The sequence below is a fragment of the Motacilla alba genome, chromosome 3, assembly GCF_015832195.1.
Source record: "Motacilla alba alba isolate MOTALB_02 chromosome 3, Motacilla_alba_V1.0_pri, whole genome shotgun sequence".
Classification (NCBI taxonomy): Eukaryota; Metazoa; Chordata; class Aves; order Passeriformes; family Motacillidae; genus Motacilla; species Motacilla alba.
In genome coordinates this window covers 104,250,932-104,322,584 of record NC_052018.1, presented here as the reverse complement: position 1 = coordinate 104,322,584, position 71,653 = coordinate 104,250,932, and the positions used below count along the sequence as shown (strand labels likewise).

At 44.5% G+C, this 71,653-nt stretch overlaps 1 protein-coding gene across 2 annotated transcripts; it reads right to left on the bottom strand.

The window, feature by feature from the left end:
- Positions 1–11,354: 11,354 nt before the first annotated feature.
- On the bottom strand, positions 11,355–61,288 carry SYNDIG1 (synapse differentiation inducing 1). Of its 2 annotated transcripts, none has more exons than XM_038133593.1 (4): positions 61,012–61,288; positions 50,306–50,871; positions 42,468–42,605; positions 11,355–13,138 (listed from the first exon to the last, which is right to left on the bottom strand). In XM_038133593.1, the coding sequence occupies exons 2-4, from the start codon at positions 50,783–50,785 to the stop codon at positions 12,980–12,982; spliced, it is 777 nt and encodes a 258-aa protein (XP_037989521.1). In that variant the 5' UTR covers positions 50,786–50,871; positions 61,012–61,288; the 3' UTR covers positions 11,355–12,979. The 2 variants fall into 2 exon arrangements, with proteins under 2 accessions (XP_037989521.1, XP_037989520.1); XM_038133592.1 differs by lacking the exon at positions 61,012–61,288 and adding an exon at positions 60,480–60,674.
- Between the last annotated feature and the right edge of the window lie 10,365 nt (positions 61,289–71,653).

Below are 71,653 nucleotides of genomic sequence, written 5' to 3'. Positions count from 1 at the left end.
ATGATCTAAGCCTATTACATCTGGACAGTTCCCTTTATCAACAAAATTTGTAATCTCATCACAGAGTGAAATCAGGTTTGCTTGACAAGGCCTATTTTCCATGAAAACCAATTGATTTGCCTTGTATTCCCTTTAATTCCTCAGAGAATAGATCCTGTAGGGAGATTTCTACAGCGTTGTCCTGGATTGACGTTATTTATCCCTTTCACTCTGCTTGTGGCTTTACAGTTTTGTCAAATTGTTGCTAGCTTGCACTGTACTGTGCTGGGCTGGGCTCTACTGCTCTGGGAAGACAGAAGCAGGAATTTCTTGGAAACCAGAGTCCCAGCTGTGCCTCAGAGCAGGGGATCCCATGGGAAGCAGTTTGAAGGGCAAAGTGGCTTAGGTAAAGCTGATGGGTCTTCAAGGACAGTGTCCTCCAGGTGCAAGACTGAGCCACCCTGATGCTGATGACCCACAAGTCACCTCCAACCAAGACACTAGGAATCAGGAAATAGACCAGGGAATGCTCCTTCTCTTCATCACTTAATGAGGGAGAGTTTATAGCTGTCCTCAGTCTCCTGGACTGGGCAAAGCAGAAAAACCCAGATGAGGGTGCTCACTTTGATGGGAACCAAGGCTTCAAATACAACTTCATACTCCGTGTCACTTCAGTTTGCTTTTTTTTTCTGAAAAGAAGTCAGTTTTTACCCAACTTTATTAGCAGAATAGTCTTGTGTGTTATAACCCTTTCTCTTTGCTGGTGGATTTCCCCTTTCTCTTTGAACTAAAAATACTCTTTTTGACACGGTGCACCAGTTATCCATTTCTTGATTTCTGGGCCTCAATCTGGGCCCCTCCCTGGGGGTTCCCCTGTCGGGGGAAACCCTCTTAAATTGGTTCTGTGTCAGGAAAATGAGACACACAGGACTTTCTCAGTCTTCAGCTTCTTGTTTATTATTATCTTATCGAAAGTTTTGCACGCCGTCCACACCAGCCTCAGCATGCTGGAAGAGCACCCCAAAAAAGGGTAAGTGTCTCTTGTTACAAGGTCTTTTAAGACTAAACTATCCAATTATGAAATGACACTTAGATTATTTTCCCTTTTAACCCAATAACTGATCCCTCGAAGCCTGTAATGCAGACTTTTCTGTCCAATTACAGAACATCACCCAAACCCATGAAGAAGAAAGAAGAAGAAGCAAGAAGAGCTTGAGACACCACCCTACGCCCTCCATTTTGTTCTCACCTACAACATACTAAAAACCCAAAAAAATTTCTCACCCAAGTGACATACTACACTACTCTTTATAATCCATTTCACACTTTTGTGGATTCTAGTCTATCTTGAAGTCTTAGAAGCTTTCTCTATGAGTGAGGGTCAAAGTCAGTGTTCCTCTGGGGGTCAGGGCACGCCAGAGTAAACAGAGAAATATTCCCTGTGCCCTGAGTTCCCACAGGTGGGCTACCAGAATTTCCACAGCCTAGGGAAAAGGCTCAGAGTAGAAGGGACAATAAAGGGCAATGTCTTGCAGCAGTGCTGTGCTGGAGGCTGGGATTGCTGTTCATGTAGGCTGAAATGCTTTTGCTGTTCAAGTTCATGTGTGGCTTGATTGGGTGGGCTGGGTCAGACCTGGGTGCTGAGATCCAGCCAAGCTACAGAGGTGGGAACGTGGTAGATGGAGAGGCTCTGCTGCTAAATATATTTTATTGTGGGTTTTTGTTACAGTGGAATGTGTTTGACTGGAAATGTTCACGGCATGTTTGCTTACGTGTTGCATAGGAGTAGTAAAGCAGAGGAGGAAAATGATGAAAGGTTTCATAGCACAGTCTGAGTGGCTCTGGACTCTGCATTTTCCAGGTTTCTCAGACTGAAGAGTGCAACCTCAGCATGTCTAAATGTCAGAGGGGGTCATTACAAACTTCTGGAAGTGCCTGCATGAAGTTTTGCAGCCCAACTAAGCACCTCATCCAAGTAGGCTCTTGAAAGTCTTCTTATGACACTCACTGCTAAAAAAAACCTGCTGGGAAGGGAACTGCAACAGTAAATCCTCAGAGCAATCAGAGCTGGTTGTTCTTCATCACAGGAATTGTGACAGAGGTGTAATTGTGTGTGATGTGAGAAGAAATAGATAAGAATGGAAAACTTCCCTTTTTTTTAATTTAAATGGTCTGTAGAAGGTAAATTTGTCATTCTCTACTTATTTTATTTGGCATCTGCTAACCATCCATCTTCACTTCAAGCTTTATCCTCAAAAACTTCATTTCCCTGTGTCTTTTTTTTTTTTTTTTTACCTTTGAGAAGCAAAATATGACAGAGTCAAGATGCAACCAAACCTCCTTGTCTCAGTAACTTTTGCAGCCACAAATTTTGGAAATCATGAGTCCTTAATATTCCGTTAGCATTTAAACCTAAAATTAAAAACTAACCAAGGGACTCCAATTTGTAAATCAATTTGAAATCAAGTTAGAAAATTAAATACAACTTTTTTGGTCTAGCTTTTCAGCTGCTCCATCATGTACTAATTAGCAGGAGCTGTAAAACTCTGATTCTCTATAAAACCATATAATTCTGTTAGCTGAAATTTTAAATTATACTTGTTGCCTCATTTGCTAAAAATACATACATATATATGTACACAGATACATAGAAAGTGTGACTACTTGAAGAAGATAAGTTAATTTCTCTGTAGCCTTATATTCCAATACAACTTATGTGTCTTAGGAGATAAAAAGATTGACTCCTGTGAATGGATTTTTACAAAATAATGTTGGAATAACTAGCCACTGTCTTAAAGAGTAAGAACAGTTAGCACAAGTGAATGGAAATAAATATTTCAAAGTTGTCTGCAAGTATGAAACATTTAAATTTTGGAATTCACAGCATAAAAGGGTGCTCAGAAACTCCCTGCAGTTTTCCATACAGAACTGATGGCTAAAGAGATCCAAGCTCACAGACCAATTGTTTCTCTCAGATTGGTGCGTGTTGCTGACACAAATCAGTTCTCCCCACGTCCTTGTCACAGGAGGGAAGGCTCAGCAAACAGAGCCTGCTTGTCCTCTGCCCAAAGGTCAACGAGCCAGTGGCAGTGGATCCTTTTCTGTTCTGCTGTGGTTGAATGGCTCATGGAACTCAAGGACAGCAGGAAAAACCTATAACCTGCTCTCTGGATGAGCAGGACAGACACTGCTCAGTGTCTAGGTGGGAATTGCTCATGGAATATCCTGTTTTCATAGCAGAGGGACCAATTTTTATTTTTTTTTAAAGGACTAAAACCTTATTAGAAAAAAACAACCCAAAACCCAAACAAACACAAAAAGTGAAAACCAAAGGACAAAAGGTATCATGGTTCAAACTTTTTCTCACCAGGCACTTGTATCCTGGTTTCGTGGTTTGAGTGTTTGGCTATCCAAGCTCCACACTGGTGTATTCAAAGCTTTCTTCTGCTGGTGGCATCCAAGGCTTTTTTGTTGATGCAAGCCACATCAGCAACAGTGGAGAAAATCAAAGAAACAAAGAAAGAAAAAAATGAATTCTGAAGAAAGAAGTGTAGAAAGGAGCAGGAGATGCTGGTATTTCAGTTTCTGCCTGTAGCTGAGCATTTGAAATTCATAAGCACTCAGCTGACATTCCACAAACAGAAGTACAATTCCTTTCACTCAATTTTTGCATTCTCCAGAGGCAACAAGTGTTGCAAACAGCTCCTGGATTTAGTTCCATTGTGTGTGGTGAATGCATACAGCACACCCACGATTAAGCAGAGAAATTGAAGTCAAAGCAGGATCTAGTTACACATTCAAGATGTGTCTTCTGCTCCCTCCAATATATTCATTACCAGGTATTGTTCCACAGCTGCTTTCATCAATGGACATTGTACAATAACAGTAAATTGGCATCCATAGGGTTATGCAGAGTTGATAAGTCCCTCATTATTTGCCGGAGGTCCTTTGGAAAGGATGAGTTTCACCATTTCTCAGCAGACTGGGTGCAGATGGGGCCAGGGTGTCGCAAAGGCTCTTCCACTCCCAGGAGAAGCTGGAAATATGCTGTAGCTGTTGCTTTGTCCAAAAACCTGTGGCTAGAAGGGAGGCACTGAACTCTCCCATCCACCTGTGGGTGATGGCTGCCAGGCCTCACACCTGGGTTACCATGGGAAGGGACCCCTAAACCTTGGGAGAACTCAGGTCTGGGACCTCAAAGAAAAACAATTGCCAGGGAAGATATAGAGCTTATAAAGAGCAGTGCCTGCCTGGAGTTTGATAATAAAAAACTTTTGCAAAAAGATGTCTTCTGTGTGAGCACCAAAACAGTGAGCTCCTGAGTCACAGGGGAGGAACTCTGGGAGAAGACTTCTGGCCCTGGCTGGTTTTGGTTGGAAGGTGTGTGCATGATTTGTAGGGTGGCTGGTTTTAGGTGTTTTAAGGGTGCTGTGTGGCCACAGCTGCACTTGGACTGCATGGCAGAAGATCACATAACCCCTGGTGGGCTGGTGACAGAGGTGAGGCAGACAAACTGTTGGAGGCACATTTGGCTTTTCCCAAGTCAAGAGCAACACGATTAACCAGGCCAGGAGAGCCTGGGAGCACCTGCTCTGAGTTTCTGCAGGGTGCTTTTCCAGGAGAAACATCTCCTTACAATAGTCTCACCCCTGACCCAGTGCCCAGGCCCACGTCTGCCCCAAATATCACTGGGGGGACAGGCAGCTTTGTGCCAGCTATCTGTGCAAGGCTGGGAAGGAAGTGGGAGTAAATCCTGCACCTAATCCTGCCCAGAATTTTCCTCATGGAGAGAGCTGTACGGCTTAAAATGTTGTTCAGTCACAGCTTTTTTTTTTGTTAAAAATCTTTCCAGAAAGAATTCTTCTTACACACCTGAGAACTGTCCCATTCATTCAACTGTGTGCCCCTCTCCCTGATTTTGGAGAATTCCCCATTTTCCAAAAGCTGGAGAAAGAGCTTTTTTTCTCCTCCAAGACTGGCAGATCATACAGCTGAAAGTAGAAGATTGGTTCATATTAATATGTGAACATTTTAATTTATGCATCTGATTGATATTATTCCGTAATTAAATTATATTCCCATGGTGCGTATAACATCAGGGTTGTAGTAATACAAATAATTAGTAATTATCTCTAATCAGATCAGTTAGCAAATGCCAGATTCCAGATGAATAAGCTGACCAACAGTGTCTGTGGTGAGGAAAGCCAAGAAAGAAGGAAGAAAAGATAATTTGTGTTGATGCATAAGGGAGGAAGTGAAAACAACAGGAAATCCATTTTCAAGAGAACTCCCCTGCCAAACAAAACAAGAATGCAGCCTTTAAAGATGCTCTGGGCCAAGGCCATGAGCCTGCAGCTCAGCTGCTAGAAGACATTCCACTCTGTCCTCTCACACCCTGCCCTGAGTCCCTCCCAAATGCCTCTTATGATGTTTTGGTGGCTGGACTGAAAGGAGAGCCAGTCCAGAAGCAGGCACAGGCACCTTCAGCCAACAGAACATTCCTCAGCTGCCCCCATCTGACAGCTCCTTGGAGATGACAAGTGATGATGGCACATCAGTGTCTTCCTCAAAATGCCTGTGGCACCTTGACCTGGGAATTTAGGAATGGGTTCCTACTGAGTTGCTCCCAACTGTCTCCAGGCAACTGCAAGGGGGCTTAGGACAACTAACACAGGGCCATGGAGAATTTCTCTACAGAAAAATGAAATATGAAGATCTGTGAATGGGACTTCCTAGCTGAGAGGTTAATACTGCAATCTGAGCAGTTTTTCTTGGCTCAAACCAGAAAAATATTGTGCTTTCCCTGTTCTCTCAAAAAAAAAAAACAAAAAACAAAGTGTTTTAAACAATTTCAGTCTGGATCTGTCAAACAAAGTCAGTTAGAAAATTCAAGATGTGCTCTTGCCAGCCAAACTGCACTTGGACCAGTACCAAATATTTCAGACAAATAATTTCTAAAGAAAGTACCTGGCATTGCATCTCCAAAACATCAGTGTGAAATATTCTGTGATTGTGAAAGGGTTTTGCTTTTTATTTTCTCAATTGTAAAATGTCCTTGAAACGAACACTTTCCTGCAGCCACACTTTCTCTGTGTTTAAATGTTATTTTGTGATGAAAAATGTTCTTAGCAAACACAAAACAATTGCTGCTGTGTGCCAAGTGAATGCCAACAGGTTCCTCTCTCTGAGGGCAGCAGGAAAATGGAGGTGTGGTAAATTGTCACACTTGCCACAGAGTTGGTTGAAGTCAGTGACGAATTAATGATCAAGAAAAGCCTGAATAGGGCTTCCTGCTGATCCTGCACCTGTCTTGACCAAGGGTTAACAACAAAATGATGTCTGGGGTGAACCAAAGTGATTGTTTAACCTTTTGTATCAACCATAAATGCTGACCAGAAGTAACCAAGACTCTCATTAAGTGTTATTTGCATATTAACTCTCACACCCCTTAGAATACACATGAAGAGAAAAGATGATATGCCTTGCATGTATGACCTCTGTCACCAACACCCAACCCGTGACATACAGTTGTCATTCTCTTTGGAAAGGACTAAAAAATTTTGTATAAAAAAGAAGGAGTTTCACAGCAAAGAGAAAGAGAAAAAAAGGAAGAATAAAACAGGAGAAAACCATCTCTGCTTGCTCAGGATCCATTGATGGACTTTTTCTCTCTTCCTGTCACAAAGGGATACTTTCAGGTGAGACTTTTGCCTCCAACTGCATTGGAACAGACCCAGACATATTTTAATGTATATATCTAATAAATCTCTGTTACTACACTTTCTGTCCAGACACATTCTGTAGTTTGTGTATTTATCACCAGCAACCTCAGACTGCTTTCCCTTTGCTTCAATAAACCACACTTTTTGTGAATCTGGGTTCTGGATGTTCTTACTGAATTCAGCCAGGCCTATGGTACCAGTAAATCACACTATTCATGAACCTGTCATCATGAAAGTTCCTGTTGAACAGGACCAAACTCATAGCGATGAATTGGTAATAAATGGAAATAAGGTCCATCTGCACCTCAGAGCCCCTCAGAGCTCTGAGTGCCACCAAGAAGGTTCATTTTATCCCAAGTTTCTGTGTGCTTGACTCAACAGGCTGTTGGTGGAATTTTTTTTTTCAATTTGATGCTTCAACAAGCCACTGGCTGCTTGAAAGTTACTGGTGGGAGTTCACATTTCACACTGTTTTCAGAAGTGCCACTGTCGGGTGTTATCTTAAAAGTCTTCCTCTTACACGTTCAGCCTTCAATGAGATGTTTTGGGTTACTTACTCATGATCCAGTTTTGTGGGTTGCCACTGGTTACCAACAATTTAGTAATAATTCAAGCAGTTGGTTCATTAAACTGTTTTTGAAAGAAAATCTATACTAGCTAGCCTATATTGGCTCCTTTGAGCATTTATTTATTTGTTGTGATCACTCTTGCTTCTTGAGCATGTCTCAAATGAGTAGAAAATAATGAATACACCAAGACTATGACAGGTCTTCTAAAAACATGATGGATAAACCAGTTCTTGGATGGAACAAAGAAATGTAGCCCCAGGTACCCTGAGGTCCTATACACAGAACACCATCTCTAATCCTGGAGATTCTAGATGGCAGGATGACTCCAGAGAGGTGGTAGATAACTTAGATGAGCTCTGAAGGCTTAGCAAAAGACAGAGATTAAATCCATGGCCAAGCTGGATCAAGGCCTGCTTCCCTAGGGCTGTGTCCTTTCCATTGCAAAACAATGAGGCGATGCTGCCAAGGATGTGCTACTACCATTCCCATGCACAGCCACAAGTTTGACCCCACTAAGTGGCAGCAAAAGATGCACTGGGCAAAGGTAGAAGGGAGAAAAGAAGCAGAAAACAGCTGACTCAAAAATATAGCAGGGAAAGTCCAGCTCTTACAGCCTGCTGTCCCCTCTGCAGGTGATTATTGAACAGCATTGCTGTTATTTTATTGCTGAAGTTGCAGCCTGCTCCTTGATTGAAAACAAAATTGATTTCCCTTTCTCTTTCAGCATTTCACATATGCCTGTATGTGAGTATGGATAGGTATGTGTAGAGGTACCTGTACATCTATAAATGTGTGGACGTGTATCTGCACCTGTAGAGCACTAAGAAAGCAGGAGGCTGAAAGAGGAGCCTGAAACACCACTGAGTGTTCTGGAAGGACAAATTGAATGTGTATACAAACACCTGACCTTGTTTTGGAGAGGCAGGGCTGCTCTAATCCATCTGGTGCATCACTTCAGATGCTTTTGCTCTGCTCAAGCTCAGTCTGTTGCTTGCAAGGAAATTCTTCAGAGGGAGGGTTTTTGACCAAAGCAACACTGAGTTATCAGCCAAGAGAAGGTGGCTTTTTTCCCAGCCACATGGCACTCTGGCTGTGTGCATTCATAAATTGGATGTAGCAAATTACAGATTCTCTCCTACCTCCCACCTCACAACATCTCACTCACAGAGCTTTTTCCTCCCTTTGCTTCCTCCTGCAGATCCTGAAGTGTAGATCACCTGGTTAAACGTGTGTTTGGACATCAAGGAGGGAAAGGTGGTGGCACGAAGGAGCACCACCCACCTTCTGACAGTTGCTTGGAGCAGGTTGCCCAGAGCTGCCTCATGATTAGTAAACAGCAGACATATGTTGTGCTCACCACACAACCTTAAGCTTGTAACAGTGCTGGCAGCTCCTGCTCTCCTTCTTTTGGCACCGCTGCGATCCTGATGTCTGCAGCACTGAGTCATGCCACCATGTCTGGAGCAAAGCCCAATGTCCTTTTGTGCACAAGGGGAGCAGGACCATGTGCTCTGGTGACCTGACTGCCTGACCATGCTTTGTTGAGTGTGTCACTTCAGCAGCATCTGTGAGCAAAGGCATGAAGCCAGCAGAGAACATCCTTTGTGCTGGCTGATACTGAGAGATGCTGGTGCAGGGTGCTGAAATGGGCTGGGTTGGTTTAATTGAGAAAACTGACACTGTTCTCGTCACCCATCTCCACCTCTGCCTCCTGTCTTGGATTTGAAGCTCTCTAAGCCAAGGATAGATATTTAGATTGCATCTTGCCCTGAAGAAATCTTTCAGGTGCAGCCCTTCTGCAGATTCTCATCCTGTAGTCTTGCCTTACTCAGACAAGTGTAATGATCTCTGAGATTGGAGGCACTTCCTCCGCAGACGTGGCTTATTGTGCCCTCTGACTGAGGTTCCAGCACTGGCTGGGGTTTTCAGCAGTGTTCTCTGATATCTAAAACACAGGGCACTCTCTCTTTATGCCCTTTCTCATATCCTCCTTACAGTAAAGTTCATCGGTGCTTAATTGCATTACCTTTTTGGCTGCCTTTGAATTTCCTCTGCAAGTCAGCAGGTGGCATTTCCCAATTTGTGAGAGATGCATGGCAGCCAGCCCAGAGAAGGTGGCTGTCACTTCCTCTGCTGTTCTACCCTTGGTGTACAGTGATGTTTCCAAGCTATGCCCTCTTGTTTCCTCAGCAGGGAGCTCTTGCAAGCTGGCTCTGTGGTGGGAATTGCCTGGATGATGGGAGAAATTAATTTCAGACCGAGCTACAAAAATGCTCAAGGCTAGGAGATTCCCAAACGAAGGCAAAAATAAATTGATGGAAGGTACCAGGGAATTATGAAATCCTGTCAGATGACAGATGCAATATTAGTCTCTGACCCAGCAAATTATTTGCTGAGTGTCTCTGTTCCCTTGAACTGTGAGACTTTCAGAAAGAAGGATTTTTTTTCTTTCCTCTCAGTGAATCTCCAGCACTCTTCATGTATCTTTTGAGGTTAATCCACAATGACATCCTACATTATACAATTAAGTTGGAGCTTTCTGACCCTGGACTTAACAGTTTGGGATTTTTCCTTGCAGCTGATCTTAGGCTTCACAACAGCTTGTAATCTGGTTGAAGACACCAGTGCCATTTTTTTAACACCTCCTCATTGAGCCAATATGGCAAAAAGGTCTCGCTTCAGAAAGGCTTCTCTCCTCTCTCTCTGGGATGAAAAGATCTATTGTAAACTCATGAAGATGTCCCTGTATCCAAACACAGGAGCTCCCTGCATATGGACCATTCCTGCTGTTCCAAAAGGATGAGGGGAGAATGACCATGTGGGGTAAACTGGTGCTGTCTCAGACAGAGCAGCTGTTGGTGGCAGTTTCTAGTCTTCATGCCATACACTTAGAGGATTTTAGATGTTTAGATGATTGTATCTGCTCTGCCAGCCAGAGATGTTGCAGTAGGCGAGGACAATCACTTTTCTTAGGAGCACAGAGGTGCCTGTTCAGCTCCTCAGTGACCCACAGCTCAATCATCAGCAAACTGGACCCCTACTAAGGCACAAAAGCAATAACTGGGAGCTTTATCCCCACTCCCATCTGCAGTGAGGCCCAGGTCCACTTCCCCAGCATGCAAACCCCCTTTAGCTTCCTTGCTCATCACCCTGGACTGCCATTCCAAGTGCCAGCTCCATGTCACACCGTGGGTTGCTTCAGGATGTGAAGTACAAGAACATCAACTTTCAGCCAGGTGACGTTTCCAGGAGTGCTCCTGCTATGCAGCTCTTTCACATAGTGCTGCTGTTCCTGTTTGCTATTCACTGGGGGGTCCTGGGGACATGGAAAACTGAACTCCCTGTGCTTGGAATGCTATTTTTGAAGCTGGGTGCAAGGGCCTCTATGGTATTTTTAAGGCTGCCCTTGTGGGAGAGTTTTTCCTAGCTCTGGAGCTGGCTTTTGCCTCTCAAGTTAATATTCAGCCAGCACAATCACCAAAGATCATCAGGCAGAGTCTTCAGCAATAAGATTGGTTTTAAAATTACATTACTATTATTGTTGTTAGGCTTGCTTAATGACCTTACACTACCTGTATTTGCTTTCTAATTTTTTTTTTGAACTCCAGACATACTTCAAATCAAGGCTAGGAAATAATAGCTCCTTTCCCTTTAAGGGAATAATCAGTGGGTTTTTATTCAATACCATGTACTCCACAGCTCAGGCTTTATGAGAAAAACTGACTGATTTCCCACAAATCATGCATAATACATACGCAGAAGAGACTGGGAGTACATTTCCAGTCTCCAGGCTTAGCTTGTAGCCCAACATTTGACATCTAATGTGAGTGGAATCCCTATCTGAGGCAGGGGGGTTAGATCTAAATGATTTTTAAGCTCCCATCCCACTGAAATCATTCTATGGTTCTGTGAATCCAATGCCAAAAAACCTGTCAGTGACTACAACAGGCTTTTGGGTCCAGGGACAGCACGAGATGCTGCATACAAGCACCTCTCGAGGGAGCTGGACTGGGTGTCCTGGGCCAAGTTTCACTCAGTCTAAACCTTCACATCCACCCCAAAAAAAGTGTCACACAAAGCACCAGTAGCTGTATACCATGTGTTTTAATAAACCGTATAGCTACCAGAAAAATAGGATTGCATGTGTTTGTTCTTCCCCCCACAAAACAAAAGAAGTCAAATTCAAACCAAAATAATGAAACCTAAAACAAGAGAAAAAAACTGTCCCAGAGCAAAGATGACACGCAATACAGAGTTGGAGGAAAACATCTTTGATGACATCCTTGTTTAAAGAAATCATGTTTGGAAAACACGAGGCAGTTGAATAATAAAATGGTCATTGATTTGATTGGTTTTCCCCTCTCTGTGTATATATATATATATATATATATATGTAGCTACATATATATGTCTATGCTGTTATACCCTGGGATGGGACGAAGTGGTTAGACAAAAAAATAGTTGAGTGCAGGGAAATCTGTAAGACAAAAAAACAATTGAGTGTGGGGAGCAAGTAAAGAAGAAAATAAATGTATCATTTCAGTCAGTGAAGGAAAGACAAGGTTCAATTCCCCTACAATTTACCACTGCTCTGCTTATTGGGGAAATGGCTTGTCTCTCCATGGCTATGCCATGTCCCTGATGCACAGCTGAGCTGTGAGCTTCTGATCTGAGTGGTATTCACTGGTCTGTGTATGAGCAGGACCCCAGAAATGTATGAAGCATTCCTTTCTCTGGTTAATTCCCATGCTTTACCGTGATTTTTTTTTTTTTTTAATTAAAAACTTATTAGTGTTTCAGTTTGCGTTTTTCCCCAGGTTTCTCGCACTGACTGCTGTGCAGGTCTCCACGGCAAGGTGGAGCAGCCCAGATGAGCAATAATGCCACAGTAAAGTGCTGTTATCACAATGTGACTGGATGGAGGAATTAATTTTACAACGGGTCTCACATTACTTCAGAATTGTACTCTGTCTGCAGAGCCGAGTCATGCAGTTGTAACCTCAGCTGTTCTTCGCTGAGTGGGCCTGTGGGGCACACCTTAATCCAAAATCAAGGAAAGGAAGTAAAAATGTTTTTAATTTCCTTTTCTCCTTCCATGGAAACCTACCCCCAACAAGAAGAGTAGGCAATACCACTCTACACTGAGGTGTCTGATTCACTCAGGCAAATGAGTCCTGCATTCAAAAGACAAAACAAGCCATGTTCTTCCCCTTGTTTTTATATTGCTCTTTCAGCTGTCCGTGCTTTCCCAGATCTCAGTGCCGTGCTTAACAAGCAAATTAAGCACAAGCTCATGCTGGCTGCAAAGTTCAGGTGACCAAGAAGGTAATAAGAGAACAGCTCAGTTTGCCAGATGCTTGTAAACACCATATTGAAAAGAAGGCAAAGGCAAAACACCCTTCTCCACACTTTCCCCGTCTTCCTTCCTTTCATTTTTTCTTCTTTTCATTCTTTGTCTCTCTTTTGCTCTTTCTTTCCCTTTTTTGTACAGGGGTTGATGAAGATAAGCAAGACTTGTGCATCACAAATGGCAGAACTTCCCCCAGCCCCTCCAGCTTCCCACCCTACAACAATGCACAAGCCCATCTCATCTCGTACCTGCCCCCTCAAAAGTGTTAGTCTGTTTTTGGAAAACCACGCAGTGTGATGTGCTGGGGACTCCTGCAGTGCAGGAGCCGGGTTGGCTGGTTCTTCCCCCTTTCCTGAGGCTCATAGATGGTTGTTTTTTGACAGGTAGGCAATAAGAGCCACAGCTACCCCGACGTAGATGCCAGTTCCGATTGTGATGGACAGGACAGCCAGGAAGAGAGCTCGCCGGGAGCTGGAGCTTGCGTGGTGGAAATCCCCCTTGGCTACTGCTTTGTTTGTCTGCAAGAGATACAAAAACAATAACGCCATAGAGTTATTTGTTTTACCTGGTGAAATAAAGGTGTGACTCTAATTTCTTGGCTGAAACAGGATCCTGGGATGTGACAGGTTAACCTGGTGGGCAATAAGACATTTTTTAGTCAAATGAGGTCATTTGCACAATTGAGACGGTGATAGAACCAGCAGTGTCTCAAAGGAGGGTGTCATTTTTATAGACCTTGGTGTGGTATCAAGCAGGGACACCTGGCAGGCAGTAAGAGATCTGTCAGCTACAAGACAGGCCATGTATAAGCAAATGAGCTCCTTAAGTTCCTAGACATTCTTTGTTCCCTCATTACAACGAGTGAGGAATCCTCAACGTTTTAATTGTATGTGTCCACAAATGATCGATGAGCTGGGACACTTTCTTCTTCAGAGCCATCTATTACTCTATTTTTGTCTTTGTTTTTTTGTTTGGTTGGTTGGTTTTTTGGTTGGTTTTTTGTTTGTTTGTTTGTGGTTTTTATTTTATGTTTTTGCTACTCAGACTGATCTGCAGCAGCCAAATGACAAGCTTCCACACATTTAAAAAAACCCAAAAACTCTTTGGCCCTTCTGTCAATGACTTTATTAGGAGAACTGTCTCTTCTCATTCATCAGCCTAATTTTTTAAGCATAATGCTTTATGAATATTTCAGGCAGAAACAATATCAAACAATACAGGCAAGGCAGCAGGCTGGAGCAAGCTGTTTCAAAGCAGCAAGATAGAAATAACGCAGGTTTACACACCTGCTGTCATGTGCTTTGGTTTAGCTGGGGAAAGCATCCTACTCACTCTGCAAAGCCTCTCTGCAGGGTAACCAAAGATTTCATGATCTTCTTGTCTGGAACCAGCATAGACTCAAAAGATTCCTTCTTAAAAAAATGACAGAGCCTTTTGGGGTCATGTTCGGGCCTCTTAAAAGTGTTGGCAAGGAAAGCAGAAAAAGCTTTTGAAAGAGCTGGTTCTTCAGCTCCCCTCAGAGACTTTCCTCATGCACCTGCTGCCCATCACAGAACCAGTCTGGATCTGGAAGGTTGCTGTTTACTGAAGCTGGACTGAGGTAAATGCCCAGCAATGAATGTAACAGAACTTTTGCGTAAAGCAAGGCTCGACCCCCCCAAAATAAAGGGAAAGTTTAAAAATTATAGAACATTTTCAAATTGGCATTTCTGAAATGTCACTTTATGTAACGGAAAAATCTGCAACATTTGGGTTGACCTCTTTTAAATGAAACTTTGCAAAGCTTGAAACCAGCATTTCTTCGCCTAAAAATAGATGGGAAGTCAAAGGGAAAAGAAACCATTAGTCAAAATGTCAAATAATCTGAAAACTTGACAGTATATCTTGATTGCTTCAATAGAATAGGTTGGATTTACCAAAAATAATGAGTTGGAAGACCCAAAAGGATTCAGAAGGCTGATTTTTCAAATACTAGTAGCCTTTTTCCTGATAGGATCTTCAGCATAGCAACAACCCTGCTCAAAAAGAACAGGGTTTTTTTCCTTGATGAACCCTTTGAGGACAGCCCTGACCTTTGTGAAAGGATTGGATCTACGGTGAAAACCCAGTTTCTTGCTAAAATGTTCACCCAGCCAAAACCTGATATCTTGTATTAGTCATGTGCTGCCATGAAGTTTTTGAATTATGCAGCTCCAGACATTATGATAAAAAGTGATTTTGCTTGGGGAACACACCCGCGCCTTCACAGAAATTCTAGTTTCCAACAAATTACCTAACCTGAGCACATTTTTTCCTCATAACTGAATGCATATTTTGTAATTTATGAGAATTAAATCCCTCCTATATGGAATGTAGACTGCATTGGTAAGGGCATATAGGAAGGACAATCTTATAGTTCTCCTTTATTCCGGTAAAAAAGATTTACATTGAGATGGAGAAACCAACCACACAGAAACCAGCTTTAGTCCGTGAAAGAGTAATCTGAAGTAATTTGCTTAGTAATAAGAAAATTCTTTGATACTATTGCCTAATTAGCAAAACCTTCACATTACTACTCAATGTCATTATATGAAAATGACAGCATTTCTGCAGGTTTAAGTTAAAAGGATCTGAAAATACTTACCAAACAAAGTGCAACTAAGGCCAAAAGTAATAGTTTAGTGTTTAGTAAACAATTAACAGATTTTCTTGATTTTCCTTTTTTTTTTTTTTTTTTTTTTTTTAACAGGGATCAGCTCTTTGGTGGTTTTGGTCACTTTGAGAAAGTCCCAAAGTCACTTGGCTTTGGGGTGAATCTAACCAATCTCTTTTCATACCTGACAAAAAGAAATTACATCCTGCTGAGTTTTCCATGAGAGATGTCTGTGCTTTGGCAAAATCCATGAGGTCGAGAAATGTCTTGTGTAGATCAGACAGCCAAATCACACCCAGCTTTCCCACAACTTTTTCATCAACATGTGTTTCAGAGAACAGTGTAGCCGAGACTGGTGCAAGAATGAAGAGCCAAATGCTCTATCAACAAGAGTTAAATTCACTACAGACTCATCAAGCTACACCAGGTATCTCAACCTTTTGTAATGCATTTGAAAGTTGCTGCAAAATTTATTGTTCTTCCTGAAAAAAATTGTGTTATCTGTGGAGTTTTATAGTACTTCTGTCCACTCACTTCTTCTCTCCCCTGGCAAGGCTGTGGCTGGCACCCAGATGATGGATACAACAACTTAAAGCAGCTCTTGGATAGGAGCAGGGGGCACAGGCTGTGATGAAGGTTGGGTGCTACAAGGCTGAAAACAGGGATTTTTGCAAATGCCAGCCACCAATCAATCTTCTCTTTAGAGGCTTTGAAAGTAAGCCAGAAAAGTGAGGAAGGGCGGGGGAAGAAGGGGTAAGGAGGTCTGGAAGTATTATCTTCTTTTTTTTAACTAAAATGATGAATGTCTTTTTAAGAAACACTTTCAAGGAACTTCCCTGGAGGTTCAAGTTGAGCTTCTGCAGACCAGATTCAGGGTGTCTCTGGGCTGCAGGTTTTACAGGCCGAGAGAAGATGAATAATGTACCTCCAAGCTGCAAGGCTAAAACATTCTGCTGCATCCCACAGTGACTCATATATCATACTCGCAAAATACCTTCTGGTACGCAGTATCTGCAAACAAGAAACACACTGATCACAGTCATTAATCCTGCCTCATCTCCCCGAGGCTGGAGAGCAGGATTGGCTCCATGCAGGAAGAGAAGAGATTATCCCGACCCCTTTGGTCAGATGGTGAAAGGATTTCTTTTCACTTCATGGGAACAAAGAGCCAGAAAGGCCAGGGATGCACAGGCTCCATGCAGCCACTAGCCAGATTCTGAGTTTTACTTCTTCAAGTGACATGCAAAAAAAAAAATGGCACAGAATGAGAAGCAGCTCATACAGATGACGCTTTTGCTCCTGTATCTTCTATCTTTCTTCTAGTCAAACACTCTGCCTCCTCTTTTTAACTTGCCTAAACTTGTACTTCTGCTGATCTCCAGTTTTGGGGCAGTAATCCCACCTTCAGGCTTACATCACTTATTTCCACTGATGGTGAGAAAAAGACTCCAGTGTCTTTGCTAAAGACACGGATGGGTAAAGGGTGAAGTCAGGATCTGGCTCTGGACCTTGACAATGCCAGCAGGGAGGTGCCAGTCAGCTGGGGAAAGCATGGGGCTGTCAGACACTCAGCACAGGGACTGGGACATGGCAGGATGGTTTTCAGTCCTGTGGAGAGCATCAAAGGGTCTATGCAGTCCAACCAAACAGCTCCACAGGCAGAAATTATGAACTAAATGAAGGACAAATTGTTCTTTGCTCTTCCAGGTATTTGGAAATTCCATTATGCCTATGGTATAATGGAAAGTTCAGCCTGTGGTGGGGAAGACCTCTTCCAGAATTTTCTGTAATTTCAGCTGGAAGGAAGGCCCAGGGAATGGACATGAGTCTCAAACAGACCTTCTCCATCTGGAACTTACTGAGGAAACAATGGGGAGCAGGTGTCACCTGAAATGCAGGTACTTCCAAACAGATCCAAACAATTTAAGTCCCTCTGTAGTTTAATCTGACCTTTCTTCATCCAACCTTTCAAGTGGCATTTCCTGCATTGTGAGCACCTCCTTCTTTCCCCTGCAATACCATGTTAACCTCCAGCCTTTACAATTTCCTGCCAAGCTCCTGAACAGTGTTGTGGCAGGTGAAAAGCAGGGGCCTGAGAAATGGAACTTCTACTGCCACCAAATTAAATGATGCTGAGTTGGTAGAAGGAGATACACTGGGAAGAATATTTATCTCTGGAAAACCCATGAAAGGTTCAAGAGAATAGAGTGTGAATGAGGGGATGAGGGTGTAAATGAAGACCAGCATAAGTCTGTCTCTTTTTCATGTTCAACTTCCATAAAATCTGTGTTTCAGCCAGTGGACCATTTTGGTGTCAAAGAATTTTGCTGGAAATTGAAAATATGGCATAGGCAAAGGCATGGTTCAGCCCCTGGCTGGTGTTGCCTGTGGCATTTGATTGTCTCTGAGTAGAGATAAAACTACAAACGTTGGGAACAGCAGGCATAAAAGACCTGAATGAGCAGAATGCAGAGAGATGGTTTTAGACAAGCTCCACAGCAACAGCTGTTCATTTGATTGCACTGGAGAGAATGAGACCTCAGCCTGAGATACAAAGGCAGTTCTCTTTTCCTGGCATATACAGGAATTTAGATGTTTATGGTAAAGAAGATGATTTTGCCCTTCCAGTTTGCTTCTAGCCATCAAGCAGATGTTTTTTGATGAAAGAGAAGAAAATTTGCAAAAGATGACAGGTGGGAAGCCCAGTTTACACATAAAAATTCAGAGACTTACAAGTCCTTGCTGTTGTACAAAGTTTTGCAAGGTGTTATTCACAAACTGCTTACAAACAAATATGCCTGCAAAAAGTCTCCTCTCCATTTCACAAGGAAAGGCAGGGCTTTTAGAACCCTGTGATGACTTTGTTAGGGGCCCTGCTGAAGGCCCTGCTAGAGGGAGGTTCTGGGAAAAGCTGCATTCATCTTTGTACCTCCAACTTGTTATCTAAGGTTGGTGCAGGGAGCAGATTCTCTTCGTCCTGATCCAAACCTACTGCTCCTCCCTGCAGTATGTCCCCAGTACCAAATGAGAGGGAACCTGCCTGATGCCTTGTGGGAGGGGTTTTTGGTTTGGATTTTTGGTTTGGTTTTGGGGTTTTTTTTTGTTTGCTTGGTTGGTTGGTTTGTTATGTTTTTTGGTTTTGTTTTTTTGGGTGGGTTTTTTTTTGTTGTGTTGTTGTTGTTGTTGTCGGTTTTGTTGCTGTTTGTTTTTGTTGTTGTCGGGGGTCTTTTGGGTTTTTTCTTTTTCCTGTGGTTGCTTTTATCTGTCTCTGGTCCTCTTCTTCATTTGTGATGTCAGCGTGTGCTTTACATTCATAACAATGTCTCTTCCCTCCAGCATGAGTCACACAGCACGGGAAAGGGTGGAGGATGCTGCTCACTGCTGCCAGAGAAGATCTCAGTCCTCGATCCTCACCTCCCACCCTGGGAAGAGGCAAGAATGATGGGAGTTTCTGCCTTGGGCACCCTGAGCCACATTTTGGCAAAGAACAAGGGAAAGACAACAGGCACAGTTTTAAAACTGCCTCTGGGGTGGTTTCTCCTCCTGACAGGAAGAGATTTGATCAGAGAATTAGTTCATCAATTTCCTCACTCACAGGTGTCCCTTCAGAGCTAAAACTAAATCTCTGGGAATTCTAAAGCCCCTTAGTAATGATAGTAATTACTAATGCATAGTAATGATTTTTGAGATAAGACTAAGAACTCTGGAGGTAAGATTCACTCATTTGTTGATCACAGTAGCTTTCCCAGCTACTTTTTTTGGTATTACAACAACCCATGATTTCCCTGTGTGTATTCTGTGTCACGCTTTATCTACTCCCAATTTCATGTGTTGAGGGCTTTCAGAACAGCACTTTCTGAACCGCTATTGGCAGAAACTGGTTTCCTTAGGAGAGTTTGTTTTTTGCCAGCACAAGTGGTGAGTACCACACCAGTTGTATGGAATTGTCCCTGGAGAGGTGTTCCTGGGAGTTCCTGCCAGACCAGCCTGCAAAGTCTGCAGCTCCTGTGATCCTCACTGATGTGGTTTCATTTTTCTAGGAAGGAGATCCATCCCGAGCTATTTCCTGAGAGGCATTTTGTAATTCAATATGTTAACTAAAAGTGTAAGAAGTTATCAGGCACTGTGGGCTCTGCAGCACCTGACAGTGAATGTGAGGTAACTTATTCATCTTCCCTTCTGTTTACCTTGTGTGAACTCAGCTTTTCAAAAGAGTCACCAAAGATTGAAAGATGAAGATTATCTCTTTCATAGGAAAGCTTTTTTCCCCTTTCCATTCCTCTACTTACTCAAACTCCACAAAAAACCAACAATGGGGAAAAAAAACCCAATTTTTTTTTTCTTACATTTTTGTTTACTTTATAACATAATCCTCTTTTCTCCCTCTCTCCTGGAGACGCAGCACAAGTGATGCAACTGGCTTTAGCAGGCAGGCACAAAGAGCTTCATGACCAGAGGGGTGATTAACAGGGAACAATAACCATACTCCATGGATTGTGTTGAGTGGGATACGAGAAAAAATGCCTGACAAAAAAGTATTGAGAAAAAATCGTTCTTGGGTTCCCAGCACTTTTAATCCACCAGAAAAAAAAAAAAAATAATTCTAAGGGCAAGGTGAGCCACAGGCTGTGAGTGATTTAACCATCTCTGCACTAGGCCAGAATATTTAGTCAATTTGCTTTATAACTGGAGAGAGCACCAGCTAATTAAGAGCCTGATGATCCTGCAGCACTCTTGCCAGGCAAGCAACTTCAGCAGGGATACATCCCACTTAGAGTCCTGTCTGAATTAACATTAGCAGGCTGCCTTCAATTGCCCTGTGGCCAGGTGTAAGGACATGACACAGTTCCATGTCTCCCAGCACTGCCAAGGCCACAGAAGGAACTTGCCATGAGATAAGTCACCATGGTGGCAACTTGAAATAAGCACAGGTGGCAGAAATTTGTCACACGCCTGAGGGTGTGTTTGATTAGGACAAAATTTCCCCTTGTGGCATGATGTCAGCAAGGAAGCAACTGCTGGTGCACACATCACCTTAAAGGATGGGAATGGCATCTGTACTCTTTGGATACAAAGAACTTGGACTGCACAAAGGTGGAATCCCAAGAAAAACAACTCTCTGGGGCCTTCCCCCCCCCACCAAGAAGGGTGAAGAAGGACCAACAGGATGCTTCTGGATCCACAGGTGGTGATTACCTTTTGCTTGATCTCTCTCACCCCCTCATCTTTTTTATTTCTTTCTATCTCTCTTCCTCACATTTACTTTTAATGAAAATCTGTATTACTGTATTATTGACTTTGGCATGTGGTAGTAACTGCACATTAACTCAACCAGGGGCATCTCTCACCCACTGGATCACAACACTTGGAAAAGCTGGAAACTTTATCCAAAGGTCTGAGACCAAATTCTCCTTTGGATACAATGGAAGAATTAATGGGTTTTTTTTGAAGTGGCTACAAAATGGGGCTCAATATCACATTGTTTCTGAGCTTGCAAGATACTCTAGAGATAGATCTTTGTCTTTCACACACTTCTCGCTGGAAAAATCCTGCAAGGAAAGGTGGAGGCCTCAGCAAACTCAGGCTTCTAAAACGTATGTGGATTCCACTAAACTTCTATTTTAACATCAATTAGAGAGAAATCTAACTAAATCACAGGATCACTAGGATACAGAAAGTGTCTACACAGAATATTTGCTGGTTTAATTGTATTGCTTTAAGATGCAAATCAGCTTGAACTGAGCTTTTTGTATCAGCCAGCTCTGCCATACATCACTTTGCAGGGTATGAACAAGGCTCTTTTTCCTTGCAGAGAAAGACTTTGGTTTTGAAAAGATGCAAGGAGCTTTACTAATGTGTGTCAAGAAGAAAGTGACTCAGTTAATCTAGATCTGGTGTTAGAAGGCTGCATTTGACATAGCAGAAAACACTGAAGATAGGTGATGATAGGAGACAGATAAATAGCAGGAAGCCCTAAATTCAACTTCAGAAAACTCCTGGTGGTCTGAAGTTCCCCAGGGCAAGTAGGAAGTGCCAAGCTTGGCACCACAAAGCCCAGTCCACAAAAAAAAAAGTAGGATCCCAGGAGCTTCAGTTCCTTCTGTTCATATCCACAGCCATTCCCTAACAGGGGCAGCACCTGCCTGCTCTCAGTCAGCATTTTCCTGCCTCCTGACTTTGGCTGCCAGCCAGACAACAGCAGCAAACACAGCTGAGTGTCTGGAAATCCGTGTTTCAGGTGTCTCAAAGCTCTGGGATTCCTCCCGAGCAGCAACAGAAAACAACCCTGGACAAAACTGTCTCTTTCTTGCAGACACTTAGGTGGTTGGGTTTTTTTATTTCAAATATTTAATGTGTTATCTTTCTCTTCTGATTAAAATGATTAACGTTTCCTTCCCACATAAAACAAAATGTCTGGATTTTGTCAATTAATTTAATTGCATTAAAAATACAACTGTGACATTCCAGAAGACAAAAACACAGAAGGAAGGTTTTAAAAGTTCTAGAGGAGAAGAAAAGAAGAAGAGGGAGATCTTTTAATAATTTTAAGTCTAACTATATTGAAGATTAATCAGAGATAAAGGCAAGGAGCCGAGATGAAAACTTTAATTTCTTTCTGACCAAGAGCAGAAGACACGGTAAAAAAATATGTTGAACACAAATGTATACCATCAGAATTCCTTTTTAATTATGGAAATTATTTTAGGAGTTTCTATACATAATTTTGAACTATTTCTTGCTGCTACTGAGCTTTTCTGTGTGTTTATATATATATATATATATATATATATATACATTAACTAAACCTTGCATATGAAAAGTTTCTTTCCAATTGAAAAAAAGCATTCCTCTGTTCTGCTTGAAAATGTATTGATAGGGTATGATAAAATATTTCCAAAATATTTCAGGACACCTTCTGATACAATAAATTTCTCAAAGAAACTCTTTTCTGAAATGCTGTATATATATTTATGCACACAAAGTCTTAACAAATCAACAAGAATTTGGTGCATAAATTCCTATTTGGGTGTTTAAGCATTCCATTTTTAATTGCTTTTTAGTAGTCAACACATTTTTCTTCTGCATAATTGTGACCCTACTGAGGAATCAACTCCTCTTGTTGAGGCTGGGAGGTTTAAGTGATTAAACTCCAGGGAAGAGATGTTCTGGACCTAGGGGATATTTTGTCTCTGCTGCTGACTGCAGACTTGAGGATGTACTTTGGAAAACACAGAGCTGAGAAGGGAGACACTAAGGAAATTATTCCTGTCCAGGATGCTCATTCTGTGGGGGAGACCTGGTAATCGCATTACTTAGTGTGGTCACTGCAGTACAAAGAAAATATCTGGCATCCTTCCTGCCTAGTCTCCAAAACCATCCTTGGATGAGGAAAGAAAGAATTAGGAGAAAAAAATGTTCCGTAAGACAGGCACCATTCCCAGACACCCATCAGCACCTCCCAGTGCCAGCAGCACTGGCTGCAGAAACTGGAGCACGTGTTCTGGAATCTCTGGGTTCAGCTCTGTACTCAGCACAGGAAGACTCAACAAGATCCCATTTCTCACAATGGGAAAATTTCACCAGCTGACCTGGAGCAATTCATTGCCATGCGTCACCACCGCCGTTGGCATGGAAGTGGAAGGTCTAACCTTGTGTTAAGCTGTCAGCACCCTGAAATTACTGCTCTGCCTTTTCTATGACTCAGCAACTGCAAGACAAGAACTCCATGTTCTCCAGCAGAAACACATCCCAGAGCTGTCATGCCAGCAGATACCAGCCCCTAATCTCTTGTAAACAAAAGCCCTCCCTCCTACTACTGCAGCACTCAGAGGCGGGCACTGCTGGGTCTCAATGGGCAGGGTTTGCACGAGTGTGGGTGTCATTCAAGGAGATTTATCTCTTCCCCCACAGAAGAGCTGAGTTGTAGGTGTGCAGAAGACAGTCGGGTGTGCAGCTGCAAGGAGTCCAATAGCACCAAGAGCCAGCCAGGAGGGCTTTGCTCATCCTTGCACTGCACAGCGAGCAGGGCAGAAAGATGGTGATAAATCAGGGCAGTTCTCCAGAAATGAGGCTGTTGAAGAGTGAGTCACCTGCCCGAGTTCAAAGAACAGCTTCTCCCAACAGTTTGTCTGCCTGCATCACAGGGAGAGCAGAGAGACCCCCCCCTCAACTGCAGGGCAAACAGAAAAAGAGTAAATGAGGGAACCCTGCAGGTCTTGTAGCACAGAGGAGGTTTAAGTTCCATGATTTCATTAATATCTTTCTAATGTGCCTCCATCGTGCCTGAGACAGCTTCTATTCTTGACCTCAGGAGGAAAGCAAACTGCCTTGAGGCATGGATCTCCAAGGATTCTCTAACTCTGGTGCTCCTGTTGTCCAGCATCTCAGCAATGCCTGCTGTAACCACCTCATGATATTGTTTTCTCCATGCAGCCTTGCTCCCTGAATCTCCTGTTGCTGTGCTTAGAGAAAGGAGTAGAATGAAGTAGTGCTGCAGCTCTTCCTACATTGGCACTCTGGGACCAGTTCATTTTTGTTTTCCAGGGTCCCAAGTCAGAATATTTGCTGCTTTGATCATTGCTGGTGGAAGAAAGAGGCCATCCCGGGGGTCTCTTCTCCCTTTAACAAACTGCTCCACAGGAGCAGAGTTTTTCCTCAGTGGAAACCCATTAGCACACAAACATAAGTCCTCATTGCCCAACAGGGAGGGCAGAGATTGCTAACAAGGATCTTTCTTTGTGCATCTCAGTAGTCATCAACAACCTGTTCAAGTTTTTTTTTATATAAAATTATTCCAGTGTATACAAACAAAACCATGAAGTCCGCTTATTTTCTCTTTCCCTCTTATTCTTTTGCATACATATAGGAAGTGTCTCCTCATCTGTGATTTAATTGGCCTGACTGTTTCTGCCAAAAGAAATGAATAACAGGAATCAAGAGCTCTGCTCTCCAGCCTGTCTGCTTGTCTAGCAGCAGGTGGGTCAAGCCTGAGCAGCAGCTGCTGCAGCTCCCTGTGTGCAGGGCTGTTTGTCTGTGTCCCTGCCTGCACATCCTGCATGGAGGGGATGGCTAGGGAGAGGCAGGAATGCACAAACACATTCCCTGCAGGAGCAGCCCGTCCATATGGTGCGCTGTGTGAAGAGGGATAAAAGCCTCGGCAGGACACCCTGGCTGAGCAGAGGATTCATCCTGGCAAATGCAAAGCTCAGGAATCAGTGCAGGCCCTGTCCTGATGGTGAAAGGATTTTGCTTCTTGTTATCCCATCCCTTTCTTTTAAGGGATGGGGAGCAGGGTGTACTTCCCTGGGCATCTGGCAGGATGACAGCATCTGGGAAGGAAATACTCTTCCACATGGAAGTCCCTTTATTAGGGCTGTCCCATGTCCAAGATCACTCCATCACATACAGGCAGGAGGAGGAGTGCTTCAAGTTTGCTTTTCCTGCAAAACCCAGCTGAAGACTCTCCTTCTTTGTTTAATACTGGATGGCACTTTTCCTGGCAGTGATCACATGCCACACTGCCACAGCAAAAATGTCCATCCATCAGCTGAGACACTGAAAGTGCACGAGTCATGGGCTTCACCTCAGCCTGGGGAAGGCTAGGAACCACTGTGCCTTAGGATACGACAGCTCACTGGATACATATCTTGGATTTGCTTGTGCCAGGGTTTTCCCAAGACCTCAGCCAGCTGGGAACAGATGGAAGGGGCAGTTGGTGCCAAGCTGCTTTTAAAATCCGCCTCCTGTGTGGGTTTCTAAGTAAGAGCACAGTACTGAAGGAAGATCTGCTCTGCCTCGGTGACAGAAGTGGTTCAGAGTAATTCTTACCTCTTGTGGAGCTAAACAGACCTGTCTGATTCACTCAGCTGCAGTTTTACACAAAAGGCTATGGAATATGGTGGGCCCCATCCACAGGTGCAGCAAGTCGAGCAGGGCGAGTCTGGATGCAAATATATCAACAGTGTGGATGCTTCACCTTCCACAGTGCAGATGTGGAGCTACTGAAGGAGAGTTACTCAGTGAGGCCCAAAACCTCTCCTGGTCTGATGTAACTCTTTCATTCATCCATCAGAAGATTTTAGCAGGAAGTCATACAAGTGGAAAAGGATTTGATGATTAATTATTTCAGAGTTTGCTTGTTTGCTTTTCCTTCCCCTTCCCTCTGTCTTTCCCTGTCATGTCTCCACCTCCCTGGGCTAATACATGTTTCATGACTGAAATACATCCTCTCCAAAAATTTTCCACTGAAATATTCATGAACAACAGTTTTAATTATTTGCTCAGTGCTTAATGACTTCATGGCAGCTACTCTGCCAGAGGCCTAAAACAACTGTCTGCCTCAATGACCAGCACTTTCTCATTGTTGTCCTCTTCTCCTTCTCTGTGTCTCACTTTTTTAAACTGTAAGTCCTCAGGGATGGGCTGAAGCATTTTTCTTAATATTTCCCAGGTCTTTGATTTGTAGAACTCCTAGGAAAATAGGGACCCTTTTCCTGGACAAGTGCTGGTGGCAGTAAAAAGACACAGATGTAATCAAGAGCATCTTAGTGACATGAAGACAACTGTCCACACTGCTCTCCTCCACTGGAAAATAGCCGAAGGCCCCAACACTTCTTGGAATAGGATACAAATGTTTTTACAGTGTGGCCCTTTGGGGACCTCTGCTGCCCTTCAGTTCAGAGAGGAGGTTCTCACAGTGGCAAGGATGCCAACCCCAAAAACACTCACAGGTAAAAATATATTGCACTTGTAATTACATTTTTATCTCCCTCTACAGAAAAGCTGTCTGCTGCTGGAGGAGACATTTCCTTGTTACAAAAGTAGTTATTCCTGCTCATTTGGAATGATTTCTTGGCTTATTGTGCCGAGCAGCAGCATCATAAGTACAACGTGCAGAGACAGGAAATCACTGTCCCAGGGCACAGCTCTGACGCTCCTGATGGCAGCAGTACTGCAGGACTCTGCCCCTGACCCCCTCAGCAAATGTCTCAGTGACATTTCCAACCTGCTGCTGAGACAGATTTAAGATGTGTTCTGCGGTGTCTGAGTGCTGGGGGCTGAAGAAAAGTATCCACTTGATGATACCCTTTCAGGAAATGTCAGCAAATATGTCCCACAGGCGAGCAGCAGCCAGAAAGAGGGCCTTCAAATGTCCAGAGACATCTGGGGTGATGGGGAAGGAGGGGAGTTCCAGGGAAGTGGAAGTTTTGAAGCCAGAAGGCCTCCTGACATCCCTGGGCGGTGGTGTGGAACAGCCACAACTGCTGGTGATTGTGGCAGCCCTGGGCAGCAGGGCAGATTGGCAGTGGTGTGCACTGAAGTTCTGTGTGGGACTCCAGAGTGGGCTGGATGTGGTGCTTCATCTCTTCTCTGTGCCATCTCCCCTCTTGGGCAGGACTGCAGATTGAAACTTCCTTCTCCAGCTCAGTGTTAGGCAGCATGCCAAAGAGCACTGGGAAGGGGAAAGGGGATGATAAGGAGAAAGGTAAGAGACCCTGGTGCAATGAAGAGTCAAGAATAAATAGCTGCAGAACTCAAGCAGCAATCTTTTGTGGCCTTTAACTCCTGTGGAATTTGAAATTTATTGTCATTTGTATGTTTTATTCAAAAATCTCCTCTTGGCAAATTCAACAGAACGTGAAGGTCTTCACAACACAGAGTGGGCTGGCAAGGGTGCTTTGATTCAGAAAAACATTGAAAACTTGGTCAGATCAGACTTGTACGCTGTTTTACAGCAACCTTCCCAATCCCATGAGAATGCCAGCACTGAGCCTTTATCTACAGCAACAGGGGCCAGTGTGCTGTCCTGCCCTTGCCTTGACACTGATTAATTGACCTATGTTTTGAACCAAATAATTTGTGTGAAGAACTGAAAAAATTGCAAGAGCAGTAGAAGAAGTGGCAGTGCTCCTGCCGGTGTCAGCTGATCCCCGTGCGGTGCGGAGGTGGCATTCGTGTTTTGCAAATGGGCCTGAGCTGCAGCTCTTCTCACAGCTAAGCTTCTTTTGAAACTTTCTGCAACAGCTTTTTTACACCCACCCACACAGAGAATGACACGCTCCCAGGGCTGCACGGGGAACTTAGCAACATTTTCCTGCTAGAAAGACACACAGGTAGCAACAGCAGCCAGATCTGAGGCTCCTCTCAGTGCCTGCACTGCCTTTTCTCCCCACCTTCCCCTCCACAACTGCAAGAACACTTTCATGCCTTGTTAGGGGTTTTGCTTCCAAGAACACGATCTGCCCTTTGCATCCATCATCTCATGCAAAGGCTCAGGGGCAAAGCAAGATCTCAGGTCACACAGCAGGGCCAAGGACAGCTTTGGGTCCCCCCATCCCCAGACTCGAGCCTGGGTGACCTGCTCTTCCTGTGGTTGGTATTCCACCATAAATGGGTGGAAATGAAGCTCTTGAGAGCAAGGACACTTGGTGATGAGGCACAACTGTAGCTGAGAGAGGATACAGATGTGGTAAAGCACCAGCCTGACCTGCGCTGGGGTTTGTCCATGTCCTTAGTGTGCAGTGGCATGGAGAGTTTCTCAAGTTCCTCCCATGAACACAGAGGTGAGGACATCCTCCCACAGCAGACAAAGGGAGAGACAGGACCAGCGTGCACCAACCCCTTTAAGAGGTCTGGATAATTGTGGCTCAAAAACCCCATAGCATTCCCCATTGCAGACCCTTCTGAGAGACAGCAGAAGTGAGATATCCTTGTGGGATAACCAAAAAAATAGCAAGAAGTTTGAGGAAGAGGATGGGAAGGCAGACTTTGAATTGGTAGCAGATGCTACGGAGCTCAGTGGGACAGACCTGAGGTGGTCCAAGGACAGAACACCTCCAGACAGGTTTGCTTCTGTGGTTCCATTTTATGAAACAAAATCCAGCGCTCACTCAACTTTGTTGGCACTGAAGTAAGGATTGACTACAGCAGTCTCATGACAGATGTCTTGCTATGAATCCTCAGATTTCTCATCTCTAATGCTGCCAGGCTTGGAGGAGAGACCACTCTTTGGGATCCAAAAAGGCTGAAGATCGCTTCTTGCTCCATTAGCAGTACTGCTGGTCCTCAGCAAGTCTGAGGCTGGACAAGTGAACTTGCATAACATCAAAGGATGGACACTTGAGGGGACAAGTTTTCATCAGTGGGAAACATACCCTGGGAAGTGTAAAAAGGCTGGGAAAGCGCATTAAGCCATTTCCCCTAAACAGCCTTCTAGTCTTCAAGGAAGGTTGCCATGGAAAAAAGAACAATTTCGAGATCTCAGATCCCTTTTGTTTGTTTTGTTACTTTGTTCATTCCTTTGTGCAGTGAAGATCCCAGCAGAACCATCAGGCTGGCTGACACAGTCAGTGACAGATCTTAAATATTAATAAACAGATCTGCCTTCTGCAGCTTGGAGCAACCTTCCAGAGAGGGGTGCTCTGAAAGCAGCTGTTTGCTTGCATGATCTGCTTGAAGAGGATGTCAAAACGATGTGCAGGATCCAGAATTGGCAAAAGAGGGTGACTAAAATAGCTGTGACTGCTGGCAGAGCACGGACTGAAAGTGCTCCTGTTCTAAGTGGATAAGTTTCAATGGAGGAAATAGCTGTCAGCTGATATAGACATTGAGCCCCAGCATCCCAGGAATACTGAACCCAGGGGGAATTTTTCACAGCCCTTTCTTCATCAGTAAACCTGCAAGGCAGAACCTGAGGTTTAAGAAACAACCAGCAGGGACTGGCTGGGAATGCTTCTCCATGTGTTTTATGTTTGTTTGCCTGTATTATGACATTTGACAGAATGGGACAGCTCCCTGTGAAAATTTTCTTGGGGAAATGTAAAACTGTTCTGAGAAAAGGGAAATATTTTGGTTCCAATTTTCTGCTGCGGCTCAAAGGCAGCTCCAACAGATGCTCCATGCCCAGGAAGCTCCAGGATGTTCCTGCAGGGACTCCTACCACCACTAAGGAACACAAATAAAAACCAGGGTAGCAATTCTGTTTGTTGGGTTTAAGTTCTTTTTTTCTGCAGGGAGGGGAAATAAAAGGAAACATTCTGCTTTTTGGACCAGCTGTCAACCCCTTTTTGATGGCCAGAAATGTATCAACACAGCCTCTTAGGCTGAATTTGTAACTATTCTTAGATAAATGTAGCTATAAAAAAAAAGTGACTATTCTTAGATTCTCATTTTAGGTTTTCTGAGCGTTAAGAAACCCCTGGAAGTCTCCCTGCTGGAGGAGACTACTGACTATTTTCAGAGTGTAGGGGAGTTAACAAAATAAAGCAGAAAATAACTAAATTTTAGTCTAAAAATATGCAGACTTGATCTCTGCAATCCTAAAAAGCAGTAGGGTCACCATCTAGGAAACTCACCAAAATATTACAAACATGACATCAGACCAAGTGAACACAAACACAAGACAAATTGTTGTGACAGAGATCTCATGTGACTTCACCAGCTGAAGGACACAAAAGTTGTGTGAAGAAGGGAGAAATCATACAAAATGGACATTTACCTGAAAGCAAAGGAAGCATACAATGCTTCATGGATATCAAGGATAATTCAGAAGGAACCAGCCTGGAGTCCTGATCTGTCCCATTACTCAGAAACAAAGTATAGACCTTAAGTAGAAAATTAAATCCTAGAGCCTTAAATGCACCCATTTATGGGAAATGGAGACCTCTTATCTCATAATGCAGGTTTTCCAGAGCTTCAAAGTGATTTCTAATCATCAGTCCCACCTCCCTCCCATTTCTTCATAAAAAAAGCACAGAAATGTCAGAACTGGAATTTGATCCTAAGGAAGATTTTTCAAGTCTGGAAAGACCTCTTAGGTTGAAAAATTAGTTGGGTTTTTTGGTTGTTCCCCCCCCCCGGGTATTGAAGGAGAAATGAATGGTGGGAGAAAAGAGGCTCCAGGTATTTGCTGCCAACACTTTTCTGCTCTTTGAAGAAATGAACTACCTTTCAAGGCAGCTCAAAGTCAGGCCTACTCACCTGCCTCTATGCCTTGAAAGAATTTTCCTTTTCTAATGAAGTTGGCCAGCAGACACAGACAAGACACTATTCACCAACCCCAAGGCCTGTAAATAAGATCACTGAGAAAAGACTGCAAATGCACCAGATATCAAAGTAGCCAGTAAACTAATTTAAGAAGGAGATTGATTGCTGCTCTGTGAAATTAAAAATTACTATGCTTTTTTTTTCCCACTGAAATTAGTCACAGAGGAGAGGCATGTTAATAAATCAGTTCTGGTGCGTAGCAAACAGGCATAAGGAAAAGTAATTAAAAGCTTGTAGAGATCTTCATCTGTGTCTATAAAAGCTGCAAAGCCATTCCTGGCTGCTCATCTAAACCTTTTGCCCATCTCTGCCCAGGTGAAATGATACTGCATTTCACCCTCTTTACCTCTAGAAAGCTTTTTCTGAAATCAAACCCATCTCACTGGACTGAGAGTGCTTCAGTCATCCTGAAGAGCGTGTGGAGAAGAATATAAATACTTCCTGCCTTTCCCATGCTTGGAGAGCATTCCTGATTTTCTCCCCGTTCAGCTCTTCTCCAGCCTTTTCCCCTGCTCTGCTCTGCAGCGTCGAGGAGCCTTAGCTGCCCTTCAGACATTGAATGTAATGATCCTGGTAGCTGTGCCACACAATGGAAGTGCAGGCAAAAGAAAGAAGGAAGAGTTGGCACAGGCAGAGATGCATTGTGCTGAATTTTACATCAAGACCAGAAGGGTTTTTATTATATGATTTTCTTCTTTACAGCTCCCAGCAGAGCAGCGAGTGCACGGCCAGGCTGTAAACCCATACAGTGCAGTCTGTATAAATCACAAACATAAAGCCATGTAATATTCCCTCATGGGGATCCAGCACCCTCAGCCCTGTCAAAGCCAGGAGGGGCCATTATTGCTTTTGGTGGCATGTGTCTGTTTGCAGAGATAAGAGAAGAATGAAGAGGGGGCACAGCTAGTGGAAGGGACCAAGGGTACTGGGGATTCCCTATGCAAGACCAATATATCCCAAATATAAGGAGACTTACTCAAGAAATTTTATGAGGCCATGACAAAATGGATTTAAGACCTCAAACCTTTATTCCTAGATGGGATTTTGCCCCAGATATGAGATCCCTGCTCCTAACTGTACAAAAATGCCCCTTCCACATACATCCTGACACTCAAGGAAGCAGATGCAATGGCTGTGAAAGATGCTGTTTCACTAGGGGAAAAAAAAAAAAAAAAAAAAAAAAAAAAAAAAAAAAAAAAAAACCACCAATGTTTTTGTGAACTAATGAGCAGCCCTGGCAGCTGAAATGATCAGTGGCACATAATTTCATGCCAAGAGACATTTGCCTCCTGACAGCCATATTAATGGAGTCCAACTGGGTGTTGAAATGGTTATCCTTTGCTGGTAGGTATAGAGATATTTTCCACAGACAGACAGGCTGCAGGCTAATGATCCTTCCTTGCTGGGGCTCAGAGGCAGCCAGCTCTCCCAGAGATCCCTGTCACAGACAGCTAATCAGGGAATTCAGGGGATTCATGTGGAGGAGGAGCAGCTCTCCCAGTCCCTTCTGCTCCAGAGGGAAGGATTAGCCCGTGCCCACAAGCTGCTGAGGCCACAGTGAAAGCATTCCTGGGAGCTGAGCAGGCTGATGTCATGGGAGATGGATTGGGTTTTCACATGCTGCCCTGAGGAGAATGATTTCCTGTGGGTTCTCACCATGTTAGAGAACACAGGTGCCATAAAACAAGTTGAAAAAGTAGTTGTCCAGCAGCGTAGGTGATGGTGTTTGCTCATGCAAAGCTACACTGCCAGCTCTGACAAAACACACAGGGTTTCCAGTCAGCAGCCACAGCAGAGAAATCACAACAGCAGAAATGAATGTGCAAGGGAGGCAGAGGGGTAGGCTGGCTTGTGTGTGACTGCAGCTCCTGAGAAGTCACTGGTGTGTGTCCCTCAGGCTTTTCCTAGTGGTTTCAGGATCAGAGGATGCCAGGTTCTGTAACAGCATGTGATACCAGACCCTTTCTCTTCCACCAGCTTTTGTTCTAAGGCCTGTCTTTCATGCTCTGAATTTCCAGCAGATCACCTCTATTTCCAGCAGCTGTATTTTCTACCCTCCAACCTGATGTCCCCAGTCACAGATGTCACCCATCAGGGATGCTTTAGGGCTTTATTGTTCACAGTGACTCATGAAAACCATTAGCTCTGAAAAGTAGCCCACTAAATGTAAAAGGAAATCAGCAAAACAACACATGACAAAGCAGTTGTGAGAAGCGAGGTAAGCCTTGGTGCTATGTGGCATTGAATTAATTCACATGGACTTCATGGGCTCTGCTTTTACACCCAGGTGATGTATGAAAATGAGTACAGAATGTTTTAGTATTCCCACTCTTTAAGAGGACACTGTGTCTGTCTCTAACATAGTTCCCTGTTTACCATTCTGAATGGTGACAGATAGATGGACAAGATGAACTTAAAAGTCCTTGCCATGTGCAGTGTCTATGATTTCATGAGTCATTTCAGTCAGAAAAAAAGAGGTAATGAAACATTTGAATGGAGCTAAAAAGACATGACATCATGGTTCTCTTTGGAATTAGTAGTAAATTAAATTAACCTCAGCCATTTATCATTAACAAAAAACCCCTTTAATTTGCTTTCCAATAAATACATGTCCCCTCTCCCTTAAATCAATTCACCAGAAAAAAGTGAGAGGCTTCCTCCTGCACATGCAAAGAAGAACAATGTGGTCCTTGAACCACTTAAAGAACTTCCATCGTCAAAACCAAATCACCAATAGCTCCACCACAGCTACATCCAAACACCAACTAAAACACTTAACTGCAGCCTTTAGCAGCAGTTCTTGTTCTGGCTGCTTAACTGAGCATCCTTTCCATCTGGGTTGGCTGGAATGCCCTGGTGAGATTCCCTGGGCACAGCTGTTTATGCCTTTCAGGGCTCTGTTGTCTCTGGCTTGTTTTAAAGTCAGGATTTTCCTTGAGACATCGTAGCTCACAGTGACACAGTTTCACAGGATTCACCAAAGGGGCCTTGAGCTGATTAAAGGACTCCCTGTGATTTGGGAGGGTTACATGGTCAAGGTTCAAGCCCCCTCCCTGCAGGTCTCTCCTTTTTCCACTTTTGATTTTTCTCCTCTCTTTTCTCCTAAAACAGACTCCATGATTCTGCTATGCATGTGGCGAAAAGAATAAATAGAAAGTCACCTTGCCAGAGTTTACAAATGGTGGTATTTCTATATTTTACCATTGATCCTCAGGTTGCAACTTGCTAGGAAGAACGATCTTACTTGACACAATTAGAATCACAATGTCTGAAGCTTTGGAACAAGGTTGATTGAGGAAAAATTGTTCAAGTTTGGACAGAACTAAGTTAGATATGGTAAAAATAGGGGACAATGCCCTTGGGATTTAAATATGGATTTTGACTGTGGGGGGTACTGACTATGCTGGGAAACAAGAAATTTGTGCTCTCAGCTAGAGAGCACACTAGGGAGAGCCACTGAATGCCACAGGACAACATGGTCTGCACCACATTTAACAAAAAGTGAATTTTCAAATATGTGTGACATCCTGAGGACACATCAGGAAAGGCTCAGGTGATGCTCAGGTCAGTCAAACTGGGTGAACACGCTGAATCTTTAGCACAGATAATTTGGACAGTCTTGGGACCAGCACTTTGACAAGATCCCATGAGGTCACAGAAGTTTTTGCTTTACAATGGCTTCTGTGTAAACCAGGGCTCCTAATTAATTGGTTAATTAGTTACATCCTGTAGAAACCTGCTCAGAACAATGCCATCTGTGCAACAAGGTCAAGGAATGAGGACACTTTTGGAACAATGACTGAGTGTGGTGTCTTGAATTAAATTCAGAAATGTCAGGCTGGGACAGTTACTATTTAAATTAGTACAAAGTCCCACACGTCTCTGGAGCAAATCCCACTTCCTGGGTTATCACACCTGTGAGGATTTGGAATGTGCTTTCTGCCATTATCAGCCCAAGGACCACTGCCAGCTTTTGCAGCACGTCCTTGTCAGAGCAAAGGGAAATGCTGAGAGAAGCTACTTGGTTTGGATCTGTGGGAAATGAATTCTCCACAATTCCTTCTACAGATTCTCCATCAAATGAACCAGCCACAAAAAGTCCAAACGCAAGTCAGACAAAGCTCTCTGAACAGAACTGGGAAGAAAAATTGCCTTTCTTGCTCTCACCACCACATTTCTACCCCTCCTGCAAAAGACAGTAGTTGTAAGTAAAGATCCCTTATGGTGATACGCCTCATAATTCTGGGACAGACAGAAACATCCACTGGCCACCATTGGGAATGGGAATTCCAGGTAACGTCTGATTAGAATTGCACCCTTTCTCCTGGATTTCATGATGGTAGCAGGATGAAGAATGGGGTCAAGCAGAGACCGCCAAGCCCATATTTCCCAGAGGATGCTGTAAGACCTCTTCTTTTGGCCCTGGTCTTGCCCTTCCTCTTGGAGGAAGCTGAGTCCTCCTGCAAACACGCGTGGACTGGCAGGAGCGCCCCTGACTCTTCCATGCTACTTAGAAATAATGCAAGAAATGGCAATAATGCAACACGTGGAAATGTCATTGATAACTTCTTGTTCATCACAACCCACAATGAGTGTATTTAATACCAAACTGGCATGGGGGAAAGTTTTCCCAACATGAAAAAGCTGACATTTTTTCACCCCAGGCAGATAAAATTGCAGACTGGTTTTATTGCCAAGAGTAACAACTTTATTGCCAACATGACAAAGATGTCTTCATAGGTATATTTGAATGTTTTAGATGCAAACTGCACAGATGCAGGTAGATCCTAGTCCATTTCTTTTTAGCTGATTCTTATAGCTTGTCCCAAAATAAATATACAGAAAAACTTGGTCTCTTTCCTACTGCTGGGAAATCAGTCAATTCAATGAAGAATTACCATTGTCTGGGAGGCATCTTTGGGTGCCTAGCTCACTAGATTCAAATCTTCAGAGAGATACTCTGCAGCCTGTTTGAAAGAGATGTGTAGATTGAAATCAGAAGTGATCAATTTCCTTTGCTGTGCATTCAAACAAAGTAGTAATTCAGAAGCCCTCACCAAAAGAGATGCTGAGAGATAGGAAGCTGTATATTCAAGATTAGAATATAGCCCTAAGTCTCTGGTACATGATGTTAATCTTTGATAAGAATATTAAAAACTCAGTGTATGTTGCAGACTGATAAAATGTTAACCTTAAGCCTCGAAAACATCCTCATCCATTTACTGCTGCATACATTGAACTTCAAGTGAGAGGGGCCTCCTTTCTCTGGTCTTGTTTTTTAAAGGATGGTGCCACAGCATGAGATGAAAGAAAGGTCTATTCTATAAACAGCACCCAAAGAACTGCTCTAGATGAAGGTGCTGTTCTCCTTGCCACAGCAGACTTCAAAGCAGATCATTCACCACCCCACATGTGAGGACCTTCAGCACATCACAAAGCATCCAAAACCTTTTGGCCTTCCTTGACAATGGAAACAGACATTGGGATGGCCAGAAGGAAGGGACCATGTTCCATTCCCAGACCTGCAAAAAGGTGTCTTTTTTTTTTTTTTTTTTTTCCTCATGTCTCTTTCACCAGGGCAGACATTGGGAGGTGCAAAATAATGTGCCCTGTTTCTGCCCTCAGGCTGTGAACATGCTCCTTCTGTTTCCTCTCCTGAAATATAATTCCTATATCCTGGAAAATCTATCTTTGCAGGTGGAAAAAATGGAAGCATTTAGCTGAGATAAGTGAGGATTACTAACAAAAGCCCCAAGTGCATTTCCATAATCCTGCTAACAGCATCCCTGCTCTCTATATTAAAAAAAAAAAAAAAAAGCAAACCACTGAAACCCCACTGCCTAAAACTAAAAAGTTCCTTAAACTTGGTCAGAATTGCCTAAAAGTCAGGGAGACTGAACCCCTGATCAACTCCTGTGGAATATTTATTGCCCTACTCTTCAGATGACTCCACCAGAGAGGCCTCTGAGTGAATTTGTGAATACTACAGGCACTTCCAGCTTAGTGGCAGCTGTGGACTGAAACAATCCTCACATTCTCATAAAACTGTGACATAACAAGTCAATTGCAAAGCAACAAAAAGTAACAGCAGGATGAAGAGGGTGCCCTCCTGGCATCAGGATATTTTTATACCCTTGCAGTATGACTATATTGACAAGTCTCTGGGGCTGTTTCTGGCTTAGCAAAATGTGTGAGGCATAAATAACCGGCAAAGAAAAATTCATGTACAATACTTGCTATCGCTCAGGATGCTCTTGAAAATAAAAAAAAAAAAGATCCCTCATCTCCTCAAATGCTTCAAGTTGGTCTCTCTCCTATCTCAAAACTTCCTTGTAATTAAACACCTGCATAATGAATTAAACTCTCCAGGGAATGTTATTTGCCAGCTACTTTTTCAATTATTTAAAATTAGCTTAAGGGCTAAAGCAATCAGGTCATTCATTAATTTAATTCCTTTTTGTAGCCGTACTTCGTGACTTGGAAATAAAACTACAAGATCAAAAGGACAAAGAGGAATGAAGAGGAAATTATACAAGACACTTATAAAGTTCCCTGGCCCATGACCTCGCCCAGGATGCACAGTCTCTGCTGGTACACAACACACTCTAAATGGCCATTTTCTTGTGCAGACAAACACTTCTCTGGAGACATCTACCCAAAGGGAAAAGTTGGCAGGAGCAAGGTCCATGCACACGCAAAGCACTGGCTGGCAGCCAGCTCCCACTTGGACAGATGAGAACTGGAGATGCTGGTAATTCATCAGCCCCACTTCAGAGCAGCTATCTTTGTCTGCAAAGAAACTGCCTGGGGCAAGAGGGGAAGAGATCCTCTTCTACCCAATCCAGGATGAAGCTTTGCTCTCTTCCCCCAAAGGACCAGAAGTTGCAAACTTCTTGAATGTATTAAACCACACTGCAAGGTTTTTGCAGAGGCAAAGGATGTCACCCAAATGCCCCTAAGCAGGGGTCAGGGTCATGTATTTCTGAGCTGCTTTTCCAAGCACAGGAAAGACAGCACTCTCTGATGCGGCATGTATACCTGGCTCCTTCAGCAGACAGCTTCTCTCTGTGTTGTGGCTGGGAAGAGAAGCCTTGCTATTTTATTCCCCTCTGCCTGGCAAATCTGTCACCTGCCTGATGGGAATAAGGGGAGGAGTGTGGGCCAGCAGCCAGCTGTGACCTTCTGCCAGAAGTCCATGGCCTGGTGACCTCCCAGGACCATGGGAGTGAGTGCAGTGGCCACACCATCAGCACTGTGCCATCTCAGCAAGACAGCAGCACAGAGCTCCTCTAGGACAACTTCTGCTACAAAAGACCTTTGCAGCTCCTTGTGAGGAGGAACTCTTTTTAAACTATTTTCACTCATCCTAGCACAACTGGGTTTAATTGTTTTACACATCATCTTTTGCAGCAGAAAAACGACGACAGTTCAGAAGGGTGAAAGGGCACCTGGGTGTGCCTGTACTCACATGCAGAGAGGACAAAGAACTCAGGGATTTGTTTTCTGAGTGAGCAGCACAGAGAGCTCAAACCTTTGTGTGACAGTCTGGGCAGCCCCAGAGTACACCCAGTGCCCTTTACCCAATCTCTGTGACTCAAAGCAACAACCTTGCTTAAGCAAAAGAATTGTGTGACTTGGTATCTGGTCCAAGACAGCAAAACAAACGCCTTTTATTTTCATTAAAGCTCATCATCTTTAGACAGCTCTTTTGTTCAAGCATTACTTGGACCAAGAAATAATGCAGCGTGGAAAAATCTCTTGAAAATGCAAAAGCCTCCTGTCTGCTTTGCTAGCATTGCTTCAGCAGTGCTGACCAGCATATCCTGCAAGTATAGATCCTGGCATGTCGCTGCCAAGTAAAGAAAAATACCACATTTTTTGTTCTTCTTTTGCCTTTTCTTCTTTGATATAAGAGGTTGCTGCATCCCCTGTACAAACACATGCTCCTGGCTGCTTGTCAAACTCTTTATAATAGACCATATTCCTTTTTTTTATGGAGTAAAGTGGGACAGATGAGAAAAAAAGCAGGGGGATGGATAAGAGCAGGGCATCACCAGCCAGTCTGGTGGAGTGTGGCACATCATACTGCTGCTCTGTCTCACTGTTTTCCATGTCAATACAGGGACTATGAGCCACCTTTCTAAGGAACAAACAGCAGATAAGACCTGGCTGTTATTTCTCTGTCCTCTTCTTTTGAAGTTGGATGTCAAAACCTTATGCCAGAAAAGCAAGGACAGTGAAATCCATACACGTATGCTGAGCACTGAAACTCTGAAAAAAGCTAGAATTCATATTATTTTCTACCTTCCAGTGGGAACAGGAACATTCTTTCCTTCTTCTCCCTAGCGACTACTGAAATATGTCAAAATACAGATATTTTTCTAAAGCCCCTGTCTCTGAAAAGTGGATGAAAAGTAACCAAATATTTCAGAAGTTATCACGAAGAAAGACAAGCTACTCTTTTTTTTTCTGGTCACATAGGCCTTGTTTCCATGTGAAAACGTTAGAAAATCCTTCACCCAGTGAGACAATGGGAGCAAATAATTACAAAGCTTTGCATCCCTGCATCCCCCTGCGAGGGAGGTAATTACAGCAGGGAGTCGGTGCAGCAGAAGGGAAGTGCTTGCTCCCTTGTGCTCCCTGTGCAGCCTGGAGCCTGGCAGGTCTCACCTGCTGCCGGGGACGAGGGAGGGTGTGGAGGCTATCTGAGAACCTAAGCACGTGGAGAAGTGTGCAGAGGGAATTTTTCCAGGTGTGTGTCCAGGTCAGTGACACGGGTCCTCACCCATGGGAGCTGGGTGGAGGTGTTGTGCACGCTCTTGTTTCTGCCTGTAAGGGAGCAGGCACAAAGTGAAGCTCATTCATAGCATCAAAGGCTCAGCTCTCTCATAAAGAATTTCTGTTGACAGTAGGCAGGGAAATGTGTGACATGGTATTGCTCTCTCTCCTAAAAATAAAAGCAGGGAGAAAAAGAGGATTCATGCAAAAAGACCTTTCAAGATTGTTACCACCACCTCCCAGCCCAAGCAGAAAGCCTGACAGCCCCTGAGAAATCATCTGACAAGTTCAATGGTAAACCTGACAAGACAAAAAAGATATATTTTTTAAGTTCTTCCTTTGATTTATGAGGCTTCACACTTGCCTACAATCTACAATGCTAAAAATATCTTTGGAAATAAAAACTAAGGAACCCGCAAGACTCCAGAGGGTGGAGATTTATGAAAAACTAAACATAATGAGGTGGGATTTTGATCACACACTGTTTGTGGGGAAGAGGTTTTGGTGAAAGACGTAATTTACTTTCCTCTTTCCAAATGTTTCCTTGCAAAATTCACAAAAACTCCTTTGATTGAGCTCTTCAAGTAATGACTAATGAGATAATCCAAAAAATGGCAAGCCTAAAAACTCACATGCCTCATTCTGGAGAAGCAAATGTGAGAGAAGGCAGGACACAGGGCCCCATCCTGAGAGTGGAGCTGAGAGGAGCACAGGATTGGGCAGCTGCAGGAAGTGGGGACAAGACTCTTGTGGGAAGGAAAACACAAACAAAACCAGAAGGAAATAACTGAGCAAGTGGACAGCACAGTCACTGCCTCAAAGCTCTGTTTTTCTGAGGGAAGATGAAAAGCAGCAAGTCTCAGCTTTGCTTGGGATAAGATCACCAGGTGACATCCTGCTTGGAAAACTGGATATCCCAATGGGAAAAAAAACCCGTGTTGAGCTTTCATAAAGTGCACTTCTGAATCCACTGCTCCTCCCTGCTGGCTCACCTGTGGATGCACGTCTTCATTGCCACCACAGAGGCAGACCCTGCACAGCTGCAGCCCTCAACACAGAGGCTCTGCAAGAAGCCCCAAGTCAGCAGCACATTGGCAAGAGCCTTGGTGGAGACAGCAAGTCCCACACAAAGAAACATCACCTGCAGGAGAAACTTGGCTTTCATGGAGCCCAAACCCCCCAAAATTCAATCATTCTGTTGGTAAAGAGCACCTCTGCTGTCTTACAGCATCGAACCTTGTGTAATTGTTTTGCAGCATGACACAGGCGTATGCATCATAAATGTGCTGGCAGGTGATGCAGGAATAAACAGAGCACCTATGCCTGTGGAATGAGCTGAACTGCAAATACATCTGCTGCAAACAAATGCTTCATCTTCAAATGTGTCCCACACCTAGAGCAGACCAGATTTTTCAAACAAAATTCACTGCCAGTGCTGGGTACTGCATCAAAGAACCCATCCCCCATCTCTGAATTTCCTACGTGTTGTGATTTATTCCCAGATGGCCTTTTTGCTACAACTGCTCAGGAAACTTTGGAAAACACAACATTTTCAAGAGCTCAAGCAACTGCAGAAGAAGAGGTTTGATCGTGAGTACCAAGAGTTGATCTTTAGCCATACCTCTGGCTTTTGATAAAGAAGGGGGAAAGATGGACTATTCTTTTGAATTAACAAGTGATCTCAAATCTTATGAAGGAGTTTAAGTTGAACGACCTATATAAACAGAAACCACATACATGGTTTATGTGTCCAAGTACGAGTTGATATCACTGTCAATATTAGCTTAGCAAGGTGCAGAGTTTTGATGGTTTGTTCCAACAATCTCAGCAAGTTCTCAGCCACAGGAGGTTTGGGCTTAATGTTGGTTTCATTTTTCCCCCAGAAAATGCCAGTTTGTTGGATGTGGGGTTTTGCAGAACAATCACTTTTTCCACATGTTTTCTCAGGGCTGTGATGGACCTGCTGAATGGGAAGGCAGCGAGAGAAAGGAGCTCCCTGGGACCTTGGGGAGAGGACAGAGATGTGTCTCTACTGAACTGGAACAAGCTGGACCATCTTTCTGCAAGAGATCTGAAAACTGAGTTTAGGCAGCCACATTCAGCTATTCTTCATCATTTTACTAAACCAAAAAAACACCCAAGTTTTGGTTTTGAAATGACAAAATCCTTCAGCATAGTACCAACATTTTCCCCTGTATTCATGCTTTTTTCCACCTTCTGTATTCTCCCATGGAAGACAGAGGTTCCTACGGACTCATGCTGGCTCCTGGGATCCATTCACAGCTGGATGCCCTGGCCTTTGCACGCTGGTTCTCAGCACATTTAGCTTCTCAGCCATATTGCTTTTTAGTATTAATCACATTGGGAGTTTTGTATTTATTGGACCATGCTGTGCTTTCTTTGCTCAGATAAAACTATCTCACAAACAATCAAAACTCGAACAATCAGATCTTGTTATTTTCCACAGGACAAACCCTAATTGTCTCAGAGGCTTCCCAGAGCAAAGACAGACATTTGAAGGAAAAAAAAAAAGTAGTTCTCTGTCTCTTTTTGAGGTTTTTTTTTTGATCTTGAAGAGTAAGATTCTTCAGATCTGAAGAGCCTGCTCTGGTTTGACAAATCAGCAGGGCTGGTAGATGTTTAGTGCAGGCAGATTAGAAAGACAGCTGAGAGGGTGAATGTGAAGGGTGCTGTGGAGCAGAGACTGTAGTTTGCAATAGGCACTAGAGAGAAATATAATCAAATGTTTCCTCGCAGTCGCTGATGAGGCTGCCAGTGTGACGCCTTCTCTGTCACCTCACATTATCTGCCATGCTGGGAAACTCAGTAATTACACTGCAGACATTATGAAGACATACTTGTCGAAACAAATGATGGGCACGAGGTGATTGCGAGTTAAGCAATGTTAAGACTGCCTCGTGAAGAAAACAAACCAAAACATAGTCAGTTCTTTGGTAAAAAAAAGATATTTGCATATTAAAATTTGAAAGGAAGAACTGACTGAGCAATTTTTTTCCATGGGAAAGGAAATGGTTTCTGGAAAGCAAATTCACATCTGCAGAGCAGAAATTATTTTTGTACTTCTGGAAGGATATTCTAGCTTATCAGCTTGGGACAAGTAGATCTGTTTTCCCAAGGGGAAAGCCAAGTGTTTGAGCTATCAAGGGTGTTTTCTATTCAAAAGCCACGTCCACAGAGGATTCTTAGCTGGACATGGAACCTGACCATTGCCAACTAAAAGCGAAAATAATTTGCAGACACCTCCCCCAGCAAAGCATCTCAAAAGGCAGCCACCAGTACCACAGAGACACATCCAGGTGGGGAAGATGCCATCCCTCGAACTACCTTCCACTGCCCTCGAGAATGTCTGGCAGGAGATGTTTTAACTTTACCTCATGGGACAGGTAAAAGGCAGCAATTCCCAGTGGCCAGAAGCAGCAGAGCATGGAGAACACAGTGAGGCCAAGATGATCCCTTGGTGGCATCATCAGGAAGTTGTCTTCACTCTCGGTGTCACTCGAGTAATCACTCTGGAACGGCAAAAGAGAGAAACGTAGATGTGCTGGTTAATGACATTATTGCTTTTCCTCTGCCATCAGCCAATTCCCTCATCATTTGACCATTTCTCCTACTCCACCACAGCAGTGGCCAGCAGCTCTCCTCTTCCTCACCCACTGTGTCACAGACTCCATCGCTGTTGCATGAGCTTGAAAGCAAGAAAAGACAAATGTAAAGATATCCCTGCAGGGAGCTGAAAAGGAAGCCCATTAAAGGAAGAGGCTCTCTAGTCAGATGAACCAGGGTGAATATTTCCTTTCAAAAATAAAGGAGGAGAGGGAGACTGAGAAAATCCACAGTATTGCTGAAACCGCTCCTTGAAATTGTGCACTCACCTGAACAGGTGAGATACAAAATCAAAACATGCTTTTGATTTTTCAGGTTTTTGATTTTCAGGGTTTTGTGTGCTGGCATAGTATCTGTGGAGACCACATTTCTGATATTTCAAATTGCCTTTTCTTTCACATTAAGATGAAATGGGGAAAAGATTTCTCAGGTAACTTTGGCCATGTGCTAAATCACAAAATTATCAGTTACGCTGCTTCCCGAAGGCCAAATTCACCCACCTATGAGTTACCAAGGAATAATTCTAATCATAAAGTCCTGACCATGCAGACCAACTGTGAACCAGAAGAGTGAAAAAAATCAAAAATCCCAGAAAGAAATCCAACAGCAAAAGGTACATCAATTCTTCCAGCTAAACACTCCTTTCCCCAAGCAAACCTTCCTTCCCAACATTCTCTCTTACAACAGGACACCTCATCCTGAGCTTATCAAGAAATCTTCTCCATTCAGAACCCCCCTGACATTGGGATTATTGATAATTTGGCTACCTAGCTCTATGTCTTCACTTATTCCTGGATCTGTAAGAGCTGCACCCTGACACTGAAGAAGCTGGATATTAGTCTTGTTGAGAAGTCAGAATTATATCCATCAATTAGGTCTCCCTTCCCTTCCCTTCCCTTCCCTTCCCTTCCCTTCCCTTCCCTTCCCTTCCCTTCCCTTCCCTTCCCTTCCCTTCCCTTCCCTTCCCTTCCCTTCCCTTCCCTTCCCTTCCCTTCCCTTCCCTTCCCTTCCCTTCCCTTCCCAGGCACCATTTCCCAAATTTGTTGGAGAAATCAGGCATTGGAAGGCAGAATGCCACAAAAAACATCTACACAGGAAGGAAGAAAGAAGGGAAGCCAACTCCATTTGTAAGATGCATTTAAGATGCAGTTTCATCACAGCCTGTAAGTGCCTGAGCAGATAATTTCTGATCAGAGGCAGCTCTTTCATTCTGTAGAAAAGCTGAAGTGACTGAAAGAAGAATAGAGGAAGAGCAGACACAAGGTGCAGATTTTTAACAGAGATGGTGATGAAGCCTTTTCTGCAGTTGTAATGGATTTTCTATTTAAAAAAAAAAGTCTTTTCTTAAATCAAGGCTGGCTACCCCTAAGAGCTATGAGCTTTACCTCAACTGAGACATTACAATTGCTCTGCAGACAGCCTGCCAAGCACACTGGAGATGTCAGACAACAGGGTCTGCTCTGAACTACAGCTGCGAGCAACCTCTGATGGATATTCAGGAAGCAGCCCTTTTACTTTTTTCCTTCAAAGCAACCAATTCAGCAACATGCACACACTGCATACAAAACTAATTCCTTATGTGGCCCTGAGGGATCTGCCTTCAAATCCAGATGGTCCAGGGGTCTGGTTTGACAGAGACCAACACAATGCTGCTCCAAGTTAATATGTGCTCTGTTTTCCTCCACACAATGCCTGTTCCAGTAATGCAGTTAAACATGATGACCTGTTCTCATCAGCACTCTGCATCCTTCTGTTCTCCTGCAAGTGTTTAGAGCTCACCTCCATGCAGCAGATGCTGAAGGCAGCAGCTGGATGGAGATTCTTCTGCCAATCACTACTCTGCCTCCACACACTCACTCATCCCTGAGCAGCATCTTGATGATAATTTTTTAAGAGGTGATGTCTCTAAAGCCTGCTATTTATTTAATTTTGCCTGTCTATTTATTTCTTTATACAACTTTGAATTTTGCAGTTGATTGCCTTTCAGTTTTAAAGGCATTTAAAGGAGCTGTAATCCCCTAACACTGACCTGCTGCAGCTCCTCTTGTTTCCCCAACTCCCAGTCTAAAAATTGCCCTGTCAGTCAGGCAGCCAGCCTTGCAGAATGGGCTCACAGAGGTCTCTCCTTGCCTGGAAAAATTTTCACATGTAACTTGGCAACTCCAAAACGCAATGGGCAAAACCCCCTGGATGTAGTTGCCCAGGCCTATTCTTCCTCCTTGATCCCTGGACTTTGATCACCTCCCTTGTGATGCTTTCTGGACACCCACAGCCAGCCTGCCCATAGCTCCTCAGGAGTTGGCATCCAGCCCATTGCCACTGGAAGGGGATCACTGCAGACAGCAATGAATGGTTCTGCACTAAAACAAGCTGGGGCAAGTGCTGTGACCCTTCATTATTGTCCCTTTTTTGCTTCTCAGCTGACGGAGCAGTCCTCAAAGAAGTGTGCCAAATATCCACCCTCTACGAATGACAGCATGCAGCTCATCCAGAGCTCCTGCCTCTCACAGGCTACATCCCAGAGACATCACTGCAGAGCTTCAGTCTGAAAACTCAGGGAAGTGATGATGATGAGAAAGGGAATTGCTACTATTAACAAGATTCATAGGAGGGCACTTGGATACTGCTGAAGGTGACTTCCCAGCCATGCTCCTTTCATCTGGAGCTGGTTAATAGAGGTTAATATTCCTTGGCAGGGCTCAGTATCTCCAGACTTGAGTGGCTTCTCCTTCAAAGGAGAAAAATAAGTCAAATCCAAAGTGTAATGGCTCTTGTAATCTGTTAACAATGTGCCTTTGAAGGAACTCAGAGATATAAAGTGTGTCCTGCTGGTAGGATGACTCAGTGCCATGACTGCATACCTGAGTGCCACACCTCTGAGGAGCTCATGCCTGGGCACCACACCTCTGACAGCACACCTGTGCTCTTCTGAGCATATGCCATGGGACAAAAACACTGAAAATTACATTCCCATATTCTCAACACAGCCCGAGATGAGCTTCAGCAAGGTATTTATGGCACTGTTTTCTTCCATTGCCCAGGTTCGGAGCAGGAAAAATGCTGTACACCCAATTCAGAGGAGAGCTGTGACAGCCAGTGAACTCACCAGCAAAACCAGGCTGCAAGAGCCTGTCTTTGCCCATGTTGCAGAGCTCTCTGAAAAGGGAACTCTGCCATACCCAGCCCCCAAGGATTGTTCAAACATGCTTATTGGATGCCTAGAGCCAGAGGAGGCTGAGGACACAGCCCAGTGCAGGACCACAGGCTGGAAGCATTGACAGAAAGCATGTGTGATGTCATGGGGCTGGATGGGCATAAATCTCCACAGGGTCATCTCCTCATGTTGCGGAAAAAAACATGTCAGAGGTGCTTGGGAGTGTTGAGAAGAGTGGTTGGATGGAACAGGATCCAAATTCTATCTCTACAATATCATACTCAGGTCCAAAGGAAGAGTTTTCACCACAGAATCCAGCAACTTCTAGTGGGAAAAAAAAAGAAGAAATATATACCTTGAAAGCACTACATTTCTTTTCTTCTTTCACTCCCAGAACATTCTATTTATTTTGCTTTTAGAGATTGTTTCAGACATTGCTGGGTGCTGGGAAAAAGTATGAGGGTTTTAAGAGAGAGCTTCAAGGTATTCTTTTATGCGACATATATGAATAATTTAATTTGCTGCCATGAATAGCTTGGGTTTCTCTAAATAAGCAATCTACCTAGTGGCTAGGAGGGAAACTAGCAGGAGTATAATATGACAAATACTATTTTTGGATAAAAGATGGCACATGAACTCTAACAGGAGGGTATTTCATCTTGTAACTCATTTCATATTTCACTGCTGCCACGTTTGACAAGTTGCCTGTCTATTAGTTGTGGCGTAAAGAACTCATAAGATATTTATAAATTTTACAGAGATACCTAAATAGGGAATCATTTGATTTCAGGGATGGGCATGGAAGAGAGAAGTTTAAATCCCTGACAGAATGTGCAACCTTCTGTTTTCATGCCTGGAAATTGCTGGAGCAAAGCAGGGCTCTATATGCTAATGAGAGCTGTTTCTGAGATGTTTTTCCCTCCAGATAATTATGATTTTCTTAGGCAGACTGAACAACACTCCACCAGGACCTGAAAAGCTCTGCTACTAAAAAATCCCTACAAATAAGTTAGTGAAATGTTGCTGCAGGGTACAACCCATGATCAGGATGTCTCCTGCTCCTCTGTTGCACATCCCATGTTCTTCAGAATCCCCAGGCTTGGGAAGGCAAGATGGTTTCTCCTTCCCAGCAACTTGTCCAAGACATGTTGAGCTGGATAGACCCATCCTGAGGAGGCTGACAGCTAACAGAGAAGCAAACCCTGCAGCTTGGCTTGGTCAATTCTTCAAACCACAACCGAAAGTATCAAAATGGCTCTGTTTTGTCCAGAACCTTTCTCTACTGCAAAGTTTTCTGCCAGAGAACAGCAACCTTTCTGGTTATCAAGAGCCCAACTCTTTCCAAAAAAGCAATCATGTTAGAAGCAGTCTGACCTGCAATAAAGTTATTTTCTGCATGCGTCCCTCCTGAGAGTCTTGCATTGAGGTGGGGGGACACCATAAAGGGAGGAGATCAATTTTTTGGCATTTCTAAGAAATTAAATATCCATCCTGAAAAACCCTAGGCAGGCATTCTGGCATAAGGCAGGCAGTGCCAGGGAGACATGGAGAAAGAGCAATGACTCACAACCCTGTGGCTGGTGTGTCTTCCAGAAGGCATTTTATAGAGGTGCTCAAGCTGTGACTCCACTTGCCTTGCACTGACATGTGGACAACAGGAGGTAGCCCTCAGTTTTCAAGAGAAAAGAGCTCTTCTGCACAAAGCTCCCCTCTTTGCCAGTGTTTCCAAAAAGGGGCTAGTTTATAGAGTTTTCTCCCAGAAAGAAGTGCCAAAGCAGACATGAGACTTGGTCTGCTCGGACACTCTGCAGCTTCCATACCTTGATGAGCTTGACAGGCAACGTGACAAGATACATAACAATGTCCTATGCCACTCTCAGTGGCAGACTCAAACCCTTTAGGACTCTCATGGTGGGGAAGCAAAATTTGCATCTCTGTTGTGTCACCCTCTTTTTTCTAACTTCTGCTCCCAGTCCTGGTACTTACTCTTTTCCATCCCATCTATTAGTAACCTAAAAAAGCACTTGCTTCTTGTCAGTGACTGGCAGGGAAAAACTTCCTTCTAGTGTGACACACTTGTGCTGTGTGATTCAGGTGCTGGTTTTGTGTAGTTAACAATGTGGTATGGTTCCTCACCTTGCAAAGTGACTGTTTGTCCTTAAATAGTGCTCTTCCAATCCCAGAGTCTCCACACATGAATTTAAGTCTCTAATAAAGCTGGGCTCTGGCCAAGCCCAGGAGGCCCTCACGCATCTAGCCACACAGACACAGCCTCTGTCCACCAGCCTCTGTGAACCAGAAGAGCACAACACAGCAGAAATGTTTTTTTCTGGTCTGGTGCTGTCAAATTCATCTCTCCTCTCCTGCATGACCAGCTGCATCTGCAGCATTTGGACCTTCCTGGAATGGAAGATACTTGCCATGCTGAGCTACTTCTTGCTGCAAACAGCTGCTCAGCAGGTTGATCCTTTGGGATCAGGGAAAAGTTCATGTAAGAGTGTGAAAATCTCAGTGCTGCACAGGGTTGGTCAGGGAGCACAGCAATGGAGACACCCTGGTCCCAAAGCAGAGGCTTCCAGTAAAGTAAGTGTTTCCAGCTAACCAGGTCCTTACCCAAACCATGCCTGGCTTTGTCCTCCCCTGTTCCTAGTGGAGGAGAGATTTTGATGGAGAGGACAATCCATGGGGTGGTGTGTACTTTGTGAATGTCTTATTCTGAGCACTTTGTCAGCATCTTGATACATAGGTCAAGATGGTTGTGCACACACCTGTGTTTGTTAGCACAGTGTCACCCCACAGGGTCAAATGAGACAGGGAATCTGTGATTCCAGGTGCTCTATATTCATTCAAGAACTGCCACGTTTTATCTCAGGAGGTCTGTTTCCAGAGAAACAGGTTAGAAAGAAGAAGGAGCCAGGGAAAAGGATGCACACATTGTCAGAGCATGTTAGCAAAATTTACTGTCTCATTTCTCCCCTTAAGATCAGGGCAGGATGAAGTTCTACAGCTGGTTTCTAAGACACAAATGTCCTCTGTGAAAAGCTGATCAAGTTCCTCCAGTACCACTCTGAAGAGGTTTTTTCCTTATGCCGCTCATTTTCCCAGCCTTTTTTTATCTCATTCTTCAAAAGTTGACTCAAGAATGTCTTCTTGACTTGAATTGATGAGAGGGAGATTTTTATTTTTTTTTCTGCCTGAATGTCAGGCCAGATGTGTCAATAACACCATGTGTGCTGCAGTTACTTGTGTCACTGCTGCATGAGAGAAACTGGGGCAAAAAGACAGCAACCAGGAATTTTGTTTTGATTAAGGAAATTATACTTCCCACAGTCAATTCTGAAATTCTGTGGAAGGGTGTGATTTGAGCTAATACTCTCACATGCTTCAGAGAGAAGCTTTCTGTCTCCCTGTGGAGGCATTGTATACTGCATTAATGGCACGCACTGTGAAAAACACTTCCCTCTTCCCACCTTATCAATACAGAGAGAAAGGAGAATAAAAGGGAAGTCAGGCTCCTGCTGGATTTCCCCTGTGCTGATCACAGGGTGAGACACTGGTATTACAGGAGGTGAAAATAGAAATTTTAGGGCTTGTTGGATCTTGGTCCTAATCGAAAATCACAGCAACAAAGAAACACGACCAGTGTCCCTATCTCAGCTGTGACATTCATGTTTGAAGGCATAGCTTTGCTCTAGACAGCCAGAGGGTCTTTCCTGGGTTAGGAGTCTCTGAGTAATGCAGGAGGAAATTTTCAGATCACCAGCGTTATATACACCCTCTATTCCCATAAACATTGGCAAACACAAATCCTTGCCACACTTGGACCTTTGGTTACAATTTTTTAAAATTGCATCATTTAAGAAAGAATGAAGTTGTTTCCTTAGTCTTCCCTGTTACTTTACAGTGAGCAATCAATGAGGCACGGGATTCCAGAAGAAAGTATTGTATTTGGGCCTAAAAAGTGTTTAGCTCCATCAGAAAAACATCATTTATTTCAGAGATATGGATCCACTGCAGCTTGAAACCCAAAGACTTCTGTTTCTGCATTCATTTCGAGACAGAAATGTGTTGTGTCTGAGCAATAATTTAAAACATTCTGCTCAAGTCAGGTAAAGGCAAGAGATGATGTTTGCCTGCTGAGTAAGATGGGCTCCATGCAGATAGACAGATGCTCCCAGCCCCAGCCTTACACAGCATTTAAGCACATGGGTCTTCCTCTGTTTCTGACCAGCCCCTTCAGAGGCAGAAGGGAAATGCTGATCTCCATTAGGGCCAGTGGGAATTTTGCCATCAGTATTCACAGATCTGGGACCTTACCCAACAAAGATGAGCAATCATCCATTGTCCTAGTTGGAGGAGAAAGTGATACAGCTGACCCACAAAGCAGCTGATCCCCTGCTGTTCATGCCCTCTCCTCCCAGCCTTCCCCACGTATCCCAAGAGATATCTGACCTCTAGTTCCTGGAAATCCTCCTCTTCCTCCACCTCATAGGAGAGGGTGTGGATCTTGATGTCGTCCGCGGAGAGGTCGATGAATTTGCTGTCGGGGTACTCCAGGCTGTCTTTGGTGGGCGAGCGCTCCTCGATGAAGGTGGTCTCGCAGCACTCCGAGCCCAGGCTCTCGCCCCATGAGCGCAGCACGTTCTCGGAGTAGAGGATGATGTTGGGCCTGTAGTGAGACTCCACTGTCTGCTGCAGCATGCTGGGGTCCAGGAGCTGCTGCACGGGGTCGCTCCTGCCGTTCTCTGGGCGCCTCGGAGAGGACAGGCTGCCTGCTCTGTGGCTCTGGTACTGAGGGGTGGGGTACACAGAGACCAGACCATCTCTGCTCTCTGCCACTAAGTTCCTTGTGTTAATTAAACCATTCCTTTTCCCAGCCTCAGTGATCTTACTGTGCATCAGCACGCTGTTCTGCTCAACCAAGCCATCCATACTGGAAGGTGTCCAAGGCAGTGGGACCGGTGGCCTTTGTTTTGCTGTGCCTTAGAGCTCACGCTGGGTGAGTGGCTCCCATTTTCCTGATGAAGAAAGGGAACAGAAATGAAGGTGAGGTCAAAGGCAATGAGTTGAGGGACTCGAGTCAGCTTGTCTTCCACATAATCTCAAGAGAAAACAGAGCTCCATACATGTGCACACCCTGATTTAGTTCTCCAAATATAGCCCCATTCAGGGAGGCAAAGAACACCTGCCCCACATGCATGGGATGCAGGGAAGCAGATGAGGTGAAATGTCTTGGTAGTGATGGACCCCATCAAAGAATGTCTTTGGTGCCTGCTCCAGCCTCCCACAGGTACACAGCTGTCATCCCGGGAACAACATCCCTTTCCTCTAAACACTTTGTATAAGAGATGGGAAATAAACCAAAAAAGATCAAAACAACAACAACAACAAAAAATCTCCTAAAAGAACCATTTTCAGTTCTCAGAAATCTGCAACTGCAAAAGATGGGCAGGTGCTGTGCTCACCTGTCAGTGTCTGCAGCCACCCTTTGCCCTTGGCAAGTGCTTTACTATCCTTTGAAAACCCAGTTTTTCCAGCCCAAACACTTTCTCACCAGGCTGCTCGTTTTTCTCGGGTGTAGCCAAAGGCAAATGCCTTTTGAAATACTTTTGTATTGGCCACAGGAACTGTAAATTCAGGAGTTTGTTTCTAGGCATGAGCATGAAAATTACATACATGCTATTAGCTTCATAGCTCTTCATATTAGATCCTCCAAGACCAAGTTATTAATGCAGGATTACCTGTCCCCATTGTGCTGTCTGGAGGAAACCAAGAATAAAATACACAAACACATAAACATATGTAATTTTTTTACTCAATGCTTTCTATTTCCCTTTTATGTCAGACAGCCTCTAACAGAGGAATGTCTAGCAAAAGCCCAGTATTATTTCCTCGTAACTCCAGACTCCAAACACCTTCAGTCTCTCTTTTGGATGCAAGAGGTATTTAAACCACTGCTAACAGCTATTCTAACACTACCAATTAAGCAAGAAACTTGTTTAACATACACGAGAGCTTGACCCAGAGTGCTGACACATTTACATTCACAGCACTTGGTTTAACATGCAGAAGCCCCATTTTATTGTGTTGTCAAGTAGTTCAGTGCTTCTCTTAAGTGAACCAGCAGGAAAGCTACAGAAGAGAAAATCCACCATGGTGGGATCCCATGGAAGTTCCATGTGCAGTCCAGGTAGCAGGAGCATCCTGCTGGGCCTCCAGGGCTTTACCACAAACCTTCCACTTCCTCCTTCCTCCTCCCCCAGAGGAACTGTGAGAAAGTACATCCCCATGGGCAGAAGATGAGAAACACTCATCAATTAAAGAGTAAATTCACAGACTTTGCTCAGTTTCTCCCAAGCTGGCTTGCAAAATGTAAGAGGCCCCCTGATGTGTAACATCAACCATCAATCCCGCTGAAGCCAGAGGGACTTCACCCAAAAACTGCAAAACCTCTTGCAAACATTCCTGCCACCTGACAAGCAAAGTGAAGTGGTCAGGAGGAATGTGCCACAAATGTAGCAGAAATTGGAGGAAGACTCACAAATCAAATAAATGCCCTCTTAGAGAAATGTATGAAGAGGTCAGTACTTCATCACTGCATCAATGGCTGGAGAACTTGGGTCAGGCCTTGCACCTGCCTGTGGTTACATCATTTCAGCAAAGTCTGGCTTAAGTAGCACTCAGGAAAATGCCGTTTTAGGGCAGTTTAATTGCATGCTTTGGAGCTGAATTGTTTCTCAGCCCTACCATGGATCTAAACATCTATACGGCAGGTCCTTCTGTGCATTTCAACCACTCTTGTAAACCAATATTGCAGATTCTGAGTGACACCTTCCCCTTGGTAACGGGCAAAAAGTGGGGAAAAACATCCAAAATGAGGTGAAGACAAGGCAGGGAGCATCCTTCCCTCACAGAGATCTTCTGATAATATGGATAGCCCATTGCTCAGGACATCCTTGTGGAGTCCCACACACATGGCAGGGCATGCAGCATGCCTCAGGGGAGGTCGGCAGGGAGATGTGGATGGCAGCATGCAATCAAGGTAAATGGTTTAACCCCAGGTGCTTTTTAATCTCTAGCTGGCTGCCTGCCTTACCAGAGCCTGACCCAATGTTCTTGGCCCTGAAAAAGTATTGCTTAATGGGAAGAGGCTGATGAGACTAGGGCCTTTTCAGGACAATATATTAAGAGGGGGAAAAAAGAGAAAGAAATAATTATATTAGTATTACTCCTGAAATGGGATCCCCCAGGTTGAGATGGAGGTGTGACAGAGAGTGGCACGTGGTCACTTAGGGTGATGCTTAGGGGGAAAAGGCACCTGTGCTTCTGCAGTGGCTCAGAGCCTTTGTCCTGAGCCACTTTGTCCTGAGCCACTTTGTCCTGAGCCACTTTGTCTTCAGCCTTTGTCCTGCCTACGGAGACCCCTTGGGCATGGATTCAGCCACTCCACTTTCACCAGGGGCTTTCATGGACATGGCCTGAGCCAGGTTCACAAGCCTGTCCCAAAATTCACAATGTCCCAAAAAATGTTCACAGGCATGTCCCAAAATTAAGATTGCCCCAGTTTCCAGGTTCCCTGCGGCCCAGAATCCCTGGATGGCAGTGCCAGAGCAGGTAACCTCTGTCAGACCACCTGAGGAAACTGGAGGGTGCCTTCTCTGCAGGAAGCCAACATTCAAAGCAGGAAAAAAGCTCTCATTACCTATGACCATGGTGAGGTTTCAGAATGATGTTGACAGGAAAATGTAATTCATCAGAGCTCTTGAAATAAGAAAGCTTTTCAGTCTACTCCAAGAAGCAGAGTTAATTTTAATTGGTTGGATACAGATTTCTTCTGTCTTTGCATGGTTTTAATTGTCCCACAAATCACTCAGTGGCCCGGAGGCCAACCAGAAATAATTCTGCATTTTCATACTTGAGACTGGAACCAAAAGGAAAAGCCAAGTTCAAGTTATTAACAGATAGATATATAATCAATATATCAACCTTCAATCTAATGTTTACCTTGGAGTTAGACATTTTTACCCCAGCCCACTACAAAAAGTGAGTCCATTAATTACTTCAACCTTCATTCTTTCCAATTTCTTTGATTCCCCCCCTCCTCCTTTCTTATTTTAACAAGAAGCTGCAAGCAGTGCCAAGATCTCTAGTCTGCAATGCTGTGGTTTATTAAGCTATCACTCGTGGTACAGCAGAGCCCAGCTACAATGAGGAGCTGCACTGAGAGCCACGCTCTGCTGGGTGTTCTGCAGCCTCCTGCTACGATGACAGTGCCTGACAAACTAATTAAGCAGAGGGTGTGAGACAGAAAAATGCCAGCTGTAGGGAGGGCAGGGAGAGAACAGCTAAATGCTGTGCCCCAGGCTCTAGCAGATAAGGAGCAGAAGACAGCTCCGTTACTGCCCACCATCCCAAAACTCCTTTGCTCTCCCAGGACCTGGCAGGATGCTGTTTTTCTCCTCTCTCCATGGGATTTTGCACAGCTTAAGGGCTCTTCAGCCTTCTGGAGACCCTTGCCAGGCACCCAATGTCCTGTGTGAATTAGCAGTTGGGAAACTCTGAATACAAAGCCCTGAACTCTGAGCAAGCCATAGAGTTGAAACATTGGGCTATGGCTGAACAGCCCCAGCCACCTCCCCACAGCAGAGCAGAAGGACATTCATCCACACAGATCAAGCATCACCGGCCCACCAGACTGGTTTATTGGCAAGAAAACTGGAAGATGAAGGCAAGCGAGGCTGAAGGCAGAGTCCCCATCTGCTGTCAAAGCCTGAGGCTGTACCCTCTGCCATTCCCTGCAGATCTGGCAGGTCATCAGCCAGGAAAGAAGCATCAAAAACTCGTGTGCCTCTGCATGGGGCTGCTGGATATCAGCGGAAATCTTTTCCCCATGAAGACAGTCAAGCACAGGAAAAAGCTGCCCAACGAGGATTTGCAGTCTCCATCCCTGCAGGTTTTGAAGACCCAACTGAATGAAGCTCTGAGGTTCATGGTGTGATCCCAGAGTTGACCTCTCTCAGCATGAAATAGAACTGCAGACCTCCTAAGATTCCTTCAACTTGATTATCCTATGATTTCCCTCTGATCCTTACAAATTCCCACCTGCCTCCCATGCTCTCCAAAAGTACTGCTCCCAAATCCCTCAGTGATTCTAAATCACCAGAATGGCAAGAAGTGGCAATAGTGACCTTTTGTGCCACCAGCAGAATGTGGATCAGCCCCAGGATTATCAGACTTAACAAAATGCCCCTGGGTTTGAAGCTGCTTTCCCCTCTGCCAGTGCAGAGAAAGCGGAGGGGAGAAAGCTCTCTTGAAGAGTAGTCAAGCCCCACATAAGTTGCAGATTCCCTGGCATGAGCTCTCAGGTAAGAGGGAGTTTCTAAAGCACAGTGCAATAAGCTTCAGCCTGGTTTGAGGCATTCCAGACATTTAGAAACTGCAACAATAAATACAGACCTTATGCATGAGAGAAATCACAGGCAATGTATGGATTTGGAGTGCTGATTACAAAGTGAAATATTTAACAAAATGAAGGAAAAAAACCCTTTCCCACTTGTATTTTTCTTCTTTGATTTAGCTGGGCTTATTAAAGTAGGTTTTGTTTCAAGGGAATGCTGTATTTCAGCAGCTGGAATTCCTTTTACTCTATTAAGTAAACTACAGGGAGTTTCGTAAGGCAGTGCAACTTACTCACACTGGGAAAATTAGGAATGCATGCATTAGTGATAGCTAAATGTTTCATTGCTAACAGTGGAATTAAAAAGACCTCCATGCTATTTTAGTATTACCAATATGCAGCAAATCTGCTGTGAGATGTGATCTGTCCTCCTAAAAACCAGGAACTTGGAGAATGGTGAAATGCCCAAGGTCATGTCAAGACAGAGCTGGAAATAAAATCCAGGTCTCTTGATTGCCTGTGCAGAGATATATTTTAAAACAATTACCATCTGCATATCTGCCTGAATAATTGATTGCTTAATTCAGTATCTGAACTAAAGAATGGAGTGGGGAAGAAAGGAGGAATTACCTTGCATTGTCCTAATATATAATAATGTTATTCCTGCAACAAAGTATTTCCTTTTGAGCAGATGGAAGTATTTTGCCTGAGCTAAAATGAAATGCAAAGTTTCATTTATTTATTTTTAATTGAAAAAGCTGGCTTTTAATTCACTATGCCTCAAGTTGCCTCCAATTAAAAAAAAAAAAAGACGCATTCAAACTTTTCCAGCTATTCTCCTTCCCGACTCAAATTTTTCAGCCTTAATTCTTAGTGGGGTTCAGTCTGAACTCACAACTTTTTTTATTCACTGCAGTGAATGAAAAGATAATAAATAAGTGGCCTGACTAAGAGTATCTTGTTCTGGTGTAAATAACCCTGGCTGCTGTGGAAGGCACTGGTGTAAAAACACCTTGACACCTGTACCACTTCTGGCAATTACTCCGCAGAGTGAAAGCAGTCAGAAAGCCTGGCTGTGTTTTTCCTGCTGTGTTTTCAAGAGGCTCCCCAATCCTGCAGAGCAGGAGCACCATATTCAAACTCCCCATTTCAAACTGGGGAGATTGAGCCACGAGGAGCAATTCTTACTTTAAGAGCTTCCAAAAGAGAAGTTGGAAGCCTCTCCCGTGAACACCAACATCACAGCATCCCCCGGCCCTCTTGGCTTTCCTGCTGGCTGAATCCTGTGCCTCCCCTCGGACACAAAGTCCCCATTTAACTGTGTTTGTGACACAGACAGGAACACCCAAATGTGGATCCAGGACTGGCCCTGCTAACTCACTCCAGCCTCATTCCTGATGGGCAGCCAAGCCCCCAGAGAGCCCAGTTCTTGCACACACCCTGCTCATCCGGCTCTGCTTGCTTTCCCACACTGCACGCAGGGAGTAAAGCAGGACAAGACACTGCCTCACACTGGCTCCATGTGTAAACCCCCAGTGCTGAGCTCCAGGCCTGAGGTATTCCTGAAGCACAGATGGAAAATAAAGAGCTGACAGAACAGGGAGACAGTGTGCTGGTGCAGACTTAGTGCAAAATGGAAGTTTCTGTCCCTCCTGCCCAAAGCAAAGCACCCCAGGGCTGTAAGTCACTTTGCTAGAAAAACACTGTAAAATTACTAGAGTCAGTTCATCTGGGCAAGGATGATTAGAGTAAACAGATGCTTCTGGGGCCATAAAATCAGCTGTGCTCCATAAGACAGAAAAATTGCAGAGCCAGGACTATACCATGGGACAAAAGCCTTACAGAGTAAGTGATTTAGCCACGGCAAGAGTGGTAGCTGCAGGCAGACAGAGCAGGCAGGGGAAAATGAAGCCGCAGCATCAGTGGGCCATAGTTTGACCTTTACAGACCTTTATTAACCCTACACTCACCCCTCCCTGCAGAAACAAAAATGGAAATGAGTAATACTGATGCCTATTAGAGTCAGGGCATTGTCTGAACATGAAGAAAAGTCCTGTCCTCTCTGTTCTCTGAGAGGAGAAGGGATATAGGACCTCAGGGACTTCCGTATGGGAGGCACAGGCTTTGGGCTGGCAGCATCTCCACATCACAACCTTGCCTCCATGATCTTGTGAGCCACATGCAGCTGAAAGAGAGGAAATTGTTCTGTTGCAAAGAGCACAAGGATAGGAGCTGGAAGCTGGGTGGGTGACGTGGGGACACCACCCACTGGGAGAGGACTGGATAAGTCATTGCATATAGGGGGCAGCTGCTGTGGGAGATGTCCTGAAGCAGCACACTGAGCACAGCTGTCCTGCAGCACCTGACACCAGGCTGGATGCCTTTCCTAGGTCCTTACTCTAGAAGCTGAACTGTTTGATTATGCCCCATCCCTGGAAGTTTCCTGGTTGGATGGCCCCTGAGCAACCTGAGCTAGTGGAATGTATCCCTGTCCATGGCAGGGGGTTTGGAACCACATGATCTTAATATCCCTTGCGACCCAAACCATTTTATGATTCTGTCCTTTAGCAAACACCATTTTAGAGTTCTTGGTTCTCCCTGGGGATTTTTAAGGTATCTGAGTAGTCAATCAAAGCACAAAAACCCCACCAAAATTCAGCCAGAATTATGCCAACTTGGTGTGAACAGTCAGTTCATTCTTCTCGTGCCTCTGTGAAGCCTCAAAGTGTAAGGACAGAAATGCAGCATGGGTTTGGAGAGTTATTGGTAAATGAGGGAACTCTGCACAATCAGGTTTTATAGGCACACACATACAAATACACATCCATAGGGATGCCAGGTATAAAACTGGCACTGCTAAAGGCATGCATGGACTCACACCACTCATGCACTGCACCACTGCTTCAAAATGCAGTCTTTGCTTGTGCAGTGAAAACAACCCGTTTGTCACTCTTCTGATTTTACAGCAGCAAATTGAAATCACAGAATCTTTTGATTCTTAGATGTTACAGGTTAGACCAGCTCCATGTGAATCCTCAGGGTCACAGGCATCTACATCTGAAGAGGAACATTTTGCTGTGACCCTGTTACTCAAAGTACTTTCCAGCTTTCTTGCCAGAGAAAGGATACTCAGAAATAACTGAGATGATAGCTGGAGGATGTGTATTGAGACACTTGCACTCAGCCACTCTTCATGTTTGTCAAAGCAAAGCCAATGAACACGCAGAGTATTTTTCTCCTGGGCGCACCTCTGCAGTTATTTTCCAATTTTTTTCCCCAATTGCACAGCACGAACCATAACCTGTAAAAATTCGAGTCTCCAAAGTGAAGATGACAAAATTTGGACTCTTAATAACCACATATGTCATCTGCAATCTTAATAGCTACATGGACAGTATTAAATAACTCTACTGGAAACATTTTACAGCTGTCGGCAGATATGAATTTGCTGTAGAGAGAAAAACAAAGGCAAAAAAAAACCCTTATCCAAACACATTGCACATTTTCTCTAATACTGCCCTCAGAAGAAAAAGCATTTTAAACCCTGAGAGCATCCTTCCTCAAGTTGAATGTGTGTGGTGGTGCCTGTGTACACCAGTACTGCATTACATCTGCATTTGTATAAGGAAGAGCCCTCCTCTGTGTGTGAGATTTATTCCAGAGTGTGAGGCACCAGTGGTGTGAGACATCTGCCTGCCCAGCTAATGAGAGGAGACTTCATTTAATTCCTACAAATGATTTTATCCTACACACACCCTGGCATGATCTGTAGTTACCAAAACTGCCAATAAAATGTCACCTTGTCCAGTAAAATCAGTCTTTGTCTTAGGAGCAAGATAATTTGAAATTAATACAGACCATCAACTTGCAGCTACTTTAAAGATGACAGTTAATTAACTATAATTAAAACTAAGTCATTTAAATACACGAATGTAGGAAAGTGTAGTCTCTGTTCTGAGTGCTTTTTAGAATACACAACTATCCCCCTCAATCTGCCAGTTAATGCATCATCTTGAGTTTAAGACCATCAAAGCATCTTTTAATTGTTGCTAATGCTCTGTTTACACCAGATTAATATCTAATTAATTGTAATTTGAATATTTAATCTATCTGGAAAATTTAGGGGTTTTTTGTTTGTTTTGTTGTTGGTTTTTTGTTTTTTTTTTCTCTATCAGAGGCTACAGCTTCCCTCCAGTGATTTTGAAGGCACAGTTCAACAGATTGCTCTCTGGAGCAACTCCTGCCACTCCTGCTCCAGGTTCTTTCCCGGGTGTGGGGGGGTTGTACCCCACCACCACGGCCAGTCCCACACAGACCCTTGCACCTCTCCCCCTGCAGCACGCTCCTGGCTGGGGAGCACTACTGATCCTGCTCCAGGAAGGCTTATACTCCTGGAGTGTCAATTCCAGAAAGGTCTCAGTGCATTGCCAGCCTCTTCCTACTGAAGAACTGACCCCTTTGCGGGATGCTTTAGTGATACCCAGGTACCCCATCCAGAAGGACGTGGCAGGTACGGGGGGGACTTCCCCAATGTCACCCCACGACAGCAGGGACCACTGCTGCCTCCGTGCCTCAACCATCCCTTTCCCCAACTTAGCCGTCACTGCTCTCAAACTAGAGGATGGGAAGGAAAAGAAATTCATTCCGGCGCCTCTCCGGAGCAGGATAGCGAGGGGAACGGGCAGCTGCGGCTGCCAGGAGCTCAGCATCTCCGCTGCCTGCCCCCGGCTGGGTCTCTACCCCCACAGACCCCTGCAAAACCCCTCTCCCCCTTCCCTGGGCTGGCAGGGCGGACGGGAGCTGGGAAGAAAAGCTGCCACAGAGCGCTGGATGGGATTCCTCACGGGGAAGAGGAGGGAAGGGATAAGGAGAACCCCGCGCGCACTTTCCCTTCCAATATTCCCGATTTCGCCGCGCACTGAAAAAGCTTCTTCTCCCCCCAGACCCCGCCGGGCAAGACGGGGCATGGTAATTTGGGCTTTCCGCAGGGCATCGGGGAAGCACCTCTGCGGGCGGCCCCGCTCAGCCCCCGCGCTTCCCTGCGCTCCCCCCGGAGTCCCTCGGCCGCGGCGGCTGCGGGAGCCGCGGTGCCCCCGCCTCCGCTCCGCGCTCCGGGGGATGCTCCGGAGGATGCTCCGGAGGATGCTCCGGTGGATGCGGCGGAGCGGGCATTTGGTGCATCGCTGCCCGGAGGGGATGGGACGGGGTGGGCTGGGGGGGGTCACTCACCTCCCTGCAAGGTGACCCGCGGCGCGGTGCTGCCGCTGGCGCGGCCGGAGGGGCGGCTCAGCGCCCAGGCGCTCCGCCCGGCAGCATCCCCGCGGCGGGGGCGGCGGCGGGGACCGGGCCCGGGGGCTGCACAGCGCCAGCGGAGAAGGGGCTGCGCCGCCTGCACCGCCTCGGCGGCACTGTGGGCTCGGCAGGAGGAGGAGGAAAAGGAGGAGGGAGGGAGGGGGAGAGAGAGAGAGAGAGAGAGAGAGAGAGGCAGGCGGAGGGAGAGAGGCAGGAGAAGGAGCCCTGCGCGGCAGCGCGGCCAACTTTCCTGCAGCGCAGCAGGAACAGCCTCCCATCCCTCGGTGTGTAACCCCCGCCCCGGGTGAGTATGGCAAAACCCTCCCTCCTCTGACCCCCCCCTCTCCTCCTTCTCCTCCTCCTCTCCAGGCCTTCTTCCCAGCCAGGTCTCCTCTGTTCCCCGCACACCAGGGCTCAGCGAACCCTGGCGGGCACCGCTGCCCTCGCCCCAGCCCGGCTGCCCCCGCACCTTGTCCTGCCGCGGAGGGAAGCCGACACCTCTCCCCCAGCCACCAGGGCACTGCCAGCACCCCGGGACAGCTCCCCAGGACCATGGGGAAGCTCCAGCAGGTCTGCAGAACTTCAAATGTTTGTGTTTTATTTTTTAGCGTAATGACGAGCGCACTGGGCTGCATCCCACGGCATTGAGGGGTGTTCCCCGCTTTCCTAACAATCCTGCGTAACAGGGCTAAGCCGTGCTCATTCACTCCTCTTTCCATTCCCAACAGGCTTGGCTAGCCAAGTCATTTGCCTAAAAGCTTCTCTGTCACCACTTCTTTCTAGATGCTTCAACATCCACGGCTCAAAATGCTGCTGGGAAATCACATGTTCCGTTTAGATCACTGCTTCCCTTTGCCTCTACAGGGAGAGAGACACGAGGATGGAAAGCCCTGGTGCATTTTTGTTGCCTCCACCTCTCTGGGTTGCAGCTTTTGCCTCTCACTGCTTGCTCATAATTTGTTATTCATAGTCCCAAAAGCAGGCATGCCAAATCTTTGCTGAAGGAGAATGTTCAAAGTTCAAAATTCAAAACACACGTTAACTAACTTGATCCCATCTTAGGGTTTTTCTCCAGCCCTGTTTTCTGCTCTTCAACAAAATTTTATTGGTGTTCCAAACTCACTTTGTGTTTAGTATATGCTAGTGGTATTCACAGAAGATTTTTCTCTCCTTCTTAATGTCTGGTTCCTTGTTCATTCCTGAGCTGATCTGGACTGCAGGGAGGTTTTGGATCTTAGAGAAAACAGTTTCTTCCTTAATGTAATAGGCACTGGGAGACAATTCATACATAATCAACAGAAAGAAATAGCCCCAAATTATGATCACCCCGATTCTCCAGAGTGTTTTTCACCTTTACTTTCGTGTGAATAGAAGTCTCTAAATCACCATCATTATGCCTTTACCAAGTAACACTTTTAGGCCTTTCCATCCTGCTTGAACAGGCACATAACTTTAAGGGGGGTTGGCTTGCAGCCAAAGGTATTTCAGCTCCTACAGTGCAAATTCATCAGTCATCACTGCTACTGATTGGAGATACTAGCTGGTTTGGATGGATGCTGAATTCCTGCTGAAATTCATTTTTTAGTGACCAAATATATTTGTGAAATAGAGGGAAAACCAAACAGATTTGTTGGGATTTTTTTTTTAATTTCATTTATGCAGAATGGACTCGGGAAGGGATTTCTGAATCAAGTAAAATTTTCTTGCTTTCAGGCAGTTTGTTTCCTTCTGACACTTCCAAAATATGGCTTTTTCCCCATAATGTTATCAAAGTGAGATTCAGTGACATCAGGGAACTAATAATTTCCTCTAACACTGTTCCTCTGCATTTGCCATTCTCCCTGAACCAAACTAAGCACATTCTTCCTTCAGTCTGGGAAGACCATGGGACTTTGTGTCCATGAGGCAATCTGGTCTCATTTGATTTACCTTAATTTTTCAGCTGAACCAAGAAAATCTAAGTAGAGGAGCAATCACAATCCAACAATGACAGGGGTTGCAACCATTGCTACACACCAGGGCATACTTCTCCCTTTTTTTCAGTCAGCCTCTTCTCTTGCCCAAAACCATCAAAGAATTTACCAATACATTAATTAACCCATAATTAACTAGTGTTAATGATGCCACTTTCCTATGGCACTACATTTGCCATAAATTGTCCTGTACCTTTTGCTTGAAGGCTGATGACTGTGCCTGATTTGCTTTTGATATTTGCAGCTCACTGCTACCCTGATGATTTTTGGAGAATGTTCTTCAGACAGCAACAGAAAGGGGCTTGTGGTGGGGCAGGTGAACTGCAGCAGACTCGTTTGTGATTTGGTGGTTTCCCTTCAGGTGCAGCAGCATCACTGAGAGTCCTCCTCAATACCAGGTCGTGCAATGCATCCTTAGTGCATTGTGCCAGCACATTTCACAGCTTCTCGTGGCAAGAACTTGGGGGGTTCATGTGTCTAGCCGTGGTAGTTAACCCTTTCTTTTTGTTTCTAAAGGTGCTTTCCCCCACAGCTGGTGGAGATGCACCTCAGCAGGAAAGCTTCTGTGCAGACAGAAGCACAAAGTGCTGCACTGACAGGGATCAACACAAAGAGATATTTGAAAGGGGCAAAGGTGGGGAGAAAGAAACTCCACCTCCCTGGGTCTGATGGCAGGGCAGCTCATGATGGCTTGTGAGCCTCCATGGTCCCTCAGTTTCTGTCTGTTAGGAGCTAGGGATTTGGGAGCCATCAAGGCAGGATGTCAAAAAGGAAATGCCACCTGGAAGCAGAAATGACCAGAGATGTACCAACAGCTTTTCTTAGAAAATGGGGGTTTGTAGGAGTCAAGGAAGGGATGAGACTTTGCAGGCATATATCACTATAGCTTCAGGGAAATCATTTCACCACGAGTCACTCTGAGCAGGGCTGTCACAGGGCTAGGGCTGACCCAACAATTGGCCACTGCCTTCAGTGGAAGCTCCCTAAGGAACAGCACCTGGCTGGGGAGTCACACAGTCCTGATCTTGGGTCCCCTGGGTGCTCTGCACCACAGTCTGGGAGAGTCCTTGGAGACAGAGCTGCTCTGAAAGCCCCAGGGCCAAACCAGGTGGGAACCAGCACAGCGTGAGAGCAGGAGAGAGCCTGGTCTGGGAGCCACACATCCAGTGCTGCAGGAACAGAGCTTCGTGGTAGCCAGCGTTGCAGGATTTCAGGAGAATCCTTAACTGCTGCATCCACTGATGTGCTAAAATGCTGGTGGGAGAGTCATGCTTCTCTGTGGTCCTCAGCTGTCCAAAGCCAGAATCTGGGATGATATGATGCATGCTCGGGACAGCATGAGTAAGAAAGAGGAAGGGCAGAGCCTTGCAAGTGCCTTGGTGGTCTGTAGGAAGAGCAGCAGCACCACCTATCACCGGAGAGGGAAGGAGAGGACAGACCAGGTGCTGCTCCTCCTGCCTGTTCTCAGTACAAGACCGGAGCCCAGATTTTCCAGATCACCACAGAGAAACTTCCTTTTCTAGCAGAAGAACCCAGCTTAAATCTTTTCGCTGCACTCCCTCTGCTAAATCTTCTTGTGGTGCACAGCTAGCAGAAGGAGATGGAGGGAATTGAAAGGTGAAGGTTTTGGAGAAGGGCTGAGAGCTGGAATTTGCAGCAGTAATGAACCCCGAATAAAAATAATAACTTTCAGGTCTACAATACCCAAAGAATTGCTCATCACTCAGAAGGCACAACTAGGCCCTAGGGCTCTGTGCTCCAAGTTGTGCAGGGCTTTTGTCTCGTGGGTTCTGTCAATCAAAAATCCTGGCACCAGAATTATTGGTATGGTCTCAACCATATGTAGCTTGATTATAATTCAGAGTGATGGAACAGAGCAATCAGGAAGTAGCCCAAAATCTGTAATTTCTTCTTGCCAAAGGCAAAAAGAATCTTTCCATGTATTTGGATCCAACCCCAAAGGCATAGCCAGGAGTGCTTTTAACTTTCTGAGAAAGAAAAATTGGTTAGCTGGAATGGCTGAGCTGTGTGGGTGCTGAGGTTCATGTTGATTTGTTTGCTGGTAGTTCTGAAACCAGAATAAAAATGAGAGTTTGGATTAAGCCAAGCTGAGCACGTTTTTTCTCAATCTGTATTCACAGCAAATCGACAAGCAAAAGATACAATTTTTTGGCTGAATGAATGATGTAGCTTAGCTCAAGATCAAATGTTTCATTGCTTTGAACTCTTCTTTATAAAGTGGATATGCATACTTACTTGCAACAGAGAAAAAATCTAAACACAATCACTGTCTGCCTAATTAAACCAGAAGTGGCTGCTAGATATCATCTGCCAGGAGGATGAAGGAGGTCTTTGCATCTGGTGCTAAATTAATTTGGAGGGACCTGTTAGGAAAAGTGGGGCAGCACTAACCTTTCAAATATTCCAGTCTCTAGGAAGGGCTGTCTGTATCTCCTCTGCCTTAGACAAGTTGCTTGAATTCAGCCAAAGCAGCCCAGTTTCTCATTTGTCCAGGAGCTGAGAGACTCAGAGGCTCAGAAAAAAAACCTGCACTGCCTTTCTTTTGCCATCTGTGCCTTGCCTCACTGCACAGAGCTCTCGTGTTTGAACTTTTTGGGATTCTTCCAGGAAGCCTTACAGCAAGTTCTGGCACCAATGCTTTCCTGTCCAAAAGGTGGCTCTTTGACCAGTGTGGGCACCTCCAAGGGAGAGGGAACTGTGTCATTTTTGTGCTGCCTTGCACTGGCCTTTGGAGGTAGAGAGGAAAGGCACAGGTTAGTGCTAATTGAGATGTGGCCATCTGTCAGACAGAAAACGTGCCAAGGCCACCTTGTGACTTTTTTATAAAGGAAGGAACGAGCCACTGGTGAAATATTTAGGTGCTGCAGACATCAAACTGAGTCAGCCAAATATCTGAGATGATGAAGTGTGACGGTGTTTTTGGGTCCCAGGACGAGAGAAGAGATGAGAACCTTGACTCCATGTTTCAGAAGGCTGATTTATTATTTTATGATATATATTATGTTAAAAATGCTATACTAAAACTATACTAAAAGAATAGAAGAAAGGGTTTCATCAGAAGGCTAGAAAGGAATGAATAGTAAAAACTTGTGGCTGCTCCGAGCCTCGACACAGCTGGACCATGATTGGTCATCAAGTAAAAACAATTCACATGAAAACAATCAAAGATGCACCTGTTGGTAAACCATCTCCAGACCACATTCCACAGCAGCAGATAGTTATTGTTTACGTTTCTTTTCTGAGGCTTCTCAGCTTCTCAGGAGAAAAAATCCTGGCAAGGGGATTTTCATAAAATATCACAGTGACAATAAAGTTCCTCTTGGATGTGATTAAGGACCTCCTGAGTTATCTAGCATCTCACCTTAAATGCCTCTTCATCCACAGTGAAACTGCTTTGTTGAAATCAGACACTTTTTTGGAGCTGAGTGCCATGAAATTTGACCCATTATGGATTGCTCAGGCACCAAGTATGTAGGAACCTGTGTATAAACATGGTAAGAGACAATACTTTCCCCAAAAATCTGATACTTTTTGTAGCCAGGACAATAAAAGCAGGGGTTGGAGGCATCTAGTCCTGTAGGGGATCTCAGACCTGGATTTATATCTGGGCATGCTGATGGGTTGAATTAATTGCTTATGGATAAAGTTAAATTAATGGATTTCAGCTTGTCACATTGAGTTGGTTCACCCCCTTAAAGAAAAATTATTGGGCATGTGGAGAAGCCCTGGATCACCCAGGCAGTGCCAAGGGACTCAGCACAAGTCATCTGTGGGAGATGCAACACCCTGGGCCAGCAGCTGGAAGCAGGAGGACGCTGAGCTGAGTCTTCTGCATGTGATTCCCACCTTGGCAAATATGATTTAAGGAGAATGCCAGGCTCTTTCCTTGCTGCCTGCGGTGTACACAGTGTGAGTGAAGCCCCACAGCTTAGAAGCCTCAACAGCAGCAGTGCACAAAGGACATGATGGGTTCCAAATTCTCCATCATCCTTCAGATTTAAACTAGACAGTGCCTGTCCTGTAACATTAGGAAAATGCTTTGGTGTTGGCAAAACCAGAAGAAAATTCCCTTTTCTTTCTGCACTAACAGGCTGCAAAAATAAAGAGGAGTTCAGATTTCCACTTCCAGTCTCCTGCTGCATCTCTCCCAGTAAGGACACATTCCCACTGCTCCTCAGGATGCCTGACAAGAGTCTGCAGACCTGTTAAGGCATAGAGGCAGTTTCAGGGCCTGGCCTCAGCGTTGTCTACCTGGACAGACCATGGAAAACTGCTGGGCACAGCAAGAGAGGGTCCTGAACCTGAGAGAGAACAAGAGTGAGAAGATGAGGAAAGTTACAGATAGCTACAAGAGAACCAGTCAGATTTCCCAGGTGGGGAGGGGAAAGATATGATATGAAAACATGTGGAAGGGCAAAGGTGAGGAGTCAGGCCAGAAGAACAGGAGATCATGGCTTGTAAGCAGTGTAGCTGAGGAGAAATGGCTTGAACACTCTTCAGCGGCCCCACAACATTTCACTAGATCCACTAAAAGAATGAATCCATCTGGCTGAAAAATACCTAGCTGCCAGGAATGCTCATTGAACTAACTGATTGAATTGCAGAGGGGAACATAAATTTATTTTTCTTATTAATTTCCCTGTGCTTACCTGTCTTTTATATATGATGAGTGGTTTTTTGTTTTTTTTCACATGGAGTAACTTCTTAAGAGAGAGGACTGGTTTTTCCCAAAGCAAATGTCCTGACAAATACCCTGGAGGTACTCTGGAGATTCTCTGCATGTCCTGTGTGATGCAGAAAGCCTAGGAGCTTGTGTTCCTAGTACCTTAACTCCCAGGATGGCATACTGCTCTGACCATGAAGATGTTTTGAGGCAGGCATGCTCCTCTTGTCCTAACCTAGCCATAACTTCCAGGCTCAGAGCACCAGGGCATGGGTTGAGATGAGTACAGGAAAGTTCCTCAGCAAGTCTGGAGCCTCCAAGACCCTTATAATTCTAGGGAAGAAAAAAAATTTAAAAACATGATCTTTAATAGAAGGCAGCTTTTTGTCACTTGTCCTTCATGGGAAGAGGTCTGGATCCCAAACTCCTTTTCCTTTTCACCTTACTCATCAGTCCCAAAAATTCAGATCTCTTTTTCCCTACAACAAAGGGATCACCTACAGCTTGTGGTTCTCTGCTGGTCTCTTTGTATATTACAATATATATTTGCATATATAGCAGAATTTTGAGATGTCTTCTCAGGAAAGAGATCTGTAGTAGAAAAGGAAAACATTTTCCATGTAGAGACAATACTAAAGGTGGACAGGGACACGTCAGGGCTCTGGTGTTCAAGAAAAATCTCCCAATTGAAATCAGTCAAGGGTTGTGCTTCCAAATTAATTGCATGCTTCTGTCCTTAGTATCTGGGCATGGAATCAAAACTGATGAGCCAACAAAGCAGCACTGAGCTGCTCCTGAGAGCAGTCACCATCAATAACGAGAAATACTAGGAGAAATACTCTTTGAAATTCAAATCACAAGGGGCATCATTTAAAAGGGAACGCAGGGGGAGCAGAAATACCATGCACCATACATTAATTGTCATGCATGTGACAAAATCTTCAGTGTTGCTGTTACTTAGCACCATAAAATTCATTCCCAGATTATTAATACCATAGCAGGGATGAAGTAATTAAACTGGCAGCCCATTTCCTCCAAACTGGAGGCCAGGCCTTCAGCTGGTGTAAATCAGGGCAGCCACACTGCAGCAACTTGGTTTTACAACCAGTCGGGAGCCATTTATTCTACAGAGGGAGAGCTGGAAAAGAACTCGAACCCTTCATCACTCCATGTTGTCCCTTGTGCCCCAGAGGGAGGGTAAGCAAGCAGGGCTAAAGTCACTGCTCACCTGGACCTGCTCCCAGAGCACACTGCAAACAATCTGGAAACGGCTCCCAGTGGATTTAACAAATTACATTTGGAAGGTTAAATATTTAATAACATGCTAGTGGTTTCTTCCAAATTGGCACACGCTGTGTCCTATTCCTTTTATACCCAAACCTACCAGAAATTCTCACAGATCTGTTACGGCAGAAATGCTGTATTATGTGGGCAGGAAAAAAGCTGGTTTAGAGTTCATCACCCTTCCTGCCCTTTCAAGCCCTCTAGCTTTCTGCCTGACTACCTGGTCACATTTGGAGACATTCTCTCAGTGTGACCCAAGTTCTTAATGTCCTGTGACATCCAAACTGCCAGAGGTACCAGACATACATCATCTTATTGTATGGTTGCACAAAATGTGTACATGTTCAACAGCCACCTTTTCCAGATTAACTTCTTTGTTGTTTTTGGGGTTTTTTTCTTTCTTTCTTTTTTTCCCCCCTTCATTTCTAGGGTAAAGTTTCATACTCTTCTTTAGTCAAGGCTGAGTTTTACAGGCACCATCTGGCCCTGAAGTTTTCCATTAAAATTACTTTTCAGCAGAAATTCTTTGAGGTTTTGGGGGATTTTGTGATTTTGTTCTTTCTTTCTTTTCAGGAGGTGTTTGTTCTCATCGAGAACTTTGGTGGTTTCCAAAATGAAAATTTAACTTTTCCCAAAAATGTTTAGGTGTTGCAACTCCTCATTTTTTTAATTTATAGAAAACTGCAGTGTTTAAGGATGTGTTTTGTTTTGGGGCATATTTTTGGAAGAAATATCACGACCTCTGATTAAGAACCTCTCCATATTTCACAGCTCTTTTCACATTCCACGGGGGGCTATCCAATTAAAGATACTTTGGATGAATAACCCAATACTTTTGAAGTCCAAATATCTGTATTTTTGGTGCTAGATCATTGCCAATATTTTTCTTCTTCTTTCTTCTTCTACTGACAAAATAGTTGCGTCTTGGAAATTTTTCTTTGCTTGATTAGTACAGATTCTCTCTTTCACAATAACTTGTCTCCACTTTAAATGCCTCTTACCTGCAAGCAATTAGACTGCCAGCTTTACTCACCTCTGGTAATCTACCTGTTCTATAAATTACTGGAATCACTGGGACAGGAACACTCCTCTGTCTTACATTTTTTGTGTAACACCTACAAGGGAGGCAGAGAGAATCTAAGACTTGGGATATACGACAGCCACTGTGCTTCATAATTAATGAATGATAACAATATTGAAAAAGTGGCTTTTCCCTCCTTTTTCAGTCCAAAAATTTCATTTTCTCCAGGGAAATAGAGAGCAGGGTCCCACTGGGGAATTGTCTACTGATCACCAAGAGGAAAACTTACAGCAAATGATGCTGAGCATATAAAATGCAGAAATCAGTCCAGACTGCTCAAGATAGTTGGCAAGGCAGAGCTACTGGACCTGAATTGCCATGTCCAGCACAGTTCTAACCTCAGAGATGGTCAGTCAAAGCTTTGTCACCTCCAACCACTGGAATTTCCAGCCACAACATGACTACAGAGAAGGCAAGGAAGGAGACGTTTGCATTTTGTGTTAAACAGGTTCAGCTGGGGTGAATTGGCATGGCTGATGTGATGAGACTGATATTCACTAGGTAAAACCCTAAGGATCCTATGGCCCATGACCTTATCCTAACTCTACTTTTTCAGAAGTATAAAACATATGAACAGTTGGCTTTACACTTAACAAACACAGAAGTGTTCCTATAATCTCAGTTTCTCATATGCCAGAAGACTTGGGTGCAGGCTGCAGAGGTTGTGATTTCAGGTGGTTTAGTAAGGGTTTATGTTTGCCCCATCTTTCTTCTCTGTCTGATCATTATCATTGACATCAGACATTATCATTGCTTCATATTTTTGTGCACAAAGCTAAGGAGTTTCACTGGAATAATTCTCTGGGGTGCACTGAAACCCTAATGTCTCATTTTAAAGGCCAGTTAAACAGGGGTTTAACAGGGATGAGAAAGTATTCAAGCATCTTGGAAAAATCCTGGGGAGATTGTTGTCTTTCATCCCTGAAATCTGAACCTTCAAGGAAAATGTTCACTGCAAAGCAAATTTAAAGACTGCTGAGGTGCTTTGATGCAGCATGTGCCTTGGCCTTTCTCCTCCCACCACTGCTTTGCTGCTAGACAATGTGATGCCTTGGCTTTCTCAAACACAGATTTTCCAAGTGTCTTGAGTATCACCTGGAGTATTCTCCTAAAATCACTCCCAACACTCCTGTCCTGGGTAGGACACAGTACTCCCATTGAAGGATCATGAAATTCTCAAATTCCCTTGGATTTGGGGGTCTGAAGTTTGCTCCACAAGGACCCTTGAGCATAGATTTCCTCCAAATGCCGTCATTGGGGAAGACTATTGGGTTCATCTCCAGCCTAACCCAGCTGGTCCTCTGGCATTTCAGTCTCAAAGCAAACTTCACTGAGGGGAAGTAAGTTAATTTTTAACTGCATGTTTCAGTGTTTCCAGCTCTTGGCTGAAGTCAGAATTTCAAAGAATCACAGAATCACAGAATAGCTGGTCTCTGAAGGGACCCATAAAGGCCATCTAGTCCAACCCCCTGCAGTAAGCAGAGACATCTTCCACTACACCAGGTTGCTCAGAGCCCCATCTAACCTGACCTTGAAAGTTTTCAGGGATAGGGCATTTATCACCTCTCTGAACAACCTATTCCACTGGTTCAACACTTTCACCATCAAAAATTTCTTCCTTATACCTAAAAAGAATCTCTCTTCTTTTAGGGCAGATTTCTTCAGAGCTTTGTATTTCCTAAGGGAGAATAAAAATCACCTCAGCAACAGCACAGGCTTGATGTGGAGAGGCTTCAGAGGAGCCTCAGGTCCAGCTGAGATGTTGCCCATGGACACCATAGGCAAAGGTATTACTCCAGGGATGAATCTGGCCCCTGAGCAGACTGTAGGATGCTGGCACCAACCCACTCCAGGCTGGGAGATGGTTTCTACTGCGACACTGAGAGCTGTGGCTCCCAGCTGACTCTATATCTGGGCCCAGCAAGAAACACAGGGCCTCAGAGAAGCAGCAGCTAGGCACTGTAACCACAGTCACAGCAGTTTGTCAGAGCTACAGACTTGTCCCCAGTGCTGGGTGAAGTTGAGCTGAAAGCTGAGGTGAGGGTCCAGCTGTTCCCTGGAGTCAGGACAGCCCTGGCCAAGCATGGGA

Excerpts from the sequence above, each read along its gene's own strand:
- SYNDIG1 (XM_038133593.1), bottom strand. The coding sequence starts at position 50,785 with ATGGATGGCTTGGTTGAGCAGAACAGCGTGCTGATGCACAGTAAGATC. Across the intron at positions 42,606-50,305 it reads AGGATTTCCAGGAACTAGAG|AGTGATTACTCGAGTGACAC; the intron begins GTCAGATATCTC and ends TTGCCGTTCCAG. Across the intron at positions 13,139-42,467 it reads CCTTTTACCTGTCCCATGAG|ACAAACAAAGCAGTAGCCAA; the intron begins GTAAAGTTAAAA and ends TATCTCTTGCAG.